Source organism: Notothenia rossii, assembly GCF_949606895.1.
Source record: "Notothenia rossii genome assembly, chromosome: 3".
Lineage (NCBI taxonomy): Eukaryota > Metazoa > Chordata > Actinopteri > Perciformes > Nototheniidae > Notothenia > Notothenia rossii.
In genome coordinates, this window is record NC_136901.1 from 36,832,593 (window position 1) to 36,904,681 (window position 72,089).

Below are 72,089 nucleotides of genomic sequence, written 5' to 3' on the forward strand. Positions count from 1 at the left end.
CTGCTCAGCCTGCGCAGCCAGGAGGAGCATAGCGAGGTGGAGGGGCTGCTAGGCCGCAGCTCTTTTCCCCTCACCGACTACGTGTGGCTGGGGTTGCGCAGGTACTCCAAAGGTGCTCAGTGTATCACCTAAAAACAACCAATAAGAACATAATATTTTGTCAATTATCTGGTTTGATTCCAATTTTTTTACCTTAATGGCCTCTAAGAATCGCCCATTAAATATTTTATAATTCTAGCTCAAGTGTTTTAGGTCTAAGCACCTGAAATAGGTGCCCTTCCCTGATCTCAAATCTTAAGGATTTCAATTTTGCAAATGTACATACTCAAAACACACAGGTCCTGAAGTCAAATACTGTGTGTCCTTAATATTTGCTTTGCTAATATAACAAGACATGCACGGATGCTTTGCAAGCAGCTCTCATTGAAGCCACACCCACTGACCAACCAAATTTAGCGTTGGAGCTGAAACTTGCAGTCAATTTATTGGTTTGACGATTGAGAACAACTTAACCTGGCAATGACTTGTTTTAACAATTGCTGATCACATTTTCAAGTGTGAAGATGAACTGTGTTTCCATTTATTTTGAAGAAATTTGGGTTTTGTGACTGTTGTTTGGACAAAACAAATAATACTTAGGGTCCTATTCACTTTGTTTTTGACATTTAACATTAACCAATCTTAATAATTTAAAAAGAATGTGAGCTGTAAACATAACTACTATCAAAAAGATAAACCATAAATATTTCAAAATGGAAAAATATCTCTGTTTTAGTACCGGATACCTGTAGCTGTCGTGAAATTACAAATGTTGTCCTGTACAATAAATCTATTTGGCAGATACATAATGCAAGACACTTGGTTCTGGATGTCTGGTGAGTCCATGAAATTCACCAAATGGCCGCGAAACATCGCCCCTCTCCGTTTCTCCAGCCCGTGCGGAGGCGTTGACGGAGGAGGGCTCCACCTGTGGGGGGACCGGCCATGTGAGGAGCCCCTCAACTTCATCTGCCAATCAGGTAGGGGGGGGGACTCACATCCTGCAGCATGTATTGTACCTCACATCAGAAACTTCACCTATTCCTTCTGTCGTTCAGGTGCTGAGCTGGGAGCAAAGAGAGTGTCCTTCCGCAGCAGCAACACAGCCACAAGCCCTTAGTAAGGAACCAAATTATTGGAAGCTGTATTTTGAAGTTAGAAATAGTGATTTTAAACTTTCTGCACATCTTGTAAGAATACATTAGCTAACAGAGGTGTGGACTCAGGTCACATAACTTGTACGGACGTCAGAATTGAGTCACGAATTTGAGAACTGAATACTTGACAAAATGAAAAAGACTTGCAAATCGACTATTAATTTGTGATTTAATTGGACAATCGCCTTTCGACTTGACAACACCCGATAACTCCCTCCCAAAAATGTAAGGATGTCATTAAAAACGTGTTGCACAAGTAATTCATCTGAATCCAGCAATGTTTATTTCATCCCTTGCAAATTAACACTCAATTCATATGATCCACTTTTAAAACAATCAGACATCATCCAATCACGTAGCAAGAGAAAACCATGAAGAACTTGCAATTACTTTACTCAGCTGGACAAATATTCTATCAAAGCTTTTGCTTGTGTTAGAAAACAATACTGTAGTCAGCAAAAAACACAATGAAATTGACAGAGTTCATTATGCCGTGTTTAGGAATCGAAACTTTGGACAATCTTGACTTGTGACTTGGTCCCACCTCTGGTCTCAACCACCTGGATGCATTCTTTCAATGCTCTTCATATCTTTGTTAAAGTCACTGTTCTGTATTCTTATTAAACTAGTTATTGCATTTATGCTGTGGTGCGTCCTGTCTGGTCTCAATTCAACAATTTTGCATGTATTTATTTAAAATTGCATGTGAACAACCAATGTCAGATTAATAATTGATACACACCTCAACATATAAATATAAGAACTTACATTCTTAAAGAATATATCCCTACATATATTTTACGTATGAAATGTTTCGTCCTGAGTAAGATGCACGCAGAAGTTACTTGACTGAATATGTAATAATGATATCGCTTCAGCTGGTCTTATATTGTGGGAAAGACTTTGTTCACCACATCAAAAGTAAATACATTTGCATTAAAACCACAGCAAATGGGAAACTTCGGCATATTTGTTTTCTAATTCTCTGATTTACCTTGATGTAGAAAAAAAGAAGAAGGGTCAAGGTCCTTTTTAATAGTAGAATTTTGACTATGGACTCAAAATAAATCTACCTGTTAAGGTTATACAACCCAGTTTTCCATGTATGGTTTAATCCTCCTATTTAAACCTTTGATTAACCTACAATGCATTCTAAAAGGCGTAATTAAGCAGACTAACCAATACAATTTCGGTCGGGAAACACTCTTATAAGTCATATATTATTATTATTATTATTATTATTATTATTATTATTATTATAATGCACCACTTTCCCCCTTCTTCTCCAGTAGGACTCAGATGAGGGTGTTGCATTTTTCTTTGTACAGGTGATGTTTTGGTGTTGTTTTTTTGTTTTGTTTCTTTCCGTTAACTGTCAAGTGGGAACTAAGTATTTTTTGTAGTAAGTTGTTGTGTTTCTCTTATTTTCCTACGATACTGTTATGATTGGCTGTGAATGAGAAACTATGAAGGACAGACCATCGATTTCTATTTATTTTGTTTTTTTGAGAAAGGGTCCAATAATATAAGATCATTTTCTTCTCCCTGCTCCTTTTCGGTCAATGGTGTGTTTACAGACACATGTTTTGGAAACAATTGTTATACATTAAGTAAGAACGGAACAAATACAAATGAAATGAAATATATTCCTCGGATTAGGTGTGGCAGACTCCTCTGAGTTTGAAGGAGTTTTAATGATAAGTGTATTCATCAGTATTAAGGAGTGTGCCGTATAAACTGGAGTTGGACACACCCAGAGGGCATCTGGTTCTTCTTGTCCATCTTCCCAGGTGTGCACAGGACGTAACGAGTCATTACTTCTTCCCAGCAGTGAAAAAACAAAAAAAGATTAAAAGATAATTATTCAGTAGGGCAGAGTTGTTATTGATAAAACAAGAAGGACAAAAGAGGATAGGCCTTTTGAGGAAAAGCACAGGTGAAACTCATTTAATTAACACGGTTTACATTTAGCTCTGATATCAGGTTCCTGGAATCTAGTATTGATAGTCTGTGTTTTTCCTACTATGACAAGTCAAACTATCCGCAGTGAGAAAAACCTACTGTGCATCCTATGTCTGCAGCAAACTCCTTTCCTTCTCTACTGTTTCATTACTGCATGTTCACACAATAAACACAGGGAGGCGCTGTTGAGCTGTTGTAGAAGATACTCCATCCCTTTACTCATTACAGCAGTTAAACCATAGAAGAGGTTACATTTAGCAATGGTACCAGTATGTCACGATTATGGGGCGAAAAGCAATAAAACCCCTAATAAAAAGTGAGGTATGGCCACTCAAGCCTTGATTGTGACTTCATGTGATAATATATATAAGGACAAAGTAAGTTTCCATGACCATGATGTAGTCGACGATCTCCCCGACAGGTCTACTGTAACTGGAATGCTTACATGGATAACATAGGTAACTGTGCATTTTAAATGCTGTATGTTGTAAATGGAAAATCACAGAATGAATGTTCTCTATTTTTGTCTTAAATTAGACTTTTGGGGATTAACCTGAGAATTCATTTTTATGTATGAACCCATCAAGCTAGCCTAAAGCTGAATTAATTTGCTCTTTGCTCATGGGTTCAGTTGTGCGGTGAAAACAGCAAGTAATGTTTCAATTCTATGGTTACCTCGTCTGCTAGCTTGCGCAGCTAATACAGCTGTTATCTGATTGGTTGTGTGTCAAAAGTTCAGCGATGACTGGGTCAAGGTTGACATCATTTCAACTTTAAACGCAATGATCGGCAACAATTTCGACCGATAGCGCTTCGGCCTAGTTGGACGACATGGGTCGCTCCATAGAAACAAAATGGCAACGTCAATGCAGAGCCGTTTTACCACGCATCATGTGAATGCATCTTAACCCTCCTATTGTCTTCGTTTTCCCCCCCTTACTTTGGTGTTCGCGTTCAAATTTGACCGGTCCTCTTTTAACCGCTATTACATTAACACAAAAACCATTAATCATTATCAAATTTCATTTAACACCCTTTCAAACTGTAAATATTGTATCAGACTACTGGTATACATGAAAAACTGCAGTAAATATACAAAGAACAGACACTGAACATGTATTGCGTGTGCCAGGTGTGATCCATGTGGGGGGAGGGGCACATAAGAGCGGGAAATGTGTCAAATTGTTCTGTGTGTTTGTGTGTGCCAGGTGTGATTCACATGGGGGGATGGGCACATAAGGGGGGGGGGACAATGGGTGTTACAAAGTTGACTAAATCATCCAAAATTCAATAAAAGTGGTGATCAGCAATTTTATATGTTCAAATGTCTACTGTGAAGGATATCATCAAGCCTTAATTCAATAGTAAATCGGTCAGATTTGACCCGAAGACAACAGGAGGGTTAAGAATAACATATCAATTAGCAATGTGTCATGACCTTCGATTCCTATTTATTTCACTACATTCCGAGGAACAAATTTGTCCTTTTCAAATGTTTTGGTTTCATTTTCTTGTATTACTCTTCTCTAAGGAAAGATGTTATTGAGCTGCATTGTGGGAAAAATAGGATCTGGCGTTTTTTCGAATCTAGACCCATAGGCTACTAGGGACTATAAGTCATGATATCTTGACCTCTGCCGCATCCATTTCAACCAATCTTTTAAGAATGTGTCTCCTGCGTGTTTATCAACAGTGTGGAAGTGAAATACTATATCTCTAGAGAAGCCCTTTAACTCCTGTTTAACATCAGACGGGTGGCAAAAGGGCGATTTCAGTGACCCAGCAAAAGGAATGTAGGGCCTCCTTCTTTGAGACAGTTTACAACCATCACTACTGGAGTTAAATGCATTGCGCTAAAAATAAACTATTGTTAAAAGCAATTCAACGTGTTTGTTCTGGTGTGAAATGTTAACGCTTCTCTGCTTTTATGAGACATTTTGGAGCATGTAGGTCTACATAAAGAAACAAACCTATTTTTGCAGCTGTTTGAGTCATTTCAGGGATTTGCACTGAGCCTTTTGGTCAAATTAACTGAATTACGAAAGGCTTTAATTATTATCTCCCTATAAAAATAAAGGATTCTAACAATAAAACATAAGAGGTTTATTTTAAGCAAGCATGGGTGGGGTAACAGCTTTTCATTGTCTATTCATTTAAATTTACTCTGGGGGGATAAATGGAAAGTTTGAGTGCAGAGAGGGACTGTAGTGCTCTTGTTAGGTGAAAGCAAGGAGAGGGAGGGGGGAGGGAGGTGGGAGTGTGTGGGACTGCCGGGCAGACCGAGGGGAGGGGAAAAAATTCAGCTTGGACATTCCCAGGCTGGGAAACATAGCGGAGAGTGAGAGGGGAAGAGAGAAGGACTGTTTTTACGCAGATCCTACAAAAAGAAGGACAAAAAAGGAGCTAATGGAGGCTGTTTGAAAACAACTGGGAGGAAAAAAGAGAATGCAGCAAGGAACCAAATGCAGGAAAGGAGCTGAGGACTATGTAGGAATTCCTGACTGAAGTCATGGTAAGTCTCCTTTTCTCAAACTGTAAGGAAAACCTTCCCTGGAAAATGCTTAAAGTGAAGTCAAAAAATGTAAGGAACTCCTTAAGTAATCCTCAGCTCTATTTTCACTTTTGAAGTCCTATTAAAAGAAAGCTGAAATCATATGTGTTTTGTTTTTTATCCATGGCAACAATACTTTAAAATTTGTTCTACCTTAAATTTACTTAAGATATACTTTTTTTAGGATTTGCCTAATATATTTGATGCAGATTTCTCCAAGATTTCCAAAACAGGCTTGATTTTACTTTAATTAACCTCATAAAGGCATGTGTTTGATTTAGGAAGAAGCTCTAGTCAGCATTTACAGTATAACCCCCAGTTTACAAAGTTGTCAAATCCCAACGGCAATAAATCATATTGACAGGATTGAAGTGGTGTGACGTTGGTGATTTCTGTGGTAGACTTGCAGATGGAATCAAGGGCTCTCTGTTGCGACTCTTGGGATTTTGTTTACCATCCCCACCCACTCATGGTCTGATCAGTGACATACAGAGGCAGGGAGACAGGCGGAGGATTTAAGCAGACACATGCACGCATATGAGAAAATAAATTGAATTAGGGGAGAAAGAGATTAACAAAGAAAGATTTGGATCATATTCCCGCTTCTGTGTATTGGGCAGGGTGGAGCAGCTTTGGCAAGAGTAAGAAAGAGAGAGCTGGAGTGGGAAAGAGAGGAATACAGGAGGCGGGTAGGGTTACTTTTTTTATTTTCGGAGACTTGGAAGGCAGTATTGGTGGTTTCGGTGATGCCGCATTTTCCACATTGGACCAAGGAGAAAAGGGGGGAGCGAGAGAAAAGGAAAAAAAGAGAGAGGGGGAACAAGGGATGGCATGGACTTCAGTGGGAGGAAGAATATGTGCAGTACAGTTCATCTTCCTCTTTAACCGTTGGGAACGTTTAGTGTGGGAAAACAGTACCAGATGTGGACACATATAGTCACAGCAAAGTAGAGTAATGGATCATTTCTATGTCACCAGGCGTCAGAAAGTAGATGTAACCTTAACAAACCTGTGTATGCACAAAACATCATGTATCCCTGTAATGGCGGTGATCTCTGGGCCAATAGATCTCGGCCTCTGTTACGGATTGTATAACTTCATTGTTGGTGATTGTGTTCACCTGGTGCTCTGTGTTGTCTCCTCCCCCTCACCTGTGTCTTGTTGGCTTGATTAGTCTGTGTGTATTTAGGCTCTGTGTTTCCTGTTAGTGTGGGTGTGAGATCCTTGTTGCTGGTGACGGTGTTCACGTGGACAGTCATATTGAGGCTGTGTCATGTACCACAATGAGAAATAAATGCCCACACCGGGTTTTATTTGGGACGCTCTGCCTCTGCCTCCTTGCTTGGTCGGGCCGCTCAACGGTCAGCTTCACAGTCCCAAAAGTAAAAACACTTGTGCATTCATGCTCGCATAGGGACAAACATGGGTGCTAACACATGCACCAAAGGTGTTAAAATGCATCATGCAGGAAATTGACACACACAGCAACCTTGTGCCAAGAATATGTGGCAGAGGGTATTTCCATCCCCTCTGTCTGGTGAGCTCTGATGTTGAAACTAATGGGATGGACTAGTTTTCAAGTCACGGAGCAAAAAAAAAAAAGAAAGTCAGATGGAAGTTTTGCCAACGGTTCAGTGTGTTTGTTTTAACCTGCTCGGAGTACCAGGCGGGTGGAGATAACAGCCGAACAATCAGGACAGGGTCAGTGATGTTGTCAATTATCAATCTTTCTTTAACTGAGCTTCCTGTGATTGTCATTGAGTCTCTGACATAAACAGTGCAAACAGAACAGGGATGGATACGTTTCAACGCAGTGATCGCTCATTATAGATGATTCAATGGCATCTTTATTGGGCAGCCATGAATATTCTTTGTTTGTTTTCAATTTGCCTTTTATCAAGATCTTACTATGCTCCAATATCCAGCTATTTCAGTTGTTACAAGCACTATGTTCACATTACCAATGGATCAGGTCACTATGCTAAGCAACAGGAGTTCAACTTTGTGTGTTTTGGTTCACACTAATAGCTCTCATCAATGTTGTTTTTTGCTGCGGCAGAGAGCTTCTTTTTTTAAAAGTAGAAAGCGTCCAATATCAATGTTTAAAGGTGAAAGTGAAAAAGTTAAATGACTAGCCAAATTGTCCTTTGTTTACATGCAAAGCACATATTAAGTACCCAGAATGAAGGAACAACAAACAGGAGTTCAAACTTCTCAATTTTACCTCCAAATGAATAGTTTTTTTTATCTTAACTGTTGTCTTGGAACCATATTTACCAAGCTTAGAAACGATAGTCCAAGCTACAAAAACAACAAAAATTGTTCTTAAAGTTTTACTCTTCCACTAGCTATTGTATCTTGTTACATGTGTTGTTCTGTGACAGCTAAGCTAGCAAGCTAACACTCTGCTTGGCCTAGCAAAGCCTAAGCTAGGTTACTTTGATAATGCCTGTGAAGAAGAAGCCTTCATCACAGTTGGCATAGGGGCATGGTAAAGACACACTGAGGGAAACACATTAATAACTTAGCTGGACATTGATAAAATAAAACCCAAGTCATTGTTTGTTCAAAACAGATTTATTGGAAGTCATATACAAGTAACCTGCTTACCCTCTCCTCCAAGGTTGTGAAGGCCAAACAGAAAGAAGCAGCATTAAGTAGAGGCTCAATCAGTGAAAACGCCTGTGCTCAATTGGACTATACCATGTAGTGCATGGGCATGGGCGGCAATTTTCTTGCAAGTATAAAAATGTTATTGTTTAAAGCTTCTGTGGTCAGAAAGATAGAATATGTTGACCTATTTGATCTGTTGTGTTTGGGTAATTTGCCTTGCATTGTGAATGTGTTTGTAGATAGGAATGACATTGGTTAGGGGTATAAATAGTGGATTGTCCTATGGGGAGGGGCTTAACATGTATAAACCCCTGGCCACTAGTGTTTTAGGGGGAGTCTGACTGTCGCAGGGAGTTACCAGTCCTATGTCCACGACCTGTATATATATATTGAGGTTTTGTTTTCTTTATGTGTAAACCCTTGTTACTTTTTTTTTTACTTCGAGAACGCCACACACTGGGAAGACCAATAACGCCAATAAATGTGACACAATAACACGCTTGTTTGTCACAGACGATAAACTGACAATGAACGGAGGCCAAATGTGTGAAATCTGCTGTCCAACTCGCCTTCACTCAATTCAGCCACAGACTGAAGCACTTAAGTAGTCTCAAACAATGTGTAAAGAAGATGTTTGACCCACTGAAGGCCATGTTGGATAATACAGGAAGATATAGGAAAGGAAATCACTCTCAGGCCTCTCCTTTTTCATCCCCACTTCCCTTTGTCTGCTTTTCCCCCCTATTTTGTTCTGTTCCCTCTTTCTGTGTCGACATCTCTCTCAGTTTTGCTCCCAATCATGTCATCCCCTCGGAGCTCCTTTCTGCTCTAACTCTCTTCCTCTGTCCTCCTTGTAACGTTTGGGTCTACATCTGGTTTTCATCATGGTCGCTGCTCTTGTTTCCCATCGATCTCTCCGACCGGTCAGCCCTCCAACTCTTTTCCTTTTCTCTTTTCTGTCTGATCCCTCGGTAGGTCTGTCTGGCTCTCTGTCTCTTTTCCAGTCTGTTTTATTAATTCACTGACACTTCAATGAGCTGAAGTGACAAGAAGGACAGTTCAAGGACTACACGTGCACTCCAAAAGGACTTGATTCATTCCACCTTGTCTTTTCTATTTTACGGCTATTTGTTCTGTCCTTGTGTCTGACATCTCTTCCTTTTTCTGGGATTTCCCTCTGTGAATCTATACAGAAGACCACTTCTTCTTTTTTCCATTTCAGTCTGCGCACACGAGAGAAAGACAGGAAGTCTGACGCAAGTATGACATACCCTGTTTCACTTTGCGTCCACATTTGACACAAACAGGAGGATACACATTCATTCACACCCTACCGATTGTCCTCACCGACACGTTTCGTATGAACACTTTTCCGGTTACTTTTTTCCTTTGCAATGTTGCGCTTAACTTAGAATAAGGGTTGAGATGTGCTACTTTGCATTAAGACTCTTAAGATAGCAGACAACGCATGGCTCTTCAGAAAAACCAACAATTTGACTCCAAACTGTACACTTTCTCCCAGAATGACATGCAATTGTACAAGTCTATCAACCTATTTAACACATCTGAATACATCTATTGTGGAAGCTATTCTTAGCATGCCTAAATGCTAAGAATAGTCATGTTTCTTGTTAAGCTCCTGACTCAGATCTGTTTCTGGTTTGTTTTAATTTGCTGATAATGTGCGTAGCAAGCTATAGTTCCCCAAATTACATTGGGTAAATGTGCTGGAAAATGTGCAGTAAATGAAAATAAGGCCTTTACTCAAGATTCCTCAGATCTCATTTATTTTATACTCACAGAGAACACCCGAGTGCATTAGTGTTCAGAATCTAATTAAAGAATAACTGAATTACACCTATTGTACCTTAAGAGAACAGCACCATATATTTACGTGAGAGGCTGCCTCTGTCTTGGAGTCAGAAAGGAAATCTAATTTACAAATGTAATCAGGGCTGCTTCGTTACATGAGCATGTATGGGCCTCTGATCGAAAGCAAGAGTGACTAACTGCATTAGATGTACCGGTACTGTAGGGCTGCACAATTTTGGGAAAAAATCTAATTGCGATTTTTCTGACAAATATTGCGATTGCGATTTGCGATATTTGTTTTTAAGCGACCCAACGGAAGTTTATTGTAAAATGCGTCCATATCTCCGGCAAGGAAGGTCGCATCAACGTGCTCCCGTCTCAAGCACCCCCGCAGCCCGAGCTACGAGTGAAAGAACTAAACTTACATGAAACTTCCGTTGGGTTGCTTTAAAGTCAAGCAAAAGTACTTGGCAGGTGATTGGATCAATCTGTCTATCACCTTCTATCATGGGCCAATTCTGATTGATTAACAATGGCTGGTACATGTGGAGCACAGCACTTCTGATTGGTGTGGATGACTGACACACAAAAACAAAAAAGAAAAGAAAAAAATCGCATCATTTCAAATCGCGATTTCTATTTAAAATCGATTAATCGTTCAGCCCTACGGTACTGTAAGACCTGAGTTAGATAGAATACATTTTTTTGGGTTTGGTGGAAAGCAGCATGGCTCTCCTCCTCCCTCCGTTAGACATAATTCCTAGCGTAATTGAGTGATTGTGCTTCCAGACTGAAATTCCATATCTTTTGATTTTACCGATGGAATATCCTGTTGAACGGTTGTGTGTACAGGCATGCAAACACAGTGAGAGCAGAGGAAGTTAAATGTGAGGGTTAGGGGTGGGCTTGTGGCATAAATTGCACATTGCACATCCAAACTAAATATTGTTGCAGGCGAGCTAGCTTGTCACTAAGTGAGCTGCATTCGGTTCAGCTACTTCAACGTCTTTATATGAGCTAAAACATTACATAATATGATGCTAATAGGACATAAAGTGGTTTAAGTCCTATTTGGACCAATATTTTAATAAATGAATGGTGCATGGAGTTGTGTTTTCTGGCAAAAGCCGCATATTTGATCCCGAGGGGGTTCATTGAGCCAATTGGGCTAAATTTGAAGAGTTTTTCCCCATTTGTCTTATGTCTAAAAAACAATGTTTAAATTAAGAGGCATTGGGCAAAAATATATTGGCATTTACAGGGAAAACACATTCTTAAAGAATGTCCACCATGTTTCTGCTTTAATAGTGTTGTGTTAAATGAACTCATGTAGGATGCATTATAGGGGCTTTAGACTAAGAGGAAGTTCCTGCAGGCTTGCCATGCAATCCCCTGAACCCCCTGCTGTGCTTTTACAAGACTCAATATGTTCTCTCAGTGAGCCAGAAGGCTGTTTAAACCTCTTTTACAATCTCTGCACCTATTACAACCTGCCCTCTGACAGACAGTTGCTTACCATGGTCCACGCATTGAGACACTTCCTGTCTATGTGATGTAATCGCCAACTCTAAATAGCCCTTTTTAAAATAATCCAAAATGTGTTTTCTGTTACAGCAGTTGAGAAGAATAGCGTGCACTTTGCATAAGGCACTTGAAGGCAATGCTGTGTGTTGTTCGAGTCACGAATATCTTTCCATTTGTTGCTTGAATGTAACTTGTTTCAAATGCATTGATTTGCTTTTTCTAGCTTGTTTTATGTAATGACTTTTAAGAAGGTTAATCACTCGGAAACTCGAATGACATGCCAAGCATCTGGCAAAGTTTTCACTTGCATTAAGATAAATAGGAACCATTAATTTTATCCTTTAAGTGCATTTTATTTGTGGCTTTGGAAAGCAAGTTTTGTTTACTTAAAACACTAACGCACTAACATGGAACTGCTTAGCTTCTGGAAAACTGAGCTGCAACATTTATGTATGTTTTCTCCGCTTCTGTCTAAAATGCTCTGTTACTATGGAAAAATAAAGCTGTGTGAGTTTGAGCCCGGTTGTGCCACCCTACAGTTGGTGCCATAAGAGCTGAAGTCACAGTTGAAAAATGTGCTTTGCAGTCAAGAGTGGATGGAAACAGAACCTAACATCTCTGCTGAGTGACCCTGAGCAACCTTACTAGAGCAGGTCTAAACTGTAGATCTGTGTTTGGCTTCATTACGAAAGAGTCATGACAGTCATGACTCAATTAGATTGGTTATTTATAAGTCTCGCTTTCACTATGCAATCTTCCACTTTGTACGACTTCACTGGATTTACGAGAAAGGAAACGCGTCAACAATTGGGCAACCAAAACAGGAAAAGGAAAGTGCTTTTGTTAAACGAGGTAACATCAAGAGCAATCCCCAATTTCCAAAGAGTACCAGAAGAAAAAATGCGGAAGAACCAAAGACACTGTGGAAAAACAGCTTGTTTTGTGCATTATTGCTAACTTTCTTCAAATGAAAGTAGCTAGCACAAGCTCAAAAACTTCCCCAAAAGTAGTTTTTATCCTGATTAGTTAAAAACGTTGCTTTATCTGTCACTAATAGCTCTGAGGGTCCAATTCAGTAGTCTTTGCAGCAGTGGTGCCAACAACAATGCCACTTGGACACAATGGAGGGAACATTTGTCTATTGTTAAGATTCTGTTCAAAGTCCCCCAGTGACTTTTTAGCTGTTAGCCTCTTGTTAGCCTCCTAATCTCCCTTTCTCGTCCAGACATGGGTCAAAACAAACAAATAACTCCTGACATTGGTTTTAACCTTAGACGGAATATCTGATTTATTTTGTAAGGGCATTTCAGGGAAAGTAGGAAAACTAAAGTACTTTGTTGTTTGTAATACTCATGCTATCCTCCTCTGTGGCTAACCCCAAACCCTCTGTGTACACAAATCAAACCCAGAGAAAATAATTTTCGGTTGAACTTAGGTCTTCTTCCATAAACCCCCGTACAACCACCAGCTCATTCCCTCCTGGCCCCTTCTCTTTCTATCAACTTTTTGTTTTTCCGTACACTCTGTTCTCCCATTCTGGGATTTCTCCCATGGCTTTCCATCCATCCTCCTCGGGGTTCTTCTCGTTATTCGAGACAATATGCAGTCTGTTGAAGAGAATCCCGACGTAATTGTTGTCAGATGACATTCAAGGAGTCGGATGGAGGTGAAACAAAAAAGTGAGGAGGAGAAGCAGATGGGAGGTTTGAGAGGAAATGTGAATGGGTGGGAGAGAGAGCGAGAGAAGTTGAGGGGAAACAAAGTAGCTGGTTGCCATGCCAACACTCCATGTATAAAAATAAACACTGTGTTGTTCGCTCTGTCACACTCTGATGTGTGTGTGCAAGGTTAGTTACTATAACACTGTATTTTGCTATTTACTTGTTACATGTAATACAAAATGCAATCAGTAACGTAATCTAAGTATCACACTATAAAAGTAATGATTACTTTCCGTTTCTGTTGGATTACCTCAATATCAAATGCAAATCAATACAATAGTTCAGACATATCAATAAGATGTGTTTTGTTCATGTAAGACAACAACAATTGGTCATCTTAAATTAAGGCTTGCAGAATACTATAGTTTAAAAATGCTGTTTTAGTTGAAAACTTTGATTAAAAGTAAAAGTTAATGTTTAATAATTCAGGTGTCCATCAACTGAATTAAAAAACTAAATGTAAAAAAAAGACTGAAGGTAGCAACCAAAAAGAAGATTCAGGCAGTACGTCTACCTATAATATATATATATTTATTTTGCAATAAATGTGTTGTTACATTGTAATCCTGCTATTAATCCCAATTTTAAAGAATGTACAAGTTATCTGATTACATCCTTTTTTGTGTAACTGTAAGGGAAAACTGTTACTTTCTTTGTGACCTCATTATGTAATCCGTTACTCCCCAAGCACGTGTGTGTTCAAGTAACTGTGTGTGTTTTAAGTTTATTATGTTGCAGTGGTTTGACTATTTTGTTCTGGGGGTTCCTACATTTACTGGACCTTGGAGGAAATGTTTGACACTCCCCAGACCATACAACAGGAAGTTGAAAGGAGAATGTGCGTGTATATTTGACTCTGTGTTTGTGTGTGTCAGCAAAAAGCGAGACAACCCGGCTGTTAAACACAAACACAGACATTGAGAGTTGACTCAGCGTCCGGTTATGGATTAACCCTTTCTTACCACCTCCTTTGTTTTGTCAGGGTTCGGAGGCGATGGAGGATTGTGTGCAGGGGGCACTCTCATCGCTGTACCCTCCTTTTGAGAGCACCGCACCACCCCTTCTCTCCCAGGTACACACACACACACACACACACACACACACACACACACACACACACACACACACACACACACACACACACACACACACACACACACACACACACACACACACACACGGATCGTTGCTGAAATAAACAGGGGAATATAAATAATGCAGATTCAATTAAATGATAGGGTGAAGTTTGAGAGGCGATATTTTGTGCAGATAGCGTTTCTTTCACCAGATATTAACTGCTGCAAGAAGCCAACATTAACAACATCTAGCTAGCTGGTTAATTAGAGCCAAACCGTCTTCCTCCAAGCAGGAGTTTCAGTTTTGTCACCAAAAACTACAAACTATTTCTGCTTTTAACTCATAATAACATGTCAGCTTTAATGAGAAATGAGAAGTAAGCTGTAATCATTATTCTTTACTCATTTTAACACCATATTTGTACTTTTGTTTCAATCTTGCTCTGTACCGCAATGTTGCTCTGCATTGTATAAAAGGAACTATATAAATAAAGCTAGACTAGCCATCTCTTACTGGTGCACTGTGGGAACTTTACTGTCTCAAACTTCGCAGCTTTGTTTCCCTTTAAGCCAGTGGACTAATGGGCTTTGATCATGTGTGTTGGGTCTTTCTTTCGGCCCATTTAAGGGAATATGGTAATCAGTGTGTTCCTAGTCGCCATGTAGCTCACAATCTAATGTCTTTGTTGCTACGGATAAAACTGCTTAATGGATTGATGAAATAATATGGACAAAAGGAAGCAGCCTTTCTGATTACATGCTGTCTGGCTTGATGAAATTCCTCTGCTCTTGAGCAAATCAAACCCTTTTCAAATCTGTTTGGTACACTCCAAAATGCATGGCAGCAGCTGAAACAAAGGCTGTTCCTAGTTTAAAGGTTTTCCCCAAGCACCAATGATATGTCAAGCCTACATAATTCGGTTTTCTAATCAACAAACCCACTGACTACAACTGCATTCACTTGTGTTTTTACCCCAATTTGTATTCAGGTCTTTTCAGTCCTGGAGTCGACCTATCAACACGACAGTCTTCGCTACCTCCTGGACTATTTCGTTCCCGCCAAGCACCTCCTGCACAAACTCCAGCAGCACGCCTGTGTGAGTTCCAAATGACAAACACTGCAGACGAAAACACACACAAAGCTGTATAATCAAAAGCAGAATCATCTGTCAAATGCAAAAAAAATTATCATGCGAGTAAACTGTCAACCGTTCTTTTTTATGTGCCTAAACTGGCAGAACAGTTTTTAAGTCTTTTGGGGAAACCAAGTCTCTGCACATGTTTGCAAGCATTTCATGGCAAGTCAAAGTCAAGTTGAATGCCAGTTTCAAATGTTATCAGACTGTTTAATGACTGTTAAGGGAAACTTAACAGTTCTACGATTAAGATTGTGGAGAAAACTACTTGTTTTAGGTCAGGGCAACAAAATGCCTTAGTTAGGTTTAGGAAAAGATCATGGCTTGGGTTAACATGAACATAACGTAACTTAAAACAGGCAAATGTGTTTGGGATCAACCATAGAAATGGATGGTAACCGCTTAATGAACCTACTAGTCCCAGTGCCTTTTGACATGAAGACACTGGTGCAAAGTAAAAGTTCAAGGCTTTTATAATTTGACACATGTGTGACCCTGTACCCGTTACTCACTGCACTGCGGAGGGTCGAGTCTGCTCCAAAACTCTAGCTGGCAGCTAAAATGTGTGAAAGTGGCTGGTGAAATTTGAGATTTACAAACCGTTGTGACCCGAAGACATGAGAGGTGATTTTCCTGCCTCGGAAGCTCCAAAGAATTTGTGAAATACGGAGGAACGAAGCATGAATTAAAGAGCTCTGGTTTTAATTGTCAGACTCCCACATGCAAAAAAGCTAATTAATGTAAATAGTATGACATTGGATACACTAGGCACACACATGTAATTTACTTAGTGCAATCAAATCTCTCACGCACGAAAAAAGTCGATCGAATGAGATGTGACATGTACTTAACTCAAATCTCTGAGGTTTATACTGAACTGCATTCCTTTTATTGTATTTCCCACACACAAAGATATACAACACACACTGTTTAGCCGAGCTCGGAGGCTAAGAGCTGTCTCATATTTCTCTTTATACAGTTTTCCTAGACTTGCACATACTCACACACATGCATGTGAGCAAACTGTGTTTTCATTGTCGCTATGCGAGCTGCCTGGGACGGGAGTTAGACTGTGAGTCATGACAATAATGCCTTCCATATGTCAGCGTTACTGCTGTGAGAGCAAGAGAGGGCGAGAAACAGAGAAGTGGTGGGAGTCGAAGGAGAGCATTAACATGGAGTTCATTCACCGTGCCTGCATGCATCTAAAAAAAAAAAAAGGAGATGCTGGAGGTCGCGACTATAGTAGACTGATTGAGGAATTTCTGTGAAACGGGAGGTACGGAAGAAGGAGCAAACACTGGGCTACTCTGAGGGAGTAAGTATGAGAAGGGGGGGAGGCCCAGAGGACACAGGGAGTTACAGAATGTGGACTGACTCAAAACAGACACACTTTTTAAGAGAGGGAAAGTCACACATGCTTTTGAACGCTTAAACCCACCCTTACTTTGGCCTTCCCCATCTTTCGTACGGCAAGAACACAGGCCTACAAAGGAAGGAATTGAATAAGGGACGAAGGTAGAAAAAGGAAAGATGGAGGAGAGGTTGCACAAGGAATATAATGTGATCACGTCTCGTGAGTCTGGAGGGCACGGAGGGGGGAGGGAGCCGCCAAGAGCCAGTCGATTAGACGTGACTGGGAACGGCAGAGAGACGTTTATACCTCAGACTCCAAAAGAGATAGGGAAAGATAGGATATAGATCTGACACGGGATTGATCAGGGTTGGAGTAGCATTTGTTTTTTTCCACACAGATCAGTTGATTAATAGTGCAGGGGATTACACTCGAGGCCTCCTCTCCTTCACCTGAATTAAATCTCTGGTGAATGCTTTCGTTGCGGGACTTTCTATTTTTAGACAAGGTTATTTGGAGAGCTTGATTTGAATTGATTTCCTCAGTCTCGCAGAGCTACTTGATGTGTTTTCCGCTAATGAAACAGAGGACTGTTTCAACAGTGGCTGGCTTTTGTGAAGAGTTGGTCATCTGCATGTTTCCATCTGACTCACACCGACTCTCTGCAGCTATCCAGAGTCTTCTCACTATGTCATGCCACCTAAGCAGTTTTACACTTTAGAAAGCACTGCGTGAGTCACATGTCAGAGTTTTGTATGTGGCACTGGCGTTGGGCCAGTTGAGCTTGTGAAAAGTGTTGACTGGTGTGTTATCAGTTCTAGAAATTCTACTCATCTGGATGCCAATTGCAACCATGCAGTCAGGCTCCAACTGGCTCATGCGGGCTGTGGTTATGCCAGCCATTAAATAGATTCGTTTTTGACAAGAGGGTACTCTAAAGGGGAGATTTTTAAAGAGCAAAGAGAGTACTTCCTGCACTAACAAGGTGAGAGAAGATAAGGTAGAATTGTATGCAAATGAAGGTTTCATGTTTCATGTTATTCTTTTTCAGTCTCAGTACCTGGGCTGCTTGTTCCTGCACTCCGGCTGGCCTCTATGTTTAGGCGAGAAAGTGGTCGTGCAGCTATCCACGTTGGACTGGAGGATCCTGCGCAGTAATGACTTCTACCTGCAGGTGGTGCCCTTCTCTACACGCTGTCCACGGCTGGCCCTAAAATGTCTGGCTCATGGGGGACGCACCGTTCAGGAAATATTGGTACCCGAGTCGCAGCACCCTCTTGTGTTCACAACTGAGTGGCTGCACAGCATCAACAAAGAGCGAGGTCACAAAAGAGAAGGTAAGGAAAGTATGACACGTACTGTAAATCCGTCCACTTTCCGTCTCTGATAATAGATTAGGAAGTGTGCAATCGGGTTTTTAGGTGAAAATGATTAACACTTTGTAACCTAACCAGTAAGTCATGCTTGTGAAGAACACTATACTTTAAACAGAGGTGTGAAACAGATGGCTTTGAGAGTTTATGACCGAGGGGTGGCATGTGGAAGGGCAACAAGAGAAGGGAGAGATATACGAGGGTCAGAGGGTGTTGAAACAGTAGAGCTAAGAAAAAGCCAGCAAAAGTCTAATTTGGAGATCAATTTTTTTACATAGTTAATACCCTTTACAAATAAGCAAACTTGAAACTCACTTGGTCGTTTTCGATCCTTGCACAGTTGGAGGAGGACTTGACACCTGCCTGGTCAGTACGTGTGACGGTGTGGTTCGGCTTCCGTGGAAGGAGGTCGTTTACCCAAAATTCATCCACGAGCCGTCTGAGGAGCTGATGTCCAACCTTGAGGGGTCAAAGACCAAGCGCCTGCCCAGTGAGGGGGGCAGCAGTCTTGGGGGCTGGGGTGGCTCATCCTCGGGAGAACTGGACTCCTGGTCCTGGGACGAGGAAGAAGATGACGGCTTGGACTCGGAACCTGCGCGTCCCAGGCGAAGGCGCAGTGAGGACGGGCTCGGGCGGACAGCGAGGCACCCTCAGCTGGACGGGGACTATGTGGAGCTGATGGAGCCCAGATTGGGTCCTGATGGAGGGGTTGACACAAGGCAAAGATACCTCGAGATGCACGGAATTAATAAGACAAAGACATTGCCGTTGTGCCGGAGAAGTAAAGCCATCAAACTCAGGAAGGGGAGAGCATGGGGATACGGGAGACTGGAAGGGTCAGGAAGCTTTCGAGCTGCCAAAAGAGATCTAGTTACCCCAAAAGGGGACAGTTTACCACGTCGGACTTCACCAGGAGTCACCGAACCTTGCAGAAGCAGACGGTCTTACTCCTCTTCTGTCCTTGACTCAGATGAAGGAGATAAAACAAGTAGAGACTCTGAAGGCCTGGAAAGCAACCGGCTATATCATGACGGCCTGTTCAAAGAGAGGAGGCCCGGCGTGGGAAAAGAGAGAGACAGCAACAGCCTCCCACAGCCGTGCAGAAACAACGCTAAAGACTCAGAGGGTGGCGAGAGTTTAGTCGCAAATGACTTGGCAAATGACAAAGTTGGGCATGTCATAGAGGGTCACTCGGATCACGGGTCCCATTCGGACTCTGTTTTCGAGGATACAGATAAACCACTGAGCGCAGACAGCGATGCCACCACCCCAACATCAGACGCAACAGAAAGATCATTCAGTGGAATTTTAGAAAGTAGAGAAACTAACAAAAGTGGAACCAAAGTGACAAGTTCATCCAACCTAAAGGTGACAGAGGAAAGGAATGACGGAAAGATGGAGGACAGTGTCAGTCCCAGAGGAAAGGAAGCTAAAACTGCAGGATTCAGAGCACCAAGGTAAATATTTATTTCTCACTCCTTCTTTTTGTCTTCACACTCCCATATGAAAGGACGGATCAGTACTTTGTGCACACATATAGGCCTGAAATAGTGGTACCAAAGACACCTTCTAAAACCATTCTAATGGACACTATGTCCAAAAAACAAAGACAGTTATTAACTGTCTGTTGCACCTCATTAATACCTGCCTGTGCTTTTTCTCCAGGAGAAAGAGGAAGGGAAAGGGGGCCAAAGGGAGGGCTAGGTCTGGTGGTCGTTCACACCCCAAGGGATCAAAACAGCAGGGCAAAGCTGCTCTACCAAGTCCTAACAACTGCTCTGCTTTAACTAAACTGCCAATCGTAGACGAGAACAAATCTGAGCAAAGAAAACCGACAGACGAACCTGATGGACTGCCGCCATCAACCGACAAGGGGACGGGCAACAGAAGGAAAAGCAGTGCAGGTTTGAAGATATTTAATGTTAATCCATGAGCATCGGATCTTTAAAAATGTAAAGTCCTACACAACAGAATATTTGCTGAAACTTTTGTATCCCTCAACAGAGAAAGAAGCCAAATCTTTGCCGATCTGCAACGGCCAATCCGGCACATCCTTACTCAACCACTCTAATGAGGAGGCGGCGTCAGGAGACACAAGTCCTGACCAAATAAATGGTGTTACATTTAAAGAGCCTCCTCTGCTCAGGGAACTGGAGATAGAGCTTCTCCAGTCAGGGAAGCTGAAGTTGACAGGCAAGTTCACTTCATGTGTTGTCGTTCAGTACATATAAGCGGGCTAGTCTTTATCTCTAACCTTAGGATTGAACAGCATTTTGATTACAAAAATCTGTTATTTTCAGTTCAGAGTCAGAACTCATGATTCAGATACTGTTAAACTTAGTGTGTCTTACATAACTGTATAACAATATCTATACTGTCAATAAAAGCCAATGACATCACTAAAGACTCTAGGAAAATTATGCACATTGAAACTTTCTTTCCTTGTAATCATCACGCCTGGAAGTTTTCTTAAGTACATTTTATGTTTAGGGAACAGGCAAAGGTAAAAGGTTATTTGGCATGAGTTTTCATGGTGCAGGTTTGATGCACTGTAAACAGATTAAATAAGAAAAACAGAGCTGAGGTGTTGCACTAACTTCCTGCTGGTAACCCCTCAGAGCATTATGGGAACTGGAAGACAGATCATAAATAAAACAATGCAGCAGAGTAGACTTTGTTATCAGTGTTTAACCTGATGTTTTACCGACCAAAGGCACACTGGACAGGTTGGGACGCGCTCTGGTTGTCACGGAGACAGATGCATCCGATGAGAGCTTCTCTGAGGAGGACATGGCCCGAGTCCTGGCCTGCTATTACCGAATCACTCGGTAAGGCTGCATCGATAGTTGAGTTTACGCAACTCAATCACAAACCAGTAGAACCAAAAGTGCTTCATAAGGTTTGTGTTCAACCTCACTTTTGCTGACTTGGCAAAATGCAGCAAAAGGTGGGGCAGAGAAAACCCAGCATGTGCCAGAAAACCCTGAAAACCATAACAAACGGATTCAGAGTGAATTTAGCAAACATCTATCAGCTTGCCAGTTTACTTGGCACACACACCACTCGTCTGTTGCCGACAGCAAGTCTGAACAAAAGTCCTTCAGCAGGTTTTGGAAGAAATTATATGAAGTTTAATGTTTGTTAAATATAGATGTCGCCCTTACAGTCAATACAAAAATATCTTTAATTGGTTTAAATCTTTTGAAGAGTAGGCATTTATATTTTACCATAGCTGGCGTCTTATTTTAGAATAAAACTATTCTTGTCTAACTGCTGCTCCCGTTTAAACTGCATTTTGAATCCTCTCTTCCTCCATCCTAATCAGGCCTGCAGCCAAAGAAAAGGGCCTCACAGTGTTAATGGACGGCAGACACTCTCCACCCTCCGCCCCCTGCCTCTCTGCTCTTAAATTGTTCCAGGTGAGACAGATGTGCTTAATGTTTGCTTGTGCTTCTTCTATTTGCCTGCAGATGTGACGAAGTCGCTCCAGCACATGTGTTTCCTGAGTCTGTTTTTAATGTGTTTCCAGGTGTTGGTTCCTGGCGGTCTTGGATCTGTTCTGGTTTTGGTGGAAGAGCAGAAGCAGGAGTCCCTTTCGTATAACGTGGAAGGCGCTGAGGTGACTTCATTCAAATCACATGTTTACAGTTTACCATCCAGCCTACACATGGCATTAGCGATTTCCTTCTGGTTTCGGTTAGCTTTAAATTAACTTATAAAAAAAACGTTGTTCGTCAAATCAACAGCTGAAGTAACTGCTAATATATACACTGCAAAATGCTGGAGAGGAAATAGCATTTCATACACCAAGCTTTGCTATTCCGGTTGCTCAAATTTGATAAATGTCAGATGCTGTTATCTGGATCTTGCATTTACAATGAGCCTGAATCTAAATGAACCTTATTTCCATGCATTTGGCACATCTGGAGTTTGCAAATAAGGGCAATTCAGCTCATTTGCTTTGCATCGATCCATTAAGATGTTTCCTGCACACACGCATGAGAATTTTTGCTCTGGCCATGTGGTTTGTGTTTAAACTTGGCAGTGGAAACTTGCATAATAAAAAGGACAACAAAAAATGCATGTTAAAGCAAAATCCCACCCAAAAGACAAACAGCTGTTGGGCGTACCTCCACCATTTTTGTTATTTAGTTGTAATGAATCCCACTGATCATTAACAAATGGAGAGGATGTAATGGGAGGACATCTTTTTTGCTTTCTCAGCTCAGTCTTTTCAAATGTCAGACCCTGAGAATCAAGAAGGAAGCGTCTTTGTAAACAAAAAGCTTTGTTAAGTCTATATTAGCCATGGAGACCGAAGCTCTTGGGTAAGAGTTTATATCCTCAGGCCTACAGCAGGATCTCCTCATGTTTTGGGGATTATTTTCTGAAATCTCATTCCTTCTCTAGCGTTTGTTGCTGGTTTCTTTTTCTTCCAGCTTAATTTCTGTTATCCTCTGCTTCCCTGTCCAGGTCCACATGGTGCGAGGAACAGCGGTCCTTCAGCAACATATAGACAAGCAGCAGCTGCCCACAGAGATGGATGGAGACTTCAGCCATTGTCACTCAGACTGGCTGGCCTTCAGACTAGTGAGGAAAACTGACTTTTATAAAATAATATCATTTCCTTTTCTTTTTTTTTTATTATCTTCACTTATCTTTCACCTTTTTTCCATGGCATTCCAGATTGATATTTATGTGTTATCCAGTGTGAAAGTAACCAGAGAGGAGTGATGATTGGTTAACGCGGGGTAACATTTCAGGGTAAGCCAATCAGAGACAGAGTTGGGCGGGTCTTGCCTTATGGGGAAAATACACACACACGGACACTTGCTAATGCTAACACACACATGGCAACGCTCACCACCAGCACACGCACACACACACACACACACACACACACACACACACACACACACACACACACACACACACACACACACACACACACACAATGGCAGATGCAAGTATCAGCGAGAGCAGCAGCGCATTTACAACTTGGAGATATAACCACTATTTTCAATTTGTGGGGATAAAGGACGCAAAAAATATTACGGTCAAATGTAAATTGTGTGCAGGACAGAAAGCATTGTCCACATCGAATAACAGCAACGGCCAATCTCCTGAAGCACCTAACTAATGTACATGGGGCTATAAAACTAGTCGCCAAAGACCACACCGTCTCAACCACCGGCAGTGACCCAGATGGAGCAACACCATCTAAACAGCCAACAAACGATTCTTTCAAATCGCCACATGTCCCCCAGAGTCAACTAAATAGATTGCCAGGTATGTTGTTGAGGACATGCTGCCCATCGCAACGGTCGAGTCTGTTGCCTTCAGAGAACTAGTCAGCTAAAAACAACACAAAAACTTGTATTTTTATTGTTATTATTTTTAGAGTAAAGTAACTTGTTACTAGTTACTTTTACAATTTAGTAACTAATAAAGTAACTAGTTACTTTTGAGAGCAGTAACTATAACTATTACTAGTTACTTTTTTTAAAGTAACTTGCCCAACACTGGTTATACCTATCATTTAAATGTATTTTATGTTTACTAATTCAGGACATTTTCTCACACAAAGGATGTTGCAGTCTTATGAATAATATAACACACATGAAGAGTAGCATTCCATTTGTTTAATTTGACTGTAGAAGTTGTCATACCTTGTTGTTGACGATTGTTTGTTTTTTAACTCAGGTTTAAAATATTACCATGAAAAGTGAGTGACTATAGTGGTGGGAGAAAAGAGGAGGAACGACAGATAAAAGGATGTTGGCTGGGAAAGAGCGACTGTATGGGGGTGGTCGTGATTTCAAAGCATTGTGATGGACTGGGTGTGGAGGACAACTCGGGGAAAGGATGTCTGAGAAGAATTTTAAGGGCTCTTAATGGCTTTTCCCTGGGATAGTTTATGTAGCTTTATCCAAACAGATGAAAACATTTTTCCTGTCTTCTGCATTTTCTCTGACCTCTGTCATGGGTTTGGAGAAAGAAATGTATACACCAACCTTGGAGTCTTAGAGTTTCAAAGACTAACATTTATAAATCCATGACTTAACCAATACTTTTAATCCTATTTTTTCCTTTAGAGCCTGGAGAGTCTGACGGAGCGTTGTGAGGGCGCCCTGGCTCTCCTCGGTGAAGCTCTGAAGTCTATGGACACGGAGCCAATGCCAAAAGACATCAAGGTAGAGACGTCTAAAAGGACATTTTGTTTAACCATTTGAAGACATGGGTGAGGGTTAGAGGACATGTGATTGTCATGTGCCTTTCATACTGCAACATCCACAGAAGCTTTAATAAGCCCTTTGTTCTTCTTCAGGCTGTTCCTCAGAGCATCGACAAACACAGACAGCTGATGGCGAGCGTGCTGGCCGACCAGCGCTTAACTGAACCACAGCAAAGGGGAGGGGCCTGGCTCGCAGGACTGACCAATAGCGCAACAGGACTGGCACAGAAGTCACCTGACTGCAGGTACCTGAATAATTACGATTCACAAAGACCACCAAACAAATGTGCATACGTCCCGTATATATACTCATTTACATTAGCAACAAGAAATGTCTCAGTGGAAACGCCCACAAATATAATGTTTCTACGGTAGGCTATGGTGGGAAAAGTTGGTGTATACAGTAGATAAAAGCTAAATTCAAAAGTACCTTATTTGGCTCCACTTTCTACTTATCTGTACTAACAACTGCTAATAATCTAATAATGATGGAAAAATGTATTCATTGCATGTGCGATACAATTACACTGAATCTTGGCTACAGAATCCTGGTCAACGTTAAACCCATTTTGTACAGAACTCAAGATAACCATACATAATGAATGTATCTCCAAACAAGGAATTTACGGATGTCATGAAAAAAAGCCAAAGAAATAGGAAAACAATTTAGCAGTATATGGCCTGTTACATGAATAGCCAGATTTAGAAGTCTACACTCATTATTTACAGCAGCAACGTGTGCATCCTCATGTTCTTCTTTTAGTGATGCTGTATACAGCAGAAATATACATTCAAAAAGGTCTATTGAAGTAGGACTATTTTAAATACAAAGACGTCATGACAAATACAACATTTCTAATTGGGCAAATACGAGCAGCTTGGTCCCGAGGGGCAGAGGAAACATCTGCATGTCTTTTGCCTTCTCATTTCTGGTGTGTGATTGAGGGTTTTTCTTTGTCAACTTGAGTTATAGGTTAAAAATACTCCTCATCGTGTGAACAAAGTTGTTTGCGTTCAGCCAAAAACAATAAAACCAGTCGGAAGAAGCAAGGAATGTGAACTTAACATCAAATGGAGGACAGATCGATGCGGCGTGTTTGTTTGTGCCCGACTACAGCTTAAAGATGATCTAAAGCCTGCTGTATGTGAAGCTGTTTGTCTCATCCACTAATGAGTTTTGGCTCAGCCTGCACAAGAATGAGGCCAAATACAAGTATAGGCTGATTTGATTTCTTTGATGCCAGACGGTTGGTCTGAAAGCGTTTTTGTTTTTCTCATAATTACATGTTTTCCAGCAGCAAAAAAAGCGTGATTTTTGGCTGCTTTTGGAATTAATCTCATCTATTCATGACTGATTTCCTGGTGTTTTTGTGCCACCAGAGCTGCTCTTGCTGCGACCGCTAAACTCTACGACAGCGTGGATGACGCCCTCCATCAGCTCGTACAAACGTCCAACCAAAGAGGTCGCGATCTTGAAGCTCTGGGACGACTAGCCGGCCTCGTGGACAAACTGGAAAAGGTTTGTGAGGAAGGTGTTATAGCCATTTCCTGAAAACCTGACAGACTGTCGTAGCTTGCCTCTCCTGAATTGTATGATTGTTCTCAACTCATTCCCCCTATCTTTCTTTCACCCCAGTGTGATAAGGAGATTGAGCAAGTCCAGTCACAGCTGGAGGACTACAAGGACCCTCCTCTGTCTCTCAGCAGACTCTCCCTCAAACAGCAGAAGTTCAAGACATTCAGAGAAACAGCCAATGTGAGTGTGACCTTTTCCCCTATTTCAATGTCATTAAAGTGTTACAAAAATGAAAGACACAATGTGCAGGTACGATACATTCCTTACTTTGGCAAGCTTTGGTGGCAGCATCTAGAAGGAAATGTAGAGTGTACCAATTTTTCGCCAGGTTCGTAAAACTTGGATATTTCTGATCAAATCAGACTCCGATAAATTGTGGCTACAAAAATTTAAAAAATATATAAATACGTTCTTCTTTTTCCAACAGAACGTAGACGTTTTGGTTTTATTTAGCCCTCTATAGGAAGCCTTGTAATGTCTTCCTCTAACACAATAACACTGTCCTCCAAGTTAGGGAGAATGAATTCCTTAGCCCTGCAAGACCCCTAAGCTGCAAGTGCTACTCTGATTTACTTACTGAAAGACTTGAGAATTGTATAACTAGTTCCAAATGTAAACAGATGTGCCCACTTTGCTGCTCAGTGTCACTCGTGATACTGTAAGGCACTTATTCCATTCATGATTTCCCAAGTGCATCTTGTCAAGAAGCCTCTACAGTAAACACTTGAGGGTTTTCTCCAGCCGTACAGCTCACAGCGGATCTCCCTGACTCCTTTAGGATCTGCACAGCGAGACTCTGTCGGTGCTCAGCGATCTGGAGGGCTGGTGCGAGCTGGACTGGACCGGCCTGAGCGCCGTCCAGATCCGACTTCCTCCGGTCAGGGAGAAGCTGAGAGACATGTCCCACGTTCTGTCTGACTGCTGGACGACGCTGGACAACACTCAGAGGCTGCTGTCCACGCTGACCGAGGTACACCAGACAGGAAGTCATCTTTTACTCAGGAACTCTTGATTATTTGGTGCGAATGCAGAGTCGGCATTCACAACAAATGATATTCATCGGAAAAATATGTTTATTATTATTCTGCACGTTTTTTGATTGCCTTCTTCTCCTAAATTATTAAATTGCAGAAACTCTGTTCATACATCAAAACGTGCAGCTAGGTTAGGACATGCACGCTCTAATCTCCATCTTTGTGTTGCTGTCTCCTGTTCAGGCCACTCAGTGGTGCGAGGTGGTCTACTCCAACTCCTCCTCCCCATCCTCCACCTGCCCTCTCGCCTCCCTTCCTCCGATCCCCCCGTCCCGTTTCCAGGATGCTCGTTCCTTAGCCATAGAGCTGGGCGGCGGGGCGCTCCTGGACCTCTGGACGCAGACTGTGGAGCGCTACCAGCGGACCGTAGCGCAGGTTAAACCCCGCTTCCTCCAGCCTGACCGGGCCCAGAATCAGAACCAGGGGAGGCCAAAGACTCCCTCCGCCAGTAGCCTGTGGGACCTGATGGGTCCCGAGGGAGAGGGCGACTGGGGATTGGGAGCCGGAGGAGGCGACGGGGGGCTTCAGTCCTGGGGATCCCTGGCGTCGCTGTTCAGACCGCAGACCTGCTCCACGCTGAAGATAGGAGAGGACAAAGGGACCAAGAAGGATGGGACAAGTGGAGGAGGAGCTAGCGGAGCTGGGGGAGGGAAGTTCCTGCAGAACCTTCTGAATCCAGCAAAGAAGAGTGTGAGTTCGTGCTTCATTTCCTCTGGGCATGCTGTCAGCCTCAATTATTTCCATTAGGGAATTTGGTGTGAACACAAATGTTCTTTATACTGCAAAATCTTGATTAGCGTTTTCTTCCATATTCCTCATCGCAGAGATTCCGTTCAAACATCAAAACAATTAGCTTGATTAGGAATCGACGGCTTTTACTACTGAAATTCATAACTTCAGAACTAATTACAGAAATATCAACCAGAATTCATCCAAATGTTTGTATAAAAGTTCCGCGTCAGCTCTTTTCTTCAGGAATTGCATTCTCTAGTTTAACAATGTCCTTCACTTTTTAGCCTACGGAGTCCACGCTCCCTCCAAAGCCCCCCAGGAAGCGCCACCCAAGCTTTGACCTCCAGGCTCTTCTGGCCCCCCGCAGAGGCGCAGGAACCCCAAAACCAGAGTCCCCGGTTGGAGGGCCGAGCCGAAACTCCCCCATGTCCTGGCTGGGGAGACGGGCGGTTGCCGACCCGGTGATCACCACCAGTATGGCTGCAGCTATCCCTGGATGGGCCGCTGGAGGTTGTGGAAGTGGAGGAGGAGGGGTGTTAATTCGAGGGGTGGAGGTCAGCAGCAAGGAGGTGGTGGACCACACGGGGTCGCCACGACAACACGTTCTGCTCGGGAGGACGGAGAGAGAAACGGGGACAGATAGAGCCGGAACGACTCCACAGAGGTCTGTTTGTGTCTTTTTTTGCTTCTTTTTCCTACAAAGACTTTCTTGAGGCTATTTTTCTCTGCGGGAACTTCAAAAACCAGTGGGAGAAGGTTTGACTTGGCTTAGAGCTTCAAAACAAGACCAACATTATAAATGGCATTACGGATAGGCCATGATAAGATGAAAGGGGGAATTCATTCATCCTTTTTTGGGATAAGCTAAGAACAGTCAAAGTCTGTTTCAGAGCGATGTTATCAGTCAGCATGCAATCTGAGCTAATCTGATCGTGGCCAAGGGTTTTTATCTCCGGCCATATCTTAATACTATCTTTCCTTCCACTTCCTTCTCACACTATTTGGCAAATGTACTCATCCATTAACTTGTGTTTCTAATCATCTCCTCGTTTCTCCTGCAGTAAGCTGTACCTGCTCTGGTGCAGGATGCTGAGTTCAGAGAGGCAGTATGTGGCCGTCCTGAAGGGGGTAGAAGAGACGTACCTCCCATTACTGGCACTCTCAGACACCCCCGCCTCCATCAGAGGGAAGGCAGACACTCTCTTACCTAACTGGGCCAGCCTCAGCAACTTTCACTCGCAGAGCCTACTCCCTGCCATGGAGGGCGCTCTAGTGCAGAGTCTGCTGCAACAGGACTGCTTCAGCAAATATGTAAGCGTCCCAATGTTCTTACAATCTGTAATGTTGTTTTAGCCATCAAGGTTGCGCGCATGGTAAATAACGTACGAGCAGAATGATTATGATTTGAAGAATTGAGTTTGTTGAGTTTGGTTTATATGTGAATCGAGTCTTATTAGTTCAAGTGTAATATTAATAAGGAAGCTATAGCAAAACTACAAAAATAAGATCCTCAGAGGTAAAACATGTACATTTAAAGTCTTTAATTTGTCTAGCTGCTATATAAATACTATAAAAGTATCAAAACGCTTAATCCATGAAGAACAGCCCGTGTTCAGAAATCTGCCTTAAAATGAGCCGTCAAGACTATTGTGATGTTACAACTAAATATATAGGTACAAAGTGTTGCTTCCGGGCAATTACAGTCATACCCCGGCTACAGAAACCCCCTTAGTGCAGATACCAAAATCTGAAAACACTGACCAATCAGAGCAAGGCTTTTTCTGGATGGAGTCTTAAAGAGACAGGCGCTAAAACAGAGTGTTTCTACAGAGACAGAACACAGGTGTGTTCAGATGGACGGCAAGAGAAAAATAAAGTGTGTTTTGAACATTAAAGCATTTAAACGTGTTCAAAATAAACCCTAGAAAACTGGTATGACCCTAATAAAGAGCATTATATGTCCTCTTTAAACAATTTATTTGTAGATTTAAAGGGAATTACTGTTGCACTTTGTTGAAGACTTCTTTGATGTAGAAATCTAATTGTCTGAAATGTTGAGGCAAGCAATAAAAGCTTTCATCTACTTCTTGGCAAGAAAGGGTTTGTTCCCATTTGTGTTTAAGCACTAAGATAAAACTCCATTTAAGTAGCCAGACATTTTTTTTTATTGACCAACTGGTTCTCCAACTGTATTATTTGTTGTGTTTATTGGTAAGATTAAAGGCAGTATAAGAGGAGAACATTGTCATCAGAAAACTTTCTCCATGTTCACCACTTATAACAATGTGTACTCTTCCACTGACATGCAGCGGGAGCAGTTTCTGCAGTATTCACATTACATCAGGACTAAACCAGAGCTGGACTCTCCTCTGGTCACACAGGCTGCTGACTTCTTTAAGGTAAACATAATCACGTGGCTGCGGTTTAATTAAATCCGTGGAACTTTAAAACATCAAACTGTTCGCTTACAGAGATTTCAGAAGAAGAGCTTCAATATAACACATTTTTCCTTTCTGCTTTTCCATTGTAAACACATTTAATTCGAGAAAGTGTCTTGTTTTCACACACTCCTTCATCTACACATAGTAAGAGTGTCAGGGTTTTAAGATTTGTATTTAGTTATTTTCTGTTTAATGTGAGAATACCATTATATGTTATTTTGCCGCAGATCATAAGCACAAAGCAATTACAGTTGCTTTAGTCAACGGTTGCTGCAATAGCTGTATACAGTAAAGCTAATTACATGTTTAATGTACACTAGAAAAGCCAATTAAAGGCGGATTATAGGGAAAGTAATTTGAGTTTGCGAGCTACAATTAACTAAAACTAATACATCGACGGCATCGCAAGAGGACTTAAAGGAGAGATCACAGTGCTTAAGATCCCATTCAAGTTATGAAGTGTTTAATAAAGGAGTATTTCTACAAAACGGCCACCAGGAGGCGATACTGGTTCATGTCACATCATGTTTGCAGCGTATAAAAGATGTTTAAAACAGCTTGAACACATTGAGGATTAGTGCTGGGGGAGGTTTATGGTTATCGTGATGGACGTGATGATGGCGATCGTTTTGGGGATGGTGGTGGTGATTGTTATGAGGATGAAGATGGGAACAGCACATGTTGCTACTTTAATAGGGTTTCTGTGATCAGTGGAAGGAGAATGGGATTCCTTTAATTAAAAAGCAGACTGAAATGTCATTTCAACTATTTGACCAAAGCAGTCCTGATTAAACATGCCTTTGGTTTTACGTAGCAGACCAAAAGCTCTACACCAAAAATAAATTAATGGTTTTGGTTTGAATGTAATGTCCTTTTTATCATGTGTGCGTGCAACAACAAGCTATGAGTTCTTTTGAAAATAGTGTAAAATCGAATGGAAAGGGTGTAAAACATTTAAATCTAATTTTGTTCATTTTCATAGCTTTTGAGATTCAATATCACAAATTATAAAATGAAATATGAACTTTTTCATAGGAAGGTTGGGTTTTCTTTTATTAGATGCATTTTGGCAAGATGCTAGATGAAATTGACTCATTCATAATTCACTATGTTAAGCCCTATATTCACTATGTTTTCAAAACTCAAATACATTATCTCTCATCTGATATCTGTCTAAACATACCTTATGTCCTCTCTGTCTGTCCAATGCATTATGGGTATTAAATATTTGTGAGTGACAAAATATCGAATCACCACTTTTTTAGGTCGCACTGTAAAATAATGTCTTTAATAATAATAATAATCATAATAATAATACACTTTATGTATAGCACTTTTCATGCACAAAGCAGCCCAAAGTGCTTTACAGAAAAACATAACAACAATATTAAAACATTGCCCCCCTAACACTGACCAGTGGGACCCAGTCCGCCCATCATGCACCCTGGTGACCGGACTTCTCCTTCATAAAACTAATAAAATAAGGGGGAGTAATTGGGCAGTTTGATGTGTGTGTGTGTGTGTGTGTGTGTGTGTGTGTGTGTGTGTGTGTGTGTGTGTGTGTGTGTGTGTGTGTGTGTGTGTGTGTGTGTGTGTGTGTGTGTGTGTGTGTGTGTGTGTGTGTGTGTGTGTGTGTGTGTGTGTGTGTGTGTGTGTGTGTGTGTGTGTGTGTGTGTGTGTGTGTGGTTAAAACGTAACAGCCTGCGTTCACTCTTTACAGTAGCAGTTCGAATGAAGGTAAACACAGTGTAGGCGGTGCGTAAAAGCTCTTTGAGCGCTGGTGCTGCTCTTCTCAGAGTTAAACATCCCGCTGCCTCCTGGAGTGACCGCACACCTCTGGCCGAAATGTCCTTAAAATGAAGTCTGAGTACGAAATATATCTCAAATAATTTATGCACTGTCATCTCCCCACATAAACATAACAGTCTGCAATGAAATGGTTGTCTCCTGTGCGCTCCACTTCCTCCTTGGCGCACCGGTAACTTTCTCAAAAGAAAGTTTTCGCACGAGACACTCCCCCCTACGTTTTTTTTTTTTTTTTCATGTACCTTTAGGGGCTCCGTACTAAAAGAAATACTCTAAATGAAAAAACTACTGAGACAAAGGACTGTAACTTAAATGTACTAAAACAAATACCTTTACAAAAACCAATACCAATTACTGTATGTTATGTTTATTTTACACAATTCCTTGATATACTGTCTTTGTCTTTTCAACCTGCTTTTATTGTTCCCCTCTCATGAAATAACTGGCCCCAGCCTGGCCCCCCCCCCAGTTAAATTGGTCTAGAACCGCCACTGACTAGGTCTAACTTGTCCTTTTCCTGCACCTCCCGTCTTCTCTCTCCCCCTGTCCAACAGTCCAAACTCCCCCCTGCCTCCCCCCTCTCCCCCCTGTCCTACCCTCACTGTCTGCAGGCTCCCTCTCAGAGGCTGGAGCAGTACTGTGAGGCCCTGGAGGAGCTGGGAGGGATAAACCCCGCCTCCGACTCCGCCCTCTCCATCCTGAGACACGCCCAGCGGCACGGCGAGGACCTTAGGGCCAGCGACCTCATAGTGGGATGTCCGGTGAGAGCGACTGTCCCAGATTGTGAAACTGTGAAACAAGTCCCAGTTTTAGTTTTCTCAGAGGGAAAGAAACTAACTTATCTAGATGAGGTCAGGCAGTTAAAAAAAAGACAGAATTCAAATCGCTCCTAGACTCCAATATTTACAGATTTTTGTTTATTAAAAAGGAGAATTCCCAAAAACATATTTGACTGTTTAGGAATTCAAAATATCACAAATATTCATAATCAAAATGCACTTCAAACTAATCTTCCGGTCTCCAAAGAAGCATTTATTTTTCAAATGTTTGCTGCTACTTCAAGACGTTGTGTTTGCTTGGTATGAAAACCAAGTGTATTGTGAACACGTTCTTGCATAAGACAACACAAATACTTTTGAGTGTGTGAGGAATTAAAACCCCAGTGAAAATATTCACATACCATCCTTTCAGCTCTTAAAAATCATTTTGTTTTACTTCAAGCTATGAAAGTAACCAAAAACACAAATAGAGAAATCAGCCAATAAAAGTGGAAGAAATTACTAATCACTTCGGAGACACTTTGGTACACTCTTAAAGTAATTACTGATTTCAAAACACAAACAAACAGCTTTAACCTTCATCAAAAAGTCAGAAAACACCACATCCACTTGCCCCATATTGTGCTACTCTGACACAGCAGTATCATTCAGAGCTAGTCGTGACAAACGTTTGACTCCCACACGCGCGTACACACACACACACACACACACACACACACACACACACACACACACACACACACACACACACACACACACACACACACACACACACACACACACACACACACAACTATCCTCCTCCCCTTTTGAAGCGAGGGGAGATTACAGCAGCACAAACACTCCCATTGAGCTACTTCAAATCGCTCTCCAAGTGAAAAGACCGTAAGTGCAGGTGTGTGTATGTGGGTGTTCATTACGTGTGTGAAGCATCACTTATGTCATCACACACACATATCTACAGGTTTAAATATATGTGTGTGACCGGTTGCTTTTAAATTATCAGTCATTTTTATTTAATCTGTGGATAAAGTTGAGAAAACGCTGTCTGGTTGCTGTCTATTTGTGTCCTTGGTACACTTGGGTCGAGTCCTCGGGGAGCGTTACATAAGATTTGACTTTTATCAACCTCCATCTGCCTCTGGTAGGATTTGCAACAACATGTCAAAAGTCCTGTAACCCTGTCATCGACTTGAACAATAAAGTCACATTTTGAACAAAAGACGTGAGTCAGCTGGCCAATTACAGCAGAGATCCAACAGACAGAAGCATCCCTGTGAAGGGGGAATGCAGCATGTCACCACGCAAGGCACTGTAATTATAATACCGCTTTGTCCTATTCTTTATTTTCTGGAGAATAAGGCTTTTCAGTGTGTGCAACCGAAATATCCCGTAAATCAAAAAATGTGAGTAGGTGAGTGAGAAATGTGCTTGGAAACAGAGAGAAAGTGTGTTGTTAATGCCTAAAGATGAAATAACCTCAGGTAATAAAGATGTCAAAAACGTTTGTGCTACTGAGAAATAAACATGGACGTACTGGCTCTTTAAAATGTTCATAAAACTCTGCGATTGTTTTTACAAGCCACCAGTTATTAATTAGCATTTTTTCAATATTATTTCTTCAATTAAATAAAAGTGGATGAGGGAAAATTGAACTATTAAAACCCCCTGGCAAAAAAAAAGAAGACACATTTAAAACATAATTCAAGGCTAAATGGGCTCTTAAGATATAAATTAAGATGATATCTTTTCCAGATTAAAGCTCTGGGCCTGGGCCAAGATAAGTGCATCAACGTGTGTGTGTGTGTGTGTGTGTGTGTGTGTGTGTGTGTGTGTGTGTGTGTGTGTGTGTGTGTGTGTGTGTGTGTGTGTGTGTGTGTGTGTGTGTGTGTGTGTGTGTGTGTGTGTGTGTGTGTGTGTGTGTGTGTGTGTGTGTGTGTGTGTGTGTGTGTGTGTGTGTGTGTGTGTGTGTGTGTGTGTGTGTGTTCAGATTCCGGTGACGGAGCGCGGCGATTTGGTGCGGCAGGGCGACCTCACGGTGTGCGGGGGGGCTCGGAGGAAGCGTGCTGGCGTGAGGAACGTCTTCCTCTACCAGCACGTCGTCATCTTCACCAAACAGAAGAGCGCCGGCCCGGGACGCACCGCCTTCAGCTGCAAGCACAGCATCAAGGTACACACACACACACACACACACACACACACACACACACACACACACACACACACACACACACACACACACACACACACACAGATATAAACACATCTCACACACACAAACAGATATAAACACACACAGATATACACACACTTCACACACATATATATATATAAACACACACACACAGATATAAATACACCTCACACACACAGACACCTCACACACAGAGATATAAACACACCTCACACTCACACATATATATATAAACACACACACACACTGTTGCTCACTTCTCTTTCCCCTCGTTGATTTTCAACCTCAAAAATGCTTTTCTTTAATTGTCATTATCTCTTGAGCGCTGCGTTTGAAGGAATCTGAGAACAAATCTAATTTCCGTACATATTATATTTAAAGTAAAGTCCTATTTAACTTGTTTCTGCTTTAAATGTCACCTTTTCAGTCTATTTTATCGGCGAAATGTTCCGTCATTGCCTCTATTATTCTCCTCGACTTTACATTGTTTACGCTTGAGATGTGATGTGTTCTGTTCTTATGTTGACCTTACATTTCACAACAACATTTCTTAATTTGAACTTTTGTTCTTTCTTGTGAAGCAATTTGTGAATTCTATTTCTTTGAAAGTTGCTATACTAAATAAACATATTCTTATTATTACTGTATCACATGTTCCTCCTCTCCCCTGCAGACCGGGGAGATGGGTCTGACTCAGAGCGTGGGGGGGGACGGGCTGAAGTTTGAAGTGTGGGTGCGTCAGGCTCCTCGAACCAAAGACTGCATCACGCTGCAGGCCAAGGACAGGGAAGGAAAAGTGGCTTGGACTCAAGACATCGCCCACCTGCTGTGGACTCACGCCATCAACAACACAGGTAGAGCCTGACCTCTGACCTCAGAGGGCTCAGCCATAGGCTCTCAGGCCTTTTTAATAAAACGTAATCCACCCAATATGGATATGTCATATTCATATGCTGATTGAAACATTGCCATTGTTGTTATTGTTATTGTTATTATTATTATCATTATGCGTCACTTTCCACCTTCTTCTCCAGTAGGACTCAGATGAGGGTGTTGCACTTTCTTTTCTTTTCCTTATACATGTGATGTTTTGGTGTTGTTTTGTTTCTTTCCGTTAACCGTTAAGTGGGAAATAAGTATTTTTTTTTGTGTTTCTCTTAGTATCCTAAGATACTGTTATGTTTGGCAGTGAAAAAAACAAACATTTTTATTATTATGAATGGCAGACCATCTATTTGTATTTATTATTTTTTTTTAGAAAGGGGCAGGTCACATAAGATTTTATTCTTCTCCCTGCTCCTTTTCGCTCAATGGTGTTTTGGTAGTCATGTTTTGTGGCAATTATTGTATATTTGGTTTTGCGTACCATGAGCGGGACAAATAAAAATGAAATGAAACAAATTCACACAAATGTCTGAGGGATATAAACTGCGACTTGACTGGTTGAGTCAAACAACTGCAAGGATATTTTTTTCAAAATTCAAGGCTTTTTGTCATTCGTACAGAGCTACAGTGTTATGTCAATGGAAATCTTAGGTCCCAGGCTCCTCCAACAGTGTGACACAATACAAAAAATAGAACAGTGCAAGGATATGATTCTTGCAGAACATTATTTGAGTCACCTGGGTTCTTAAAAATATGTTTGACAGTAGTCTGTAAATGTTATATATAAGTGGCTTCTCCTCTGGCCAGGTTAAGGACAATCTGATTCTTCTTTTTGGATCTGAATCTAGATGTTCTACTTCTAGAGCAGATACAAATGAAACAAACAAATCTGCAAGCTGCAACCTATCAAGTGCTTTGTCTCCCTCCCGTATCCATAAGGAGACATTTTAAGCGGCATTGTTGCCACGTACACAAACAATAATTACTGGATGTCTTCATCATGTTATCTAAAAAATATGTAAATATTCTGTCCCAATACTGTAGTGATTTCTACAAAAATGGTGCCGTTTTGAGTTAAAAAAATATCCTTTTTTCTATGATTTCTTCCCCCAGAGTTGTGTCTGAAGGAGTCGCTCTGCATGGGGATTTCCAGTAAGCTGCTGCTGGACGCGACAGGAACTCCTGGATCGGAACTGGACTCCATCTACAGTCTCAATGACAGAGGTAGGACAGAAGGGAAACATCTGTAACACAATGCAGATGCAGTGTGGGAAACTACATGTAGAAAAAGCACTGTGTACATAGGGAGTGGGAAAAGAAAGGATTTGCATGTAAACTGACCTGGTATCTATAGGTATATCGCTAAATAACGTAATCTTAAAGAGGATGTGAGCATGTTTGGGAAAAGGTCTTCTTTTAATTTCAAACGGTGTCTTCAGGAAGTGTGTCAGTCCAGATCAGATTACCGGACTGTTCAAATTTGCTCTCTGAGCCGCGAGTGATGGCCAAGAGATTACCGACAGGAAACTAAACGGTGCTGGTTGTTTCTTCCCATGTGACAAAGTAATAACGTGCTACATGTTTTTTTTTCAATCTGGCGCCCCCGGGCTATTCTATGAATTTTTTATAGTTGCCTCGCGCTGAGACATTTTGAAGACCTCTGACGTGCCTGCAGAGAATATGTAACACAGTCAAAAAGCACCTTTTACTTCTCATGTGATCAAATCCCCTCACAGCAGTCAGTCTCAGAGCTGGGAGGGCTTTGTCCTGATTACCTCAGATAATAGACTCATATACAAGTACACTTAACTTCAAGCATCAAAAGGGAAATTGTGAAACAGAACGGCTGCAATTTACTCTTATTTTCAATCAATCCGGCACGTACTTTCCAGATGAATCAATTAATCATCTGGTCTATAAAACGTCAGACAATAGTGAGAAAAAGTCCATGACAGATTCTCAAATTCTAAGTAGATGGCTTTAAATGTCTTGTTCTCTCAGAGAACAGCTGGAAATCCCAGTTTTAAGATTCTGAGAACTGCATTTTATGAAATGTTTGCAAAACAGTTGGCTATTATTCTTCTGTCAATTGGCTTATCGGGTGGTTAACCAGCTCTTTGAAGTAGCATACAACTATGACATTCAAATTATGTAGAGTGCATACCAAACATAGTACTTAATTTAACATTGAATCCCTTTTTCATCTCAAAATGTGGGCTACTTTAATGTTAATGTTGTAATTTATTGTCTTTTATTGTGATGGTAGTAATGTGTTTTTATTACATGTACTGTACAGCACTTTGGCTCGACCAAAAATCGCTTGTAAATGTGCTTTATAAATAAAACTTGATTTGATTTTGATTTGATTTGAATGTCAAATGATTAGAACCATGTGTCCACATATTCTTACTTGATCCGATTAACCACAATGCAGTCTGATCACAAAAGTCCTCCCAGTAATCAAACACGTTATTTATAATATGTGTCATATGTTCAGGCAGCAACAAAAATGGAGAGTGGAAAATATATGAAAGTCTATGGGAAAAAAAACGAGTTTGAGATGCTAAAAACTAACATTGTTCTTAGTTATTTATGACAGAATAATTTCTCCCCACCTACACCTCCACAACAGCTCCCTCCTGAATACACACATTATAGTCAAACACAACATGAAAAAACAAGGAAATGACTGAAAGCACCACCAGAGGCCGGTTATAGAAACCCCCTCCTGGAACACAGATCACATGTTGATGCTATACGATCACTGGCCCGCCCACAAATGGAAATAAAAAGCACACTAGAGGAAACGTAATTCCTCAGATTCCAGACCCACCACCCAGTGAGGCCTGCTGGAGCCAAAGTGATTCCCCATTCATGGCTGGGTGCAGTGCACATACTGCTCACCAGGTGTCTCATTGAGAGCAGCAGCTCAGGGTTTCAATGCATGAATTGTCCTCTGGGACAGAGCGGCAGCGTGTTAGAAATTCATTGAGCAGGATGAGAGAAATGCCTCCTCTCTCTGACTCCTCGCCCTTTGTCTCTTCCCACACCCAGTTCTCCTATCCAAAAAACATTATAATGCCGTCATTTTGGATTTCTAAGATTATTAAAGTGCGTACACACAATGCTTTTGTAAATGGGGAAGAATCCATGCGTGGAAATGATGCTTGAATGCAGGATGGTTTCAGTGTTTGACATTTGATTTACTACCTAGAGCAAATAAGGCTTCAAAACACAGATTTTAACACAACTGCTAGATATTCTGATTGTTGGTGCTTTCTGTTAACCTTTAACCACCTTTCTCTCACGCAGTCCACAGTAGCTGCTCAGACTCCTCCTCTGTGGGCAGTCAGAAGGAGGGGGGCTCCCCGGCGTCTGGGAGGGACCCCAGGAAAAGCTCCGGATCAACAAGTTGCTCCCAGGTGGGATTACATTTCATCATTCAGTCATTCTAGGGTCCACGAAAACATTACATACACTTGCAGAAATGCCTCAGCATAGCTTTGTGAGGAATGTGTAGTGGCACCACAGGGTTTTTTTCTCTAAATATTTGAAGGTTTTCCATGAAACGTTTTTAAGAACCTGTGTTTCCCTAAAAAAAAACAACTCCCTTATATGACTTTCTGATGGCCTGGGAACTATCTTGAGATGATGGTCATGGTGAAAGACGAGCCTTGAGAATGCAAATGAGAGCAGCATTCTTTGAAACCATGCACTGGTTGTCACTAGTGTCGACTCTGTCAGCCAACTCACATATAATGGATTATCATGTGAGTGTGGAATATGTAAAGGGGTTGATATTTGGCATCAGAAGTTGGATTCCGATGCCTCTAACTATAGGTTGATGTCAGGGTGGAGTGGTGAATGACAGCATTTTGCCAAGTAGACTTAAAACAAGCATGATTAGAAAGTTGATGAGACTGAAAGCGGGAGTATCACAACATAACAAATAACTTTAATTGGATTAGCAGGAGCACTGGAGTGTTTATCTTATTTCTGTGCTGTGTTCCAGTTAAGTTGAACCTTTTTAAAAAGACCCGAAAACTTGAAATAGGGATATGTCAACAGAAATGTTAACAAGTCATCCAAGTTACATCTTGAAAGTTTTTTTATTCTGTATAAGAAGCTTCACTTCAACTGCTACAGGATTTGATTTGTAGATTTGATTTGTTTTTGATCAGTATCTTTGAAAATGATGTAACTTTTTTAGTTTTAGCATATTGTTTATTATAACTTAGTACTTTTTTTAACGCATTTAAGATATGCAACACTAAGCTGTCTGTGGCTCTTTCCTGCTGTAACGCTGCACATTTCCCCTCTGTGGGACTAATAGAGGAATTCTGATTATGATTCACATAACAAAGTGAAATACTTGATGTGATCGAAACCTACACAGAGTATGCAATAAGAAATGCATGCTGCTTCATCTTTGTGTGCAACCAGTGCCTTTTATAGAAGTGATAGTGTTGAAAGGGGGAGACAGAGGGGATGACAGGAGGTAAATGGTATTTATTTAAAGCGCACTTTAAGTATATAGTATGTCTATTTTATTTATATGTATAGTAAGTCTTTATATTTTAAACACACACATATTTATTTATATGTACAATTTTAGCAAGTTTTTATATTGTCCTGTTCCTGTAAGCCCAGTACAACGAAATTCCGTTTTAATAGTACACTCTGTGTCTTGTTGAAATGACAATGGAGTAAGTCTAAGTCTTATAGGGACCGAGCTCCAGTACATGGGCCACCAGCTCCTGCATTATGCTTATTGACGTGTGTAAAATCCGTATTTGTACTATATAAAAACAGCTAACAAAAAACTATGCCTAACTAGTCCACCTATATTCCACCTTAAAGAAACTATGTCGGAAGAGGTCAAAACAACACACAACATTTTCCAAATTTGAAATATGTGCTTTCATAGTTTCATTAATCTTCCAGTGATTTCATCCAGCGCTTCAATTTAACGTGGAAACTCTGTCTGCTTGTATTTGTTTCTCTTGGTAAACATGTGGAAGGTATGGTCCTATAACAAAACCCAACCACTAAGCTCAGGGTTAGGGCTGTGAATCTGACTATTTGTCATCTCTCTTTTTTATTTCCTTTCACTTCACTTTAACTTCTGTCTAATGAAGGGATGAATAGCTGAGAGGAACAGACAAGGGACGTTGCAATCAGAAATCATTGAAATGTGTCTCTTTTTAATCAGTAATTTGTGCATTCAAAAGCTCATTTGGGTTTGAGTCATTTTTGCTATTCTCTAATGTGTTGTGTATTATACAAAAGAGAGTATTTTCATCGAGCCAAATGAACAACTTAAACGTCCCCTAGTTGCCGTTGAATTGCAGCTATTTGAATGTAACGTATGTTTGAGATTAGTGGAGGTATTACGCTACAGTTTCAGTTTAACAGTGAGGTTATTTATATTTAAAAGGGTTCTTTAAACAGCAAAGGAATTAGGTGAGAGTGCATCATCTCAGTTGTAAGGAAACGACAATACCTGCCTGCCATTTCCATAGCAGTTTAAATGAATGTGCACACACACACACACACACACACACACACACACACACACACATACACATACACATACACATACACACACACACACACACACACACACACACACACACACACACACACACACACACACACACACACACACACACACACACACACACACACACACACACACACACACACACAAATCTCCTTATCTAGCAAACAGAATATGACAGATTGGCAAACAGACTGTGCTGGGAACAGATTGACAGACAGACGGACACACGCAGCCCAAACAGATAGGGCAAACACAGAGACAGCGATACACACATATTCAACAACAGAGGGAGGATTGCCGCTTTGGCACGCACACACACTTTAGCGCAGAATAAAAAATGTGACTGTTTCTGTTTTTCTTTATTCCTCCTCAGAGCCACTCTCCCTCTACAGCTGTGTAACTGTCTTCTCAATAAGAGTAAGTTAGTCTTTTTTTATTTCTTCCATCTTTTCTCTTGATGTTGTTGCTCCGTCACTCACTTTCAGATTTTACAACTTTTACTGATTTTTACTTTACTAAGAGAAATCAGAAACATATTATCTTGGAGAATGCTTAAAGTGACAGTTCTTGCCAAAATCAGAAACACAACATGTTCTGCTTATCTGTAGTGGTGTTGAGCAATCTGGACTGTTTACGTTTGGATATAGTGGCTGTACAGATGCAAGCCTTATCTCCAATATAATGGAACTAGATGGCACTCGACTTGTGAAGCTCAAAGCGCCAAAAAACGTTTTATTTTTATAGAAACCACATGCCGGGTAACTCCAAATAATTTGCTAAGGTTGTTGTTGGCAGTTTTCTGTAGGAACAAACTACACACGATAACCGTTAGATGAGGAAGCCAGAAAGTTAACGTCTGACGGTCAACAATTTGAGAGATTTCCTTACTTTTTGAGTTAAGTTTATATCCTATATATCCATCAGTAAGCAACCAGACCAAAAACAATCTAGATTGATAAATAGCTCTACAGGTAAGACATGTTGTTTTATTTTTGGGTTGAACAAACATACTGTACATTTTAATGTAAAGCTAAAATGTAATATGGTTTCTTTGTGTCTCTTCCTGTAACTTTCTACAATCAGAAACTGGACACTTGAAGATTTGTATCATCTCTATTCCACCTCGGGGAAGCCAAACTGGACTTCGCGGAGCAAGAAGACAAAAGAGAGACTGCCACATTCTCTAATAAGCAGAGGAAGAAGAAAAGCTGCCTCCCGAAAAAGCATCAACGCTGCCCTGTCTAAACCATGACGAGCACCAGCAGGGCTCTACCCGCTCCGCCATTTTGGATCTGCCAGCCTCAGTTGCTGGCAGAGTCATTGACACCAAAGGCACTTCAGCCACACAGTGCGGCCATTGTCTGCCCCGCGGCTCCCCACTAGGCCAAACCACTTGGTCTGAACCACTGACTGCCTGGCTGGCTGACTGTACGCATCACATGCTCCAGAATCTGATAATAAACAGGAAGTAATATGCGGGGCATAAATCCACCGTAGGATTGCAGATTTAGAATGTATGTACTCTGTCATTTTCATAACGCTGAATGGAGTACTGTTTTTGTTCTCCCCCCCTCTTGCCTGTGGAAAAATGTGTGGCATAGGCTAGGTGTGATTGCATCTATGTAAATGAGGCAGGGGTGGTGTGAGCACACGTACACACAAACACACACAAAGAGTGTCCGTCAACACATGCAGTCACTCTTATTGTTGTAAGACAGTGGAGGCTCTATTCACATGCTCACACACACTCACTGGCCGATTTAGAGCCTGGTACAGTGGCTAAATAAACATCTGATCACATACAGGAAGCATTGCCTCGATAATCAACGCCTTATAGGATCATATCCGACTGTTTGTTTAAGCTAAAGATGTATTAACAGTGGCAACAACTGGTATTTAATCTTCTTAAAAGTATAAATTATGTCAGCTACTTGAGCTTGTTGGTGCCTTATAGTGTACTGATGATGAGTTATATGCATTTTGTTTTATATTCTATGTGCCAAAGGTATAAAATGGGTGTCTGTGCAATGTTGTTTTGTGTACAAAGAGGTATTGTTGTTACATTTGGTTTGCTCTTTACGGATCTCCATAAAATGGTAGATCTGTTTAATTTGCTTTATTCCGGTTGCTGTTTTTTTTGCTTGCGGCAAAGAGGTAACTTACTCAAAACGAGCTTCTAGGTTGAGGTTCCAAGAAAAAAAAGGCCGTCTTCTCATTGTCACTCTTAAGCTGAAAGGATTGCTTTATTTAAGATTTTTAAATAAATAGTTTGACAGATTGGGAAATGTTTAATTTAGCTGTCTTGCCAGGAGGTAGATGAAAAGATGGATACCAATCTTCAATGTCTGTGCGTAACATAGGAAGCCTTTGCAAGCAGAGTTAGCTTAGCTTAGCGTAAATATTGAAAAACAGCTAGCTTGCCAAAAGATAACAAGTACATACCTGCACCTTTTTAATCGTATAAGATATAACATGTTAAGCCTAAAAGGGTGCCAATAGGTGGATTTGTTACCTAAAGATAGTAGCTGTTTTGGCTAGCTTACTGTTTGTGCTAAGCTAAGCTATCTGCTGTCAGTAGCTTCATATGGCCTGTAGAAATAAGAGTGTTATCAATCTTGTCATCTAGTTCTTGCTAAGAAAAGCTAATAAGGGTATTTCCTGAAATGTTACACTTTTCCTTAATCTCCCAGAAGTAATGGCTTATTAAAATAACTTCCACTCACGGGACAGACACTACTTCTCTGCTAAACACACTCATGGGTACATTTGAGTAGAAACATGTAACACTGCTGAGTTGTACTCAAACTCGCAAAACTACAATTATAGTGAAGATCCCATATATGTTACATTAGTGATTTAGATCTACAAAATAATGCCCAGCATATCTGGAAATTGTCATTTCATTGTCATGTTAAGATGCTGACGAAACCAAAGATATGAATATTTCATACGACAGTGTATTCATATTGTATGACAGCAAGCATGCAGTCAGTAAAACCAATCATCATCCACTCACTGGTTTGATTTGATCACTATCAGACAATATCACGCTTAAGGTACAATATGAAACCATCAGGTAGTGAGAGATCCAGGAGCAGCGGGAGGTCAAGCTCACGTCTGCAGACGGCCGCGGTTATCAGGTTTAGCACGTTTCATATCTGCATTCAAATTCAGAAATTGCAAATGGCTATTGAGCCGTTTCTGAATCAATATGTAATTTGTTGGCTTGGAGAAGGCCCCCGTACACCTCGTAGCCTTTAGCTGTTTGGTACATTGCGTTATATTGGAAGCGATGTAATGAACACCATCTTTCATTCTTACTGCAGTATAGATTGTCACATGCAAAATCCTCTACTTTCGTATGCCGTGCAAGGCAGTATTAATGTAGAAACATTGTGCTCTCTTTCTACCCTCACACTCTGCCTAGTGTTTACATTTTTTTAAAGGAATGTGGAATGTTGCAAACGCATGATATGCTTACTTGATATTTGTACTGTTTTTGTACTTTTCTGTGTTGAATTAAAACTAGATGCAAGTTTGAAACGTCTCAGAGGGGATTTAAGAGGAGGGGAGACAGACATACAGACAGACAGACAGACAGACAGACACAGACAGACAGACAGACAGACAGACAGACAGACAGACAGACACACAGACAGACAGACAGACAGACAGACAGACAGACAGACAGACACACAGACAGACAGACAGACAGACAGACAGACAGACAGACAGACAGACACACAGACAGACAGACAGACAGACAGACACACAGACAGACAGACACACAGACAGATATAGGTGCATTAAGTCAAAGTAGAAGTACCAGAGTGTAGGAATACTTTGTTACAAGTCAAAGTCCTGCATTCAAAATGTTACTCAAGTAAAAGTAGAAAAGTATTAGCATCAAAATATAGTTAAAGAATAGTCCTTTTGCAGATTGATCCATTTCAGAATAATATATATGATATGTTTTGTAATGATTGATCATTAAAGTGTTCTCAAGCTGGCAAAGGTGCAGCTAGTTTGAAGGACTTTGTATACTGCAGGATAGCTTGTGAATTTACTCCAGGTGGAACTAAAGTCTGATTTAAGACTTGATTACATCATTAATCCAAATCTGTAAAGTATCTAAAGGTATTAAAACAATGTAGTGGAGTAAAAGTCCACCATTTACCTCTGAACTGTAGTGGAGAAGAGGTACAAAGTATAAAAGATTGAAATTCTCAAGTAAAGTCCCTCATGATTGTGCTTAAGTAAAATACTTGAGTAAATCTATTTGCTTCACTGATGTAGAGGGATAAACCAAACACTATGGAGCCGTGATGTCTCTGAGGTGTTGTTGAGGGTTATGGCCGGCTTGTCGCAGGTTTAACCTCAAAATAAGGCCGGTAACCTCCACAACCTGAGAGTTGGTGTAATGCGTGGGGTCTTTTTCTCTCTGAGCGCCAGCTGTGCTGCTGCTTCACAAAAAGCCGAATGATTAGATAACTACAGTGCAGCGCCATATCAAATAGTTCCAGGGATCAAATTCTCTAAAGGAGGGGAGGGCAGTTTGAGTGTGTGTGTGTGTGTGTGTCCATCTGCATAGAGAGAGAGGAATGAGAGATAAAGGAGGGGGGGGGGGGGAGACAGGAAGAAGTGAGGGAGAGAGAAAGGGGACAGGAGACAGTAGGTGGGAATGATGGGAAATGAGCGAGGGCGAAGGGGCAGACAGACAGAGAGGCACAGTCAAGGGGGAAAAACGAGAGGAATAATAGAGAGGGGGGCTTATATAGAAAGAGGGAGACACAAAGTGGAGTTAGAACTTTTTTTTTTTTTTAGGGAGAGAACTAAGAGAGGGCCGAGAGAGCTGCAGCGTGGCTGCAGGAGAGAGAGAGCGAGCGGGGTAAAAAAGGGGGGATGTTGACAAAGCAGCGAGACTGTGGCGAACAAAGAGAACGTGAAGAGAATGAGTCGGGGGAAACATCAAAGGGATTTTTCAGGCCCGGTTACCGGGACAACAGACATTTGCATGCGATTAGCTTTTTACATCATATTAAGAAGGGTTAGGGTGAGGGAGGGAGGAGGGGAGGCAGGGAGCTATAGATCATACACACACACACACACTGTATGAGATAGTGGGAGAGAAAAAAGGGGAAAGAAAAAGAGGGACGTTGGTCATCTCACGCGGATAAACTGACTTATAGGCAGCCAGCCAAGCGTTTCCTTTGTAAATGAGAGTGCATGTTGGAGGGAGATACAGTAATATGCCGGCACAGACATTTTGGCAGAGGGAGGTCAGAGCAGGCAGTGTGTGTTTCTTTTATTCGATTTGATTTTTTTGGCTGCTTTGAATACAAGTTTGAATGATTTAGAGCTCTCAGTTTGATAGGTTTGCCACCATCTCAAACAGGTTCACTGATTTAGGGTTTATAGTTTACATTACAATCACATGTGTCCATATTTTAGCACTTCTTTTTACCCCGAAATATCTTCTTCAACCGCCAATCATTCAATCCAGACTTAAAATATAATGAAATAATCAAAAATAAGTAGTGATCAAGGATTAACCAGACAGATGGGATGTAAATCTGGTCAACTACCTAATAAATGCCGGAAAAAAAATACACCCATCTCCAATTGTTCCAGGATCAAGTGTTTCTTTATGGGTTGAGATGAATGATCCCACTCCTTAAGTTACGTAAACCATTAAATTGGATAAGCAGATTAATGCATTGTCACAAATCTGAAAACCGGTGGTGACATTTCGGAGATACATTAACACAACGACGGCTGAGAATAGATCGAATTAGTGAAAATAACTTACTTAGAATTACATTATTATTATATACAAAAATTCCACTATCATAAATGCACGTCTAGACTCAGGTATGTGTGTGTATTTGTCGTCCAAAATGGATCCAGGTTACAAAATAAACACTTTGTTGTTTGCACACACACAGTGCATATATCACTCTGTCAACAACAAAAAAAACACCTCACACACCCCGCCATAATAAAAGCCATTAAACATGTTTCTATGGACACACACCCTCCGGCGCTTTACACATGTAACATTATCCCTCCTTCCTTTCCTTCCTTCCTTTCCTTCCCTCCTGTCTCTCCATCAATCCCCTCCCTCATCTCCATCTCTCCCTTCCTATCCATCCATCTTCCTCCTCTCTTCCTCTCCGGCCTCCTTTCTCTCTCTCTCTCTCTCTCTCTCTCTCTCTCTCTCTCTCTCTCTCTCTCTCTCTCTCTGAGTGTGTGATGCTTCAGTGCCCTCTGTATTGTGGCTGCATTGTGCCAGTAGGCGTCGCCGCGACAGCCGTTGTCAGGGCAGCATTGTGATGGGGGGTTGATGGTGTGTGTGTGTGTGTGTGTGTGTGTGTGTGTGTGTGTGTGTGTGTGTGTGTGTGTGTGTGTGTGTGTGTGTGTGTGTGTGTATGTATGTGTGTGTGTGTGTGTGGGGGGGGGGTGGGAGTGTATTACAGTATCAATACCCTGACACTGCGACAAAAAGGACAGCAGCCGTAGCCACATATCACTCCACCTCTGCACTCCCCCTCCGTCGTCTCCTCCCTCCTTCTTTCCTTCCTCCCCCCTCCAAAATCAATTCCTCCTCCCCTCCTCTCAATTGATTTCCCACCATATCTCACTGAATATGTACATATTGATCCCCCTCTTCCTCCTCCTCCCTCCCTACTCTTTCTTTCTTTCTCTTTTTTGTTTTTACTCAAGGATCTATCAGATTTCACCCCCACCCTCATTTCACTCTCTCCATCTCTCACACACACACACACACACACACACACACACACACACACACACACACACACACACACACACACACACACACACACACACACACACACACACACACACACACACACCCCCCCCCCACACACACACACACACACACACACACACACACACACTTTCCTCATCTTTCATTTCATCTCCCCAATTCTTTCCCTCTCCTCTGTGCCATCTCTTCTGCCCCCTCCCCTCCCTCCATCACACCTCCCTCCCCGTCTCCCTCCCTCACGGCTGTTTTTTTGTGTTTTTTTGTGTTTTGTTTGTGTGCGTGTGTGTGTGTGCGTGTGTGTGTGTGTGTGTGTGCTTGTGTGTGTGTGTGTGTGTGTGTGTGTGTGTGTGTGTTTGTGTGTGTGTCACAGTCTCACTCACTCTCTGCATATTAATTGGTGCATTTCTGCTGCGGCGGAGAAAACAATCAAAGCGTCAGGGGCGGGTGATGATGCCATTGTGGCAGCCGCAAACACGTACACATATGTAGCACACAAACACAAACAGATAGCGAGGGCACACACCACACACACACACACACACACACACACACACACACACACACACCCCCCCCCCCCCCCCCACACACACACACACACACACACACACACACACACACACACACACACACACACACACACACATAAGTTCAGCAGACGGAGAACGTACATGTATGAACCTTTGTACGCACATATAAGCTGCTGACATTCAAAACGGGCCTACACACACACACACACACACACACACACACACACACACACACACACACACACACACACACACACACACACACACACACACACACACACACATTGATTTACTATGTACACACACACGGAGACGAGCATGCGCCGCATGTGCCACAGACTTAGTCAGTCACTCTCAGACACACAATGGCAGGCTTACAATGGCTGATCCAGGAGATATGTTCTGCGTCAGCAAAGACATTTGAATTTCCCAGCCAACATTTACCTCCACACGGCGAATCGCATTTAAATATTTAAAAACCCGAGGCCTTGAGGGCAGAAATATTCACACTTACAATTCTTCCATACGTCGGGAAGAAAGGCACCAAGGCAGAGGTGACATCTAAATACTGTTCAACTGAAGGCCTGTTATTAAAGAGAATGAACGGGGATGAAGTAAACAACTTGTAAAAGGTGAACATTTCTGTCGTTACTTAACAGCCTATTCAGCTTTTTGTTCTTCAATTTGTTCACGCTGTAACTCTGCAATAAAGGCTGAGAGGTGGTGAAAGAGGCGCGTGGGCTTCACCACTCCACCAGCATCGAGCCCACGTACTGTAGATCTGACTACGCTTTTTGTTGTTGTCCTCTGCCCTTACACTGTACAACACAGTACGTCACTTACATGGAGAGCAGGATACAAGTGAGCGCTTATGGAGGCCGATAGTAAAAGTCTAATGGGAATGTTTGAGCTTACTTGTTGACAAATGAGTATAGGATGCAACCTCCAAAGCAAGTTAACGTGTTTCCAAAGTCCATATCCACTGTTCCAAGATTGTGGATAAGCATTCAACTAGATTGCAAATCAGATGTAAAGTCGATGGATAGGACTCAGCCTTGTTGTTAGGCAACACCAGCTCTGAAGAGGTGTTTAGTAAGCAGTCTTTTTTAGTCAAGGTCAAGTGTTCAGTTGCTGCACAATGCCCGTCCCAACCCAGGTTTCCAACATGTCATTTGAACACTTGGTCTGATCCTCCTTGCATAGCTTTCTAACAAACTGTGTAACCTTCAACGCCTCAAACTATGATGCTTCTCTACTGTTACAGTAAAAAAGTGGTTAACGTTGTAAATGTGTACACAATTACTTAGTATAACTTAGGCAAAGTTTGGGGTTTGGGTAACAAAAAGATCTGTAACAGTATTTCATTAGTCCTGAATAGGTTTGACTTCACCCAACTTCTGCTCCCACCTACCCTGAGCGCTCCTTCTTGGTCCGGTGCATCTGTACACTTCAGAATCACTTTCTCTAAGTGTCCCAATATTTCCACGGATGGGCTCACTGGAGTTACTTGAATGTCTGGTTGGTCTCATACACTTGCCTTGTGCTTCAAATGCCCGGGAAATGAGACCAGGATGAGTTATTTTCCATCATGGGTCCACATATGGACAGTTGAACATTTCACATCAGCACATCTAAAATGTGAAAGCCTGACTACTGGCTAAAGTTAAAATAACACATGGGGGACTACAAGTAAAGTGAAAGGGGTGACTCATAAAGTTCAAACCACAAACATTATCACTGGACTCTGCAGTTCTCCCCCCCCCCCCCAGGATATCACATCATCAAAGGCCTTCATGTATAACATCTGTCACGTCTGCCTCTCAACGATTGGACTACAGCAACTCCTAGGCACATAACGTGTTCGGTTTTTTGAGATTGTGATGTTGTCGCCGACTTCACTTGGTTGTTTGAACTATGGAAGCCAAACCAGGTCCAATAAGAAATGAACACTTGGGTGCGTTTTAACTTCCAGTGCTCATACACCGCAAATTGTATAATTCTTAAGGGGATCTTTAAGGCAATTCACCGCTCGCAGCATGCGTCCATAGAGCAGCTTCCAGCTAAATAATCTCTGAAAAACCCATTTTAGGCATCTTGCCCACTCCCAAACAACACAAAGACAAAGTAAGTGACTACCTGGTGAAGAAAGTTAAATATCTAAAAGCAAAGTAAGAAGTTAAAGTAGAAGGAATAATGGATTTAAATACATCAGATCAGAACAATCATTACAATGGAAAGATGATGTTACTCACATTAAAAAATGTGTCATTGGCCTCTCAAACTTTTTGAGGTGATAATTTGTATTTGTATTTGTTCTACTGCCTAATATTCTAATAGAACATTGAAGCTTTTGACAAACTTCCAGCATTAAACCACGCCTCGTTTAAAAAGAGGACAAAAATAGGATGACGCAGGGGATGTTTTATGCAAATGGTGTTGATGCGGGTACATGGGTTGGATTAGACGTGCACCTGCTACAACTAAGCCATTGGCAACTGAAAAAAAGTGGGTGCAGCCATGTGTAAAGTGTGTATTATAAGATCACGGTCAATGTGAAACAATGAGTATTACCATAAAGTGGTTTCACTTTAACAGGCCTACAAAGTCACATTTCAACTGCATGGCTTTGGAAAGTATTTCTCCTAAGTGATTTATTTCCCACTGCTGCTATTTTTTGCTGGGGACCCCCTGGAAAACCTCCCTCGGGACTCCCGGTTGTCCCCAGGCCTCATGTTGGGAACCCTTACACTTTCAAATATGTGCACTTTAGTATCATCCCCTCCTGGAAGTGGCCATGTGCTTCCGGGGTTTGCTCACCACAACATTTAAAGCTGCCTCTTGTCATCACTTTCAACACACTTCAGTTGGTGTGAAACTTTTCCTCTTCTTCTTCTTGGGAAAAAATAAAAAGTCTCTCCAAAGTGTCACCCCAGATGCCATATTTAGGATACAAATGTGAAGGAGATGACAGCGTTGTAAAATGGTGCCCGTGCTGAGATTATAATTAACATTTCCAACCTACATCACTCTCCCTCCCACTTCTCTCCCCTATTCACCCAGTCCTGTACAATAAATGGGAAAAATGCAAGAAGAAAGGAGAGAAAGGGAGAAGGAAAAGAAAGGGAGATGGAGGAGGAGAGTGAGAGAGAGAGGGAGAGAAGAGGGTGACCAAACGGAGGGAGGAGGGAGGGGGGAAACGGCGTATGCTTGTATACAACCCTGATTTCCATTTTTTTCCCAACTCGTAATGTATTTAATTCAAGTGAAACGTAATCATGACGTGTCGTGTCATTAATCTCCTCGCCGCCTCTCCCGTAAGTACACTGAGTCTTTACTTTCAACGTATATCCTATATCTCCATGTATCTACTTACATTTAATCCACCTCTCTGTTTACATGGACACTTTTATGCATGGTGGCGTGAAACCAAGGGGATGAAACATTTCCTAAATTGTTGAATTTATTTATCGCGACTCTTTTTTCTTTCTTTCCTACACACATATATACGGGTTAATGGCCAATATAGTTGTTGTTGTGCTTTGTAGCGTGTGTATGCTACGTGTGTGTGAGTGATTGGCATGTCTGTATGTTGTAGACTATGTAATGTATGTAACCGCGCGCTCCGGACCACTTTACGTGTGTGTCATGTATGTTAACCGGCGCGCGTGGCCGACATGCATGTAGCCTACTATAGCCCGTGACATGACAAAAAAAGATCCGGGAAAAATGCACCGTTTCCTCATATAATTCAGAAAACACTCGGTGTAACATTTGGGATAAGTCCATTTGGGGTGTCAAGTCGAAATGAAAATGGTCGCGAGAGCAGGAAAGTCACTCGGAGTGGTTAAAATGTATTTCTTTCTAATTTGCGTAACTTTTAAACCAAGTTGTGTTCGTGTATTTCTATGCAGCGTGAGGGAAACCAGTTGAGAAATTCGGCAGCTTTATGACCTCTTCTTCTATATCCCGTTTTAACCTCTCCCCCAAAAAAGTAGCTTTTACTTTCTCGGTGCGTAACGGGAGGCATTCTTCGATAAGCCGCAGACATGTTGTCCAGGCGTAAAAGTGGATTTTTGCGTGTTAGCAAGTTGAATCACAAAGCGTAATTTGTGGGTAGATGCGATTAGCCTGACTAATTCTTTTGTTGGACGCACATTAGGCATTGTGTAGCGCATTGTTTTCCAGATAAGCACCGCCACTTTCATTTGGGATGTGCGCAAAAACGCACCCACGAGCTCTAATAGTGTTTTATTTCACCTTATACGTTTGCCCACCTTTTACTACAATGTTTACTACCACCCGTTTAGTTGTCCTAACATCACCTCCTGTGTCTACAAGCTCAGAAAGTAGCAAGTGTGGCACGCAACGCTGTGGCTGTGTGTGTGCAAAATGTTGCCAAAATGCATTCTGGAAAGAGAAGTTACCGGTTTTAAAAAAACGAGGGGTTTTTGGGTCGCTTTTTGGGGACTGGTGTCGGTTTGGGAGATTGGCAGAGGGACTCGAGATGAAATCCATGATGGCACTTTCTTCCTCCCTGCTCGCACACTCGTCTTTTCCCCTCCCTTAATCTTTTGTATAGAAAATTTAAGAACAAAATGGAGCAGGGGAGAGAACGATAGATAGGCTGACATGACACACACGACTTCTCCAAACTACATCTCATTGTTTGTGATCTTTAATCGCGTTTTTTGGAAGCGGTTTTGTGCTATCTGCGGACAGGGTTAATCTCATTTTCGCGGAGGGTGTTTATTAGTGCATTGTTTGTTGATGATTATTTATTTCATTAATGTGCCTCCTAATTGAGATGGCCGCGAGAGAGAAGAGGGGAAAGAGCGACTGAAAATGGTTGCACGTTATTGACGCACATCATAGGGGCGAGGAGGAAATTCCTCATGAGATAAGGCGCAGACGTGTCATCTGGGTTGACCAAAGACACTCCTGTCGCCTTTTCCACATCCAATAGAATATGTTTAGGGATCCTGAAATGCCCTATTTTTAAATCCACCCCTAAATGTCACACTTTTTGAGAGCGTGTGCATAGTGCAAGTAGGTTGACATTGCTGGCTTGTCCTATAAAGGGATTTAGTGGAGAAGTAGCTTTTTTTTTAACACACTCTAAATCAAATAAACCTATATCACATCTTTACAAATCTCCTGGGATTTCAAAGTGGATATAATATATAGAACACATAGATACATGTATCCTTACAGTATATCCTTCTTTAAATAAGTGATTTTGTCCCATTAGAGGGACTTTTTGTAGTTTTTCTAAAATCGAATCCATGTCCAGTCTTACCCATAATAAGATATGAATCCCCTTAATATTAAGAACTATACAAATCTCCTGGGATTTGAAACCAGATATCATATATGACACAAATAGAGAAAATTCAATATATATCCTTTTTTTTAAATAAGTGACTCTCGCCCATTAGAGTGACTTTTTGTAGTTTTCCTAAAATCTAATCCATGTCCAGTCTAAACCTGTAGAGAATAAGTTAGAGAAGAATCCATCTGCTTTCCCGAGATGATTTTACAAAGCCTCCCCTGGAACTCACTGTGCTCTCAACCCTGAAACATGGCCCCATGTTATAAAGACTCTAATGGTTTCCCCTCATTCAGACCCTCTCTCTGCTCAAGTAGTATCCTCCTCCTCCTCCACCTCCTCCGCTTTTGCCACCATCAACGCCGCCCTCCTCCCCATCTTTGTACATACTGTACTGTACTTGAGGGGGCACATACACCCCATCCAGGTGGCTCTTGGGGGACGAGATTGTGTGCGAGGGGAGAAAGACACAGAGAGAGTAAAAGGGAGAGGAGTGGAGCACCAATCAAGGCTTCTGATTGATATAATTGGGTCATTAGTGCGCTGCGGGAGAGGCACCTGCTTGCCCTCAGTTAGGGAGAAGCTACAGCATTGTGACATTTTGAGACTGCTGAGAGTTCTGCTGCCTGCTCGGGATTAGAGTGTATTTAGAGCATTAGGGCCTTACTTAAATAGTCCGCCACTTGTGCCACTTGTATCGAGTTTGAAGACCAAACTGATTCGTACAATGAACAGGTAGATCTCTCAACTCCACTGGTTGAAATGAAAGCGTAATTTGGGGAGCAGAGCGAGCTAAGCGGGTCACAGCGGCGGGAAAGGAGCCCGTTGTGGTTTGAAACAGCAGGTGGAGGAAAAAATAGAGCCGCAGTGGTGTGATTTTAAGAGAGCGGAGGGAGAGGTTAGAAGAGAAGCGTAATAGGGCATCCCATGTGAAACCTGCTTTCTATCTCTACATGCATTTCCTATGTGCGTCGGACACGCCATGTAACTTCCTGAAAACAACGATCTGACAAAAACCAAGCAGTCTGAGAAACTGAAAAGTAACGTGGTTTAAAAGCTACCTTTGTTTAATTTGTTATAAGACTTTTTTGGGCACTTTGCCCCGAAAGCAACACGACCAAAGTTCCTCCAAAAGTCCACCTCATTTCCCCCGTATCTACACGATTATTGCTCCCTGTCCCTATTGAAAGCTTTTTGAACACTTTCCGATGTCCCCAGACATCCCAAACGAGTTATTTGTAAGTATAACCTCACCTTCAATCCCCCTGACAGAGAAAACCCAGAGTTGCTGGTGGACGGAAAAGTAATCCCCAACATCGATTAATCCTTTTTGATTGACACCCGCATACACCGTGTGTATATAAACAAATAAAAGTGTAATTGCATGTACATGTAGGAAGGTGTTACGAAGAAAGAGAACACATGCTCTGCATATTTCCCCTGGGTGAGCAAAGAATCAACCTGCATTAACCGTTTCTACTTTGCTCAATAGGTGCACACGTGTCGAATATAGGTGATACACTTATTCCACAAGGAGGTCACGGTGTAGGGTCAGCTTCCCAGGGGATTGTGGGTAATCTGCATCTTGATCAAGGACAAGGGCTGTATCAAATATAGATGACTTGATTGACAGCTTTAAGAACATATTTAGATTTTTGATTGGAAATAAAAGGCATCATGTAGGCGTTTTGTTTCACCTGCTTTTCCTCTCAGCCCCTGCAGGTGCATTTATTGTGCCTTTTTAAAAGAAAACATCCGCTCATTTGGTTATGACATTTGCATGCTCCGAACCAATTACTTCTTTCTTAAGGCCCGTATCCTGTAACCCAGAATCAGAGGAGTCAGTCTGCGTGACTCGGAGCGACAGCCTTAGTTTCTCTGCAGAGACGCTGTGATGTTTCCAACGTTCACATTCTCAGATCTGGCAACCGTGGAGTCGCTCATCACTACGGTGCTTTAGCGACTGCGGGGAAAGTGATCGGCTTGTGTTCTCCGCTGCAGGAGGAATTCATTCAGAAGGAGCAGCAGCTTGAGAGGAGATAGAAGCCTAGAGGATAAGGATAGGTAGGGAGGAATGAGCAGTCTGATAGTGTCAAATAAACACAAGTAAAGCAGACGAAAGTGGCAAATATAAGGTTTTTCCTGTAATGTCGACAGTGGATTCCTCAATCGAGCAAAATGTGAACATTGAGAGTCTAATTGATCATTTCCACAACTTTCCCTTCATAAAATACCCAACAATTGTCAATATATCGGCCCTTTAAGGAGACTTGTGCCCTCAAGCACCAATCGTAGTTACATTTTAAGGGCAGGAGTGAGCTCTGATGGCAATTTCACTTTCATTTTCAGACCAAAATGACACACAGAAGTTCCTGTACTCCACTCATATCTGTACAGTAAGTGGTGGAGGCACAGTGGGAGACTTCCCCCCTTATCACTGTTGAAGGCGAGGGAGGGAGAGAGCGCTGGCCACACAAAGTTTGAGCGAAGCCGGGAGTGAAGCAGGGGGTTCAGGGAAAGGTGAAGTTAAGGAAATGAATACCGTCTGTGGGGAAGTTCGCCCCGTGACCACGCGATAAAAACCACAGGACCAAATTATACTGTACCACACAGCGAGCCGACTTCCCCCTCTCTTCCTCCCTCCATTGCTCATCTCTCTTTTTTTGTGGTCAGTCTCTCATACTCCCGCTTATCCCCGAAGGACACCTAACCTCGCACACGCTTCATCACATGGGAGTTCAAGTAATACAGCTGGAGGAAAGGTGCGTTTTATGGACTGAAGTACGCGCAGGAACCCATGCGCCTGATAGACTGTTCACTTTATGCCCTAGGGCTGAGGCCAGAGACCTTGGAGAAGCCTATTTTTAGATGAATAGATGAAGTAGATGTCTAACACACACAGATAAGAACGTAAAGGCAGTCGGTGTATACCCTGTTCTCTGTTTATCCTGTTATGAGCCCCTTACCTGTTCTTCAGGCCGCCAAAGGGTTTCACAACATAAATAGCCGGGTGATTAACAAGGTCTGGAAGAAGAAAACTCATTTATGCCACAGAACTCGATCTGCCTCTTCTGAAATCTTTGTTTTGCTTGTGAAATACTTCTTAAACTATAAACACTATTAAAACTAGAATAGCACTCGCCTCCACGAAGGCCACCGGTGCATTCAAATGCTCCTCGTATGGTCCCGTTCATCAAGGTGGAAAGTCATTATTCCGTCCGCATGTCATGAGCTTCAATTCGTGATAAGGGTTCAAAATGGACACTATGAAGATGTGTTGTAGTTTATTGATCAGAGCATTTAAAAAATCTAGTTTTGTAGTTGTTTTTTTCCAAATTAATTTCTGATTATTCAAACACCCAATGAATGCAGCAAAAATGCACCATCTTGCAAGGTTAATGAAAGTTAAACCTGCTATGTGTGTCAGCCTCATGATTCAGATATGGTCCAACATGTTATGGTTTCTTCCTTCGCCCTTCCACCGAGCTTAATGCAAATCAGACCAGTTGTTTTTCTGTAATCCTGCTGACTTGCAGACGTAGAAACCGAGCTGAAAACTAACCCTCCCAGGCAGAGGTAATAACTATTAAAATGAAAAAAACAAAGAAAGGCAAATCACACTCCAAAGAGCCCACAGACTTAATTATGCAAACTGTGACAAGTTGTTGCAAGTAGGTATTGCTCGGCTATAAAAGCTAACAAGCCAAAAGAAATGTACAGGCAACAGACACAATGCAATCCTAAAGCACAGCCTATAACACTCATTAATGTAAAGCCGAGCAGATGTACTCCTTCCTGCCACACACACACACACACACACACACACACACACACACACACACACACACACACACACACACACACACACACACACACACACACACACACACACACACACACACACACACACACACACACACACACACACACACACACACACACACACACACACACACACACACACACACACACACACACACACACACACACAGTTAAAAACACTAAGTGAAAGGCAATCACACCCTAACATTACAATTATGAAGTGTAGCGTTCTGGCGTGTACAAACATGCGGAACCTTCACAATAAAACCATTCCGCTCGGTGGATATTTACACAATGACATCAAAACCCCCCAAAAATAAACTTGTCTGAACATATTGTGCTCATACTCCCTCTGCAACTATTTATCGAGGATGTGATGTTCACTGTGACTCAGCTAACTCCCCACTTGCTGCCCCTTTACGCACACACACACTTTTTGACATAAGAGTAGTTATAAGCATTTATAAAAAAAAAGAAAGTTGGCTTGTTGACCCCCGTCATAAAAACTAATTTGCAGTCAAGGTAATTCAGCTCTTTAATATCAGTTATCTTAGAGCCCACAGAGATACACTGCAATTACCGTAATGACAACATCATGGCAATGCTCAACACAACGAGGATGTGCTTTTAAGCTGTTATTACCGTGTGAATTGCAATGCTGTTACCTACACCGCACATTTCAGGGTCAAAGAAGAAGAAGAAGAAGAAGGGGAAGAAAGCAAGAGAAAGGGACGGAAATTAAATAAATCCATCGTTCAAGTCGGTTTTTTCTGCAAAAATGCGAAAGAATAATACAGTTTTGAGCCTCTTGCATATTTTTATTTGATCTAACCTTTATTTAACCAGATAAAAGCATTGAGATACAATCTAACTCTCAATGCTGACCTAGCCAAGAAGGCAGCAACGTTACACATAACACAAACATATTAAATATAGAGAACATAACTAAGAAAACAAGAAAGCAGTCACTACAGTGTGCACATTAGGACAGTAAGAAAGGTGCACTACTTATTACTGCAAGAGCAGCTGGTGGTAAGGAGATTTTAGGATTCTCTGTTCTGTATCATATGAAAGTGAACATTTTTAACTGATTCAACAAATAATCAAACGTGGATGTGGAGAAATTTTGACGGACATGTGTCACTATTTCTGACATTCTAGCTCACATCAAAACTGACATCAAAAAAGAATTACAAAATGCAAAAATCTGATTCCACTTTCCTTTCGCATCACCTCTGACATCCTTTAAAGATGAGAGTTAACACCGTGTGGAGCACAAACCATTTCTGTGCATATTCAAGTATTTAGAAATGGCAGACGTGGAATGCATTTGTTTGTGATGCAGACGATTGTGCCTCGCGGCGTTCCTCACTGCTTCTTTCTTGGTTCATTAGCACCTGGGTTTCATGTGCTTCTGCTCCGCCTGATTCCGATCTGATTTCTGTCCCTCAGACGCCCCAACCCCCTTCTTCCCTGCATCCATCGCTGCACCTTATCTCCCTCTCTCCATCTATCCTAATTTTCTTTATTGGCATGGCAGGGCCGGTGGTTGACGACAGCCTCCGTCACGGTGGAACAATGCATTGTGATGCTGATATTCATATGATAATGCCATCAGACTTAACACTGCCGCAGACACATTTAGAGGCTCCCCCTTTTTCTCCCTGTCCCCTTTCTGTATCTCATCCTGTCTGAATGCATGTACATTAATGTGTTGCTTTTGAAATGATTTTTAAATCTGTTCTCTCATGTTACTGCCACTCCACCACTCTAATGTATCTCCCATTCTCGGTCTCTTTACCCTTTCTTTCTTCCCCCTGTTTCCCTCAACACCCTGCTGGCAATCGCATTAAATCATTTTCTTTCACATGGCTTCTGACAATGTTTTTTTTTAACGCTGCCCAGTTTTTAACTGCACTGAGTGTTTCTCTCCGTCTCTCCCTTTCTTTCTCTCTGTCTGCCTCCTTTCTCATTTTTGCTCTTCGCCATGTTGGCAGGGCCCAATCTACCAGCTGATATCAGCATTCCCTGGCACTCTGCCAACTGGCAACACTGCAGGAGAGAAAGAAAGAGAGAGGGAGAGAATGAAAGAAAATTAGTGAATAATAGACGGAGCGAGGGAGGGAGGGAGGGAGGGAAGGAGGGAGGGAATGAGAGGGGGATGGGAGGAGTGTAAATCGGGGTAAAGAAAGGCAGAGGGGAAAGGAAGACAGAGACAGAAAGAACAATAATGGTGGATTAAGAAAAGGACTGTTTATGTGCGTGTGTGTGTGTGTGTGTGTGTGTGTGTGTGTGTGTGTGTGTGTGTGTGTGTGTTTGTGTGTGTGTGTGTGTGTGTGTGTGTGTGTGTGTGTGTGTGTGTGTGTGTGTGTGTGTGTGTGTGTGTGTGTGTGTGTGTGTGTGTGTGTGTGTGTGTGTCTGATTGATACGGTGTGATATCCCTGTGAGTCATAGCTGAGCTAAAATGTCAACTGGCTACATGAGAAATCTCTTTGTCATCCAGGCTCAGACAAACACACATATACACAAATCCAACTGATCATATAAACACACATGTGGCCAAACTGCTGCATATATGGGCGACACACCTGCGTGCGCAGACGTTCCATTGCTTTTTCAGCAATGATTGATGACCTTTTGCTTTGTTGTGGGAGCCTCTGCTGCTCCTCAACCCCACCGAATGATGGACGAAAACAGCCGATGTGCATAAATCCAGTCCAACTGATGCAAACTGCTGTGCGCTGGAAATATTTGGGGCGTGTGAGCCTGCTTGCCAAAATGCTTGTGTGTTCAATATGCTGTATATCACACTTTACATTTCAGCTGACTCTGTAATCTGGGGTGACGGTTGCAGTGCAGTCAACACAACAGCAGAATAAGCTTGCATTTGTACATTACTTAAACAAGAAAGCATGACTAAGCAGGGTCCATGCGCCACACCCAGGCAGTACATTTAACAAATATTGTTGTCCATGATGGTGTGTGTACAGTCCTGATTTGAGCAAAAAGCTGCTACTGTTGGAGTGCACAGGAAGGGTGTGTGGGGAAGTCAAAACATTGCGCGCCCATCCTGTTTGGGACAGTCCGTGTCCTGTGGTGGTGCCCTTAACTCCTAAACTCACACACACACACACACACACACACAGATATACGCCCATGCACATTCACACTCCGACTAATCATCCCATATGTGCGAACAGTATGCTGCCCGTGCATTGTCAACCCATGCAGCAGGCAGAACAGGTGCACACCTGTTACACATTCAAGCGCGTGCATACACCTACGCAGACTCAGGAGCAAATGGAGATCAAATAAAGATTTGCTTTGTACTTAACATTTACATGCATTAAAACTCATGCAAAAACCCCGCTATGTATTGTGGGTGCTTTTGATTACCTGCTATTACCATTCATGATGGAATACATTCAAAGAGACTCAAATTCATCCGGTTCGACCAACCTGCTACCTGCAGTTCAACTCTCATTATATCAGATTTACAGCTACATTGACCCTGATATTATCAACTCAGTCCAATCAAGTCTTTAGTTAGATAATGGCTTCGATAATGTGCTCAAATGTGTTAGAAGCTATTTAATTTCAAGTTAGGTTTTTGATTGCAAATAACTAATTTCTCCTCCTGAAGTCTTTTTTTTTGCTTGCTTTTTGTCCCCAGAGTATTAAAGGAAGAGGCTGCCCCAGAGGTGCGTCCCCCTTCAGCTTAGACCCTAAAGAATGGCATAACATCTCACACACTTCTGGTAATATTACCTACACACCTACAGACAAGAGAACCTGTTATGCAAACGAATAGCATTTTAATATGTCTATTTTTTTGGCAGTTTTCCAGCCCTGGTCAAGGTCAATGTTACAGCTAAAGTTAATTATGCACAACATGCAAATTGAACCTTTTCCTCTAGGTTTATAAAGTTGTAACGCCTCTTAAGTCATCAGTTCCACTCACTATCTGCCTCTCTCCTTCTCTCTGTGTTTTGTGCTGATAGAGGATGGATTCCCCGCCAGAGTGTGTGTTGTCTCTTTCATGTGAGCAGCCCCAGTCTCCTCCAACGTTGCCATCCCTCGACCACAGCCCCCAGGCGTCTTCTCCTCACACCCAGCTCTCGCTACCTGACAGCCCCCTCGTGGTGCCCATTCACAGCCCTGAACTCTCCCCGCAGAGCCCAGACAGCACACCTTATTTCCCCCTCTCTCCCTTTCCCCTCCTCGAGGACACCAACAACAACCACCACGATGTCGATGAAGAAGACGACGAGGAAGGGCTGGATGGAGTTCCTCAGTCCCCATCAGTGGCTCTGTTCCCAGGAGGGAGGGGACAGGAAGCTGGTTGTAGCCCTACTCTGGACTCCTCTCCCCCGGACACACCTTTAGGGCCACTCCTCGGGTTTGGAGCCCTGGAGCTGGCCCTATCGTCTGGGCAGAGTGGAAACTGCAATGACGAGCTCGACCTCCAGCTGTTCCAGAAAGATACCGTCGCCAAGGCGATACCTGGAGTGGGAGGGGCTTCACCGGGGCCTGCGCTCAGGTTTCCCTGTCATGTGTGTGGAAAGAGGTTCAGATTCCAAAGCATTTTGTCTCTTCATGCTCGAGCTCACAGTCTGGACAGAGACCGCCGAGCCACAGCTCTGTACAAGACCGGAGTCCCTTCAGCCCCCCTAAAGCAGCACCTAAAGATCCAACAGAACCACAAAGACTTAATCAAGAATCACCGGAGTCAGCCAAACCAGCGTATACTGCCAGGGACGCTCATGCAACATCTCACTGAAGACGAGGATGTTGATGGCGAGGTCAAAGGTCTAGATGACAACCTACAGAACCCAAACTTTCTACTGGATGACAGCACACCGTTGACCCCTCCACTCACAGAGGATCCTGTGTCTGTGACCCCTCCCTATTCTTCTACCATCGGGGAAGGGGTGTCTAATCCTACAGCGCCTGCGTTTCGCTGCCATGCCTGCAAAGGAAAATTCCGCACAGCTTCAGAGTTGGCGCGCCACGTCCGCATTCTCCACAACCCGTATAAATGCACTCTTTGTCCTTTCTCTGCCAGTCAAGAAGAGAGCCTGGCCTTTCACTTGCAGGAGTGCCACCCTTCCCCCGAGGTACCTGCGCTGCCACTGTCTTTTAATTCCAGGCCGGTCATTGCCACCCCTGATACTCCCGTGCCCACGCCCACCCATACCCCAGCCCCAGCCCCAGCCCCAGCCCCAGCCCCAGCCCCAGCCCCGAGTACCCAGCCGGTGACAGCGGCAGCTACAGCGGCAGCTACAGCGGCTGCATCCCCCACACTGCCGGCCTTTCGCTGCGAGGTTTGCGGACAGCGGTTTACCCAGTCTTGGTTCCTGAAGGGACACATGCGAAAGCACAAGGACTCCTTGGACCATAAGTGCCAGGTATGTGGCCGCGGCTTCAAAGAACCTTGGTTTCTCAAAAACCACATGAAAGTACATCTCAACAAGCTTGGGCTGAAAGCCGGGTTAGGAACCCTCGGGGGAGCTGGGGTCGCCGAGCAGCAAGCCAAAGGCTCTGTTAGTAATCAATCCCTCAACGCCCTCTATTCAAGCCTTCTTCTGGCCCAGCAGAGAGGAGGTAGGGGTGGACAAGGAAGAGAAACTGGAGGCAGAATGGGGATGGGCTCCAGCAAGTCAGCCATCCTGGGCTACCTTGGATTGCCTAACGATGGCAGTGGGGCCAGCTGCATGGAGAGACTTCAAGCAGTGGCTCAGGTGGCCGAGATGGGAAACGGTGGTGGCGGCATTGGTGGCTCAGGAGTGGGGGACCAAGGAAGAGGAGGAGGGTCAACTAGAGGAGGGGGCACAGGTGAAATTACCGCATCCATTTCAGAAGGAGGGGACCAGGCAACTTGGTGGCAGCTGGTGGCTCGCAGCCTGGCAGTCGCTCAGCAGCAGCAACAGCAGCAGCAGCAGCAGCAACAGCAGCAGCAACAGCAGCAGCAACAGCAGCAGCAGCAGCAGCAGCAGAGGCCCCAGCAGCGAGGCCAGCAGCAACGAGGCCAGGGTCGCGGCTCCGTGATCACTGAGGCCGACCAAGTCAGGGCATACCTTGGAGGCCTGGAGCCAAGAGAAGAGTCTGGCGGAGCAGGAGGGCCATGGGAATGCCCAGACTGTGGAAAGCTCTTCCGCAGCCTGCAGCAGGTGGTGGTTCATGCTCGCGTTCACACCCAGAGGCCCCTGAAAGGAGGAGGCGGCGAAGAGGAGGGGAACAGTAGTCGTAGAGGAGCGGGGCTTGGAAGAGGAGGCGGCAGCGAAATGAGACAGGAGTCTCAGCTACACGGTGGTGGATCCCAACAAACTGGAGGAGGGAGGCAGGAATCAAAACTGCACAGTGGTGGATCGCAAGCAGAAGCAGCAACGGGTTTTCACTCCGCCATCTCAACCTTCAAAGGTACAATCACAAGCGCCTTTCTCTACTTCTGGGTTGTGTTTGTTTCTCACAAGCATGTATATAGTGCATACGGAAACACTCTTAAAAATATAATTTGCAACAAAAAACACCCGAAAATAAAAACTTTTTTTTTTTTTTTTAACTATTATACGTCAAGATAAAGAAAATTATTTACATGAAATATAGATATACCAAAAAACAACGTTCTATGATAAAATAATCAAATTAAATATGTGCAGTATTGTTATGAAAAGTGAAAAGCTGTGCAGATATTAAGAGAGGTAGCTTGTGTACAAATATCCAGAGGGTTGTGCAGAACTGGCAACACGTAAATAAAAACAAGATACTGTTTGCAGAACGATGGTGTTATTATCACAGGAGTGTATTATTTTTATACTGTAAATAGAAGCTCTCATAGAGGCCCTTCCCAACAGCTGTTATCTTTACATTTTTCTCAACTTACAGGAGAAAATGGCATGACAGCAGTCTCCTCCATACCGTCAGTTCCCAGCAGGGAGCGAGTGCGTGGTAGAGGGATAAAAGACTGCCCCTACTGTGGTAAAGCCTTCCGCTCTTCACACCATCTCAAAGTGCACCTGAGAGTTCACACAGGTGAGAAACTGCTGTGAGTTTAACAAACCACATCTATTTATTTTAACCTTTAGAACAACCCCTGGAAAGGTTTCAGTGAGCATGCTCGCTTGAGCAGCTCCACCTTTTTTCTTTTTTAAAAAACGTTCACCCCAGAGAGCTGGCCAGTGCTAATGATAGCGCTCTACTGCAGGCGACCGAGCAGCCCCCAATGGAGCAACTCCTGGTTAACTGCCTTGCTCAAGAGTATATTGATAGTCGTTTTTGAGGAAAAATCAAGCCACTCCAGGGATTACTTTTGGTTAAATCGCAGTAAAATAAAAATCACAGCACCACAGAGAAAGGAAGAGTAGTCTCAAGTCAGTTGCCTAACTCCAAATTGTGGCTTGGCAAAACCTTTTTGAGATCGAATATAAGGATTTTTAAATCAACAATCGACATTTTAAAATTCAATATTTCTGAAATTCACGAGCTTTTTTGGAAGCAAGTCAATCTGTAGTTGTTCTCCTTTAATTTATTCAATTAGATATTCCGACAGTAGGACGGACACACAGGCAATCCAACAGACACCCAAAGGCCTTTTCAATACGAAATAATAATAATAATAATAATAATACATTTCTGGTAATAAGTGAGTAGGACATTAATGAAAATTGGGAACTCTCACAGCACTCACACACAATCTTAATTAATGATCCATTTTCATAAGTCTTTATCAGCATCAGTCATTGCCATTTTCTATTATTTGCGTTTTTCGCTTGATGTATTTGATCAAAAATAAAGACCCCTCTTCTATTTTCTGACATGCCACCAATCTCCAGCAACTGGAGCACGTCCAAGTCTTTCCAGCGAAGCCCAAAAAGCATTCAGTAAAATCTATTTAGTACTGTCATTATGAATAATCGTCTATAGCTGACATATCAAATCACAGATGTATTATTCATGATAGCATACAGCTCCTTTTCTCCTGCACTATTGCTTCTTGCTGCCATCAAGTGATTACCACATGGTCAGTAATTTAAGTGAAGGCATCAAATTATAATAATACCCTCTTGATATTACTGTCCTCTTGAGATTATTGCCCCTCGAGATTCTTCTCCCATTTCTTTTTGGTTTTATCGACAAAATCAGACATTTCATATTTTGCTTTCATCAAAAGGCCTGTGTTTTTTTTCTTGGGAATGTGGTAATTTACGTCCAATACATTTCCTGCTGTAGATTAGCCTCCAGCATGATGCCCCCTCCTCTTTATCTCTCCCAGCAGTGTCATTTGTAATCAGTGATGAAATACTGCCATCTCCCTTTCAAATGTGTCACTACATCTCTTGTTCACCACTGTTTAAAGAACCATGCCAGTTGTTTTGTGAGTTACTGCTAGTGTTTTAAATTGTAATATTTTCAAAAACACTTATTTAACGTGTGTGTGATTTGTCGTTATTGAGCCGAAACATTATCAAGTTAAGGGTCACCTAGATTTGATACTAAGTGTGTGTGAAACTCCAATACCATTTCCCGAATCTTGTATTGTCCATCTTCTTTTCTTCAGGTGAGAGACCCTACAAATGTCCCCACTGTGACTATGCGGGTACCCAGTCCGGCTCCTTGAAGTACCACCTTCAGCGGCACCACAGGGAGCAACGCAACGCCCTGTCAGCCTCCTCCAACTCCTCCTCCACTGGTCTCACCTCTACTCTCAACAGTCTGACCTCTGGATCCTCAGGGCAGCCCAAGCAGCGCCGATCCCACCTCAACCACGGTCCCGTTAACCGGGGTCCGACCGACAACGCCTCCCCTCTGCCCAGCCAGCAGTCCTGGCTCCTGGGGCTTCCAGACCAGCACGACCACAGGAAGGCCTTGGCGGCTCTGAGGGATGTCGACTTGGAGACACAGTACCGGTATCTTTCGGGGGTGATGGGAGCTCTTTACCAAGGTGGAATGGAAGGAGGCTGGATCAGGGAGTCTCCACCACCAAAAGCCCCTAAAGTGTCCCGTCGTAAGCCCCTCACCACAAGCCGAATGGTCCAACCGTCAAATGACAAGGAAGGGCCTGCGCCTTCAACTCATGAGGGCGGGTTCGAACCACTGGATCTGTCTCGTCGGCCCTCACCTGGCCTCGGAGGCATGGAGGAAGATGGAGTCTTGAGCGTAGGGGAGGGAGGGGTTGGTGTGGATGGAGGAGATAGTTCAACAGGGGTCAAACTAAGCCAGTGTTTGTTCTGCCCTTTCCGAACGTCCTCAGCCGAGCTCATGGCCATGCACCTCCAGGTGAACCACACCAGTAAGTCCAGGCGCAAAAGAGCCCCTACCACCATCTTGAATGACGACGGAGCCCTAAAGGCCGCCAAGCCCAGGATGGAACAGCCCGATCTGGACTCTCTGACAATATGGAGGAACGCAACCGAGTCCGGGGCCCCCCTGGAGGAATGGTCCTCAATGAATACCAAGACCTTGAACGGGAACACACAAGACCATCCTAACAACATGCTTGAGCACCCGGATGTGGCCCCAAGATCCAAGAAAGTAAGACGCGCACATCTGGCACTCAAGGGTAAAGTCGAGGATGATGATGATGATGAAGAGGAGGAGTTGGATGATCATTTGGAGAACAGCAGTGCGGAGGATTCGGAGGACCAGGATCTGAGGATGTCCCTCGCTCTCTCCCCAGCGCTTAGCTCCAACCACATGGTGGGAGAGGAGGAGAGCATCTTAACAGATTAAAATGCTTTGGGATGAAACCATCACAATTGGAGAGTTTGGTTCAATGTTTCTCAACAACATTTAACAGAGAATGAAAGAAGGGGCGGGTAGCTTCTCCCGGGGTTTGAAAAGGACAGACAGAAGTCTTCCCTTCGACATCACTCTTCAACTTCACTTCTGACAGTGTGGCCAACTTCCTGTACAAAAGAGCTTGGAAGCACTTTTTCAGGATGTTGTAGGCCACTCTTTCCATTTTTCTTCGAACTTCTCTCCAAGATGGTTGATTTTTAAGATTGTCGCCTATTTGATCAGTTAAAGAACCATACATAAGATTTAGCGCATCATTCCACACGCATTTATTTTACATTAATAACGGACTGTTACCCGAAGACTACTATACTGATCATGCTGAAGCCAGCTGTGAAGAGTTGCTCTCCTGACTGACCACTGAACAGTTTGAAACTTCAAGTTCCTCCTCAAAAACGACACATATGTTGTTGAGTCGAGGGATGTTCAAGCTGTTAACCTCAGCTAAGCTATTTGGTATTATTTTAAGGCATGAGGTTAACTATTGGAGGCAGCGTGCTTTCCCTCAACTATATATCACTGCCTCGTTTGTCTGAAAAGTGTTTCTATATGATTGTCCTAAAGAAAAACAGAAAGAAACGTTTGTAATATTTTTTCTTGTATGAGTTAGTGCCTGTTCATGTGCGTTGTTGAGAGAGTCTCTGGTATTCCTGCACATCGAGGCTCTGATAGGTCATTTTATCTGAATATACAGTTTAAAACAATTTAAGTACAGTATATTTGTTAAAAGTGGTTCTAGGGTGTTGTGAATAGTTAAGTTGTTGAAGAAATGCTACATCGCGGCGTCATGTCCTTGACACAGACGTTTGTGGCTCAGCTTGAAAATAAAATAAAAGATTGGTCTTAGATTAAGCTATAAAAAGGGTCACAGTTCAACATTCAGTGTTTACAATGCCGCCAACAGTCGGTAGGCTTGCCGAGGCAACATAGATGCGTGGAAAAGAACAAAACTAAGAGCGGATGTCTATTTGAGGGCCGAAGGGACGTCGCCCGAGCCCCCGAACACAATCAACTGACACACCCTAAAGAGACAGAGACTTTACAACTGTGTCAAAAAAGAAACAATTCCTCCATAGGAGAGGAGATACAAGGTAGGGAACGAGAAAGACAGCAGTACCCCTGCAAAGCAGGACTGAATCTGAGAAACAAACTGTACTCTTGAGGGTTTGGTGTCTTTTAGACGAGTAGATACCCTCTCTTCTTTTTTATAAGAAAAGAAAATGCTAGGAGTAATTATTAAAACACTAACAAATGCATAGACATCCCAGTAGAATATGTGTAGCTTTTGTAAAGACAAGAAAAAAAAGCAGACTTTTGTTTATTTTCATTTCAAGATGCTTACAGAAAAAGGTTATCAATATAGGTAATATTGATTATAATGTTTGTGAGCTAAGACTAGTTGGAATGTCTATACAGAGCACTGTGCAAGGTTTGAGTTCCCAAAGTAGTTGTTGTTATTTTGACTTTATCGATAGACCAAACGTTTTTTCAATGGAAGCTGTCACTTTCTGTTGTTGTTTAAAATGTGTAAAGCTGTGGTTTCGATAGATTTACCCCATCGATTAGTCAAAATCAGTGTCATAAATATCCAACCATTGAACTGGTTGTTAAATAAAGTTCACATTCAAAATACATAACTTTTTGGGTGAACATCAACCCATCTACTGCTATTAATGAAACCGATCCGTTATCGTGAATTGTTGTGTTCTGAAGGTATATTTAAGAAAAAAGATGAATGTGATTCAGTAATATCCCCTCACACTGGTTACTAGTTATCCACGTAGACTACTTGTTGATGGGGTTTTCTATGGTTGCAACCACTCCTTAATGTGCATCAATGTGTTTAAGTTCCTTTCTTAGAGCACCTTATGAGTTTTGTAGTGAAAGTCCCTTAGTGGTGTCTCCTTAACAACTACTGTCAATGCCATCGTGCCTTCTGTTTCAAGCACTTCCTGGTGTATTTTGTAAAACTCACCAAAAGCACTTAGCCTATATCCACACACTCTTTCTTCCTCTCCGTCTCTGTCCTTCCACCTCCCCTCATTTCTCTTCCTCTTCATCACATCCGCTCATTTCCTTAATCTTTTTCTCGTGTCTGTACCTCTTGGCCCCTCTCTCTCCTGGGGGGGGGGGGGGGGGGGCTGTTTTCATGATTTCTCTCTACTGTTCAGGCCCGATCGGCCTTAAACAAGGTCACTAGGCCTTATTACAATCTAGCATGGCTAGACTCTTGAAAAGAATAGACTACCTAACCTTTAGACGAGTAAATTGTAGATGTAGGGTTAGACTTTTGGTCTTAATACTAACCCTTTGTAAACCAAAGCCCAAGTCTATTATATTTAATCTTTTAAAAAGGTGCCAAAACATGTCCTAAGGTGACACTAAAGCAACTTGAAAAAACGAAATAATTCACTTTCTTTCTTCAACCTGTCCTCCTTTCTGTCGTGCTTGCTCTTCCTCCCTGTCGCTCTCTTGTCCGTAAACTGTCTAAATCTCTAGCACCACTTGAAGGTGACGTGTACTATCTGGTATTGAGGCCTTTATTAGATTTTTATTTCCGTTTGTGTGGTGTTTGTTCAATGCCGTTGAGATGGAAAAATGCTCTTCTTATAATGATAATTATTATTGTTTTGGCATTATGGTTAAAAAAAAAAAAAAACGAAGAAAAAAAACAAACAAGAGAAATGTGTTGTTGAATGTTGTACAGATAGCACTAGAGATGTTGTGTTTTTTTAAAGAGAGCACAAACCCGAGTGCTGGTCCCTTCCGCTCCTCCCACCGGCAAATGGGAATAAAACAGCCTGCCAATCAATCTAGATGTCTAATGACGAAAATGTCCGTGTCAAAAGAAAACCTTTTTGTCCAAGTAGCGCTTTTCTCTGGAGGTTTGAATGTAAACAGCCTTTGACTCGAACTCCATTCCCAAATTTCTTGCACAAAAAAAAAAACGCTTTTTGAAAGACTAAAGCAGCACGAGCCAACAGTTTTACTCTTGAAGATATAGTTTGATTTCAGAGACTATTTCGCCTATTTACTAAGAAACAAAAGGTTAGCTTTTTATGTGTCCATAAGCAGTCTGGAAGTATATTTAGCAACCATTTCAATCAGTAGAAGCTCCTCTGAAAACTGCTGGATTAACCCTGTATGTCTCCTAAACCAACATAATAGCACCCTTGAGTTTAGTACGAAGAAAAGGCGAAATTCTCTCCGAAACAAACTATCCCTTCACATTTGCACTTGTTTTCAATTGAATACGATGTGGCTCCCTGACGTGTGAAAGTTGCACCTTATCTCCTGATTGTGAATCAGATCATTTCAGCAGAATAATTAAGTGGCTAATATCCTTTTGACTGTGTCTGTACTTCTGATCTTATTGAAGGTGTTCATTATGAAAAGACAAATCTCTGCGAGGGGAGGGGGCCACGCTGGGTTTGGGCTCTTGTGTAGTTGACTGCCATTGCAGTGAGGGAAAAACTGATCTAACATAGTAGTGACTAATATGACTTTGTGGACAGATAAAAAAAATAAAACACATTAGAAATAAATAAACACAAACAAAATAAACCTGTATTGCGTTGTTATGTCTTTCTGCACCCGATGCCATTTCTCTTTCTCTTTCTCTTTCAGAATCAATATGTATCTAATGCGTGTAAACCATGTTAATATCAATGGGAGTCGATGAGGCGTCAGTTCAATCCACAATCAAGCAGCTTCATACAACTCTTAGAGAAGGGGGCCCTCTTGTGGATCTTGTGAACAGGTCATCATTCCCACCTCCAATTTCATTATTATTTCCAATCTGAGGTTAAACCATTAGCTATTAAAAGTGTAAACAATTATGAATAAAGACATTTTAGAATAACTGTAATAAGGAGTGTTTGGGGCCTTTGAGAATAGTTGCTTACGTGTTGTCTGGAGATTATGTTTACATGTATTATGCTAATAATAACTTTGTTTGTATAGCACTTCCTGTACATAGTTCATGCAGTTCGAAGTGCTTTACAGTATGAGAAAGCAGACAACAGAAATAAACTACAGAGAATAGATACAAAAGTGTAATGTTAGAACAATTTAAAAGCAAATTAACTATCATTTTTATTAGTTTTCAGCAGCCTGCAAAAGAAGCCAATGTTTGAATAGTTGGAAATATGTTTTGGCAATAGGTATAGAACATGTATTAGAGAAAAAGCCATGTAAAGCTAGCTGGATATATCATGTGATGTCTGAACAATCTGCGGGTTAAACATGACTCTAATTACACCATAA

The 72,089-nt window shown here is 42.3% G+C and overlaps 3 protein-coding genes across 4 annotated transcripts in view; all 3 read left to right on the forward strand.

Annotated features, from left to right (window-relative positions):
- Positions 1-1,839, forward strand: part of LOC307033938 (uncharacterized protein) — a 5,443-nt gene extending 3,604 nt beyond the window's left edge. Inside the window, exons 8-11 of the mRNA XM_079672573.1 lie at positions 1-101; positions 841-1,019; positions 1,098-1,158; positions 1,698-1,839. The exon at positions 1-101 is cut by the window's left edge and continues 152 nt beyond it. Coding sequence (XP_079528699.1) covers positions 1-101; positions 841-1,019; positions 1,098-1,158; position 1,698 — 342 coding nt within the window. The 3' untranslated portion in view covers positions 1,699-1,839. The remainder of the gene's footprint in view (positions 102-840; positions 1,020-1,097; positions 1,159-1,697) is intronic.
- Positions 1,840-5,492: 3,653 nt separating this feature from the next.
- Positions 5,493-45,106, forward strand: arhgef40 (Rho guanine nucleotide exchange factor (GEF) 40). Of its 2 annotated transcripts, none has more exons than XM_079670540.1 (27): positions 5,493-5,670; positions 14,362-14,451; positions 15,445-15,552; positions 17,997-18,282; positions 18,659-19,775; positions 19,984-20,222; positions 20,323-20,511; positions 21,032-21,146; positions 21,644-21,737; positions 21,848-21,937; positions 22,792-22,908; positions 24,414-24,512; positions 24,647-24,798; positions 25,934-26,072; positions 26,190-26,309; positions 26,908-27,099; positions 27,347-27,853; positions 28,180-28,559; positions 28,957-29,206; positions 30,205-30,294; positions 32,697-32,903; positions 34,912-35,091; positions 35,789-35,969; positions 37,114-37,224; positions 39,313-39,422; positions 41,937-41,980; positions 42,647-45,106. In XM_079670540.1, exons 1-26 carry the CDS (start codon positions 5,668-5,670, stop codon positions 41,961-41,963), a joined length of 5,193 nt encoding a protein of 1,730 aa, XP_079526666.1. In that variant the 5' UTR covers positions 5,493-5,667; the 3' UTR covers positions 41,964-41,980; positions 42,647-45,106. The 2 variants fall into 2 exon arrangements, with proteins under 2 accessions (XP_079526666.1, XP_079526667.1); XM_079670541.1 differs by lacking the exon at positions 5,493-5,670 and adding an exon at positions 14,102-14,217.
- Positions 45,107-52,038: 6,932 nt separating this feature from the next.
- On the forward strand, positions 52,039-71,393 carry znf219 (zinc finger protein 219). The gene is given in 6 exon segments (XM_079670542.1): positions 52,039-52,194; positions 62,030-63,220; positions 63,223-63,267; positions 63,269-64,448; positions 64,914-65,060; positions 66,586-71,393. Coding segments are annotated over 6 exon segments (3,774 nt in total). The 5' UTR covers positions 52,039-52,155; the 3' UTR covers positions 67,758-71,393.
- The last annotated feature ends 696 nt before the right edge of the window (positions 71,394-72,089 follow it).

What these genes read in the sequence shown, in the direction of transcription:
- arhgef40 (XM_079670540.1), top strand. An exon ending in AGGGAAGCTGAAGTTGACAG is followed by an intron (nt 20,512 to 21,031) that starts GCAAGTTCACTT and finishes TACCGACCAAAG; the next exon opens with GCACACTGGACAGGTTGGGA. An exon ending in ACCTCATAGTGGGATGTCCG is followed by an intron (nt 32,904 to 34,911) that starts GTGAGAGCGACT and finishes GTGTGTGTTCAG; the next exon opens with ATTCCGGTGACGGAGCGCGG.